Source organism: Triturus cristatus, chromosome 1_1 (assembly GCF_964204655.1).
Source record: "Triturus cristatus chromosome 1_1, aTriCri1.1, whole genome shotgun sequence".
NCBI lineage: Eukaryota > Metazoa > Chordata > Amphibia > Caudata > Salamandridae > Triturus > Triturus cristatus.
The window spans coordinates 1020615230-1020687318 of NC_140579.1; the positions used below are offsets into that span (position 1 = coordinate 1020615230).

At 46.5% G+C, this 72089-nt stretch overlaps 2 long non-coding RNA genes and 1 pseudogene across 2 annotated transcripts; 2 read left to right on the plus strand and 1 right to left on the minus strand.

Moving 5' to 3' along the window:
* Window positions 1-3768: 3768 nt before the first annotated feature.
* LOC146871468 (NEDD4-binding protein 1-like) lies at window positions 3769-49348 on the plus strand (annotated as a pseudogene).
* On the minus strand, window positions 33128-34386 carry LOC146871469 (uncharacterized). The gene is made up of 4 exons (XR_014959558.1): window positions 34342-34386; window positions 33713-33774; window positions 33527-33615; window positions 33128-33436 (listed from the first exon to the last, which is right to left on the minus strand). It is a non-coding gene; the product is annotated as an uncharacterized LOC146871469 (long non-coding RNA).
* On the plus strand, window positions 37300-38422 carry LOC146871470 (uncharacterized). The gene is made up of 4 exons (XR_014959559.1): window positions 37300-37344; window positions 37912-37973; window positions 38071-38159; window positions 38250-38422. It is a non-coding gene; the product is annotated as an uncharacterized LOC146871470 (long non-coding RNA).
* Window positions 49349-72089: the final 22741 nt, after the last annotated feature.

Here is a 72089-nt window from a genome sequence, read left to right on the forward strand (position 1 = left end):
TGCTACACTTTTTGGCACGGCTGAGAAATGCTTGCAAGTTGCAATATACTAACGCACACCATTTCATTTTTCGCATTACAGACGGAAGATTCCCTTCTACGAACCAGAGCTTTGCAGAGCTTCTGAATGATGCAACAACTACCAGTACTAGGTTCTCCTAAGGTGAGGGGTCCCTTCACTCACATCTTCATTTATAAATTTATATAAACTAAATTCCTAGGGGATGGTGGTGCTGCCTTCCACCACTGTTCAGTTATCATGATTTTATAATAAAACAATGTACAGAGCTTCTCAATTCAAAATAAACATTTTGAACTTACATAGACTTGGTGGTATTTGGTGTGGACTAACTTACACGAGTGAGCAAAATAAAGTAAGGGTGTGCATGTGCATTGCTTCCATGACTGAGAGGTTGGGTGTGTTATGTTCTGGGTTGTCTACTTGTTGGGTATCTTGGGGGGAGGGTTCGGAGACCTAATAGTTATGACAAGACAGTACTAAAGTCGAGCAGTGGAATTGTGGTGGGTGCTGGATTTCTGATTGAGGTGTGTGAGGAAGGTCCAACCTACCATCACCAACATCCTATTTTCTTGTGCAAAGGTCTGTGTATGTGCAAGATCCCTACAACAGTAGTAGTATGTCCTATAGGCTATCATATCAAAATAGTAATAAATCTGGTTGGGCTTTTGTTGCTGTGAATTTTCAAAGCCTCAAGATTAACAAAGACTCAAGATCAATAAGACTAGAAGTAGTACAAGAGGACGACCCAAAGGATTGGACTCAATGCCTAGAGCTACTGGTGAATATGAGTTTTATATTACAACCTTTCACTCAAAGAGTGGCACTGGCCAACTGGGCAAGCTTAGCTACTACAGTACAGACAGACTGATAGTAGTAGTAGTAGTAGTACTGAGAGTCATCATAGAAGAGGCAGGGATAAGATTTTTGAAACCGTACAGATCGAAGGATAATTGTTGGTAAAAAAACAGCATTTGGAAACTGAAACAATAGTTCGTGAAAAATATGGTGCAGTAAAAGTTATGGAATAAGAAATATTATTAAAAACAAGAAGACTTACTGGGGCCAGCAGAGGAGCCCTCATTGGTGTCCTCCTGGTGCTGTTCGGACTGTTGTCCCGCCGAACCCCCACTCCCTGTTTGTCTGCCCCTGGGTGCTGATGAACAGGAAAGATATAAGAAAGAGACAAACATTGATGGATGGTGTCAAACAAATACAATATTTTTCAACAACGGTCAAAAAACACTTATGTAAACAACAATTGCAATAACTAAATTGACCGATCTCATCTGGTCAACAAATAGTATTGGGGATTCGCGGATCGACTACTTAAGTTACTATTTATCAACAGTAATCCTGTCTTCCATTCTGAATCCAGAATACTAAGTTACAACTAAGCCTAAGTACGACGTACCACCCAACCTAGCCCACCTATTCCAGGCATGCCAATTGTACATTAAGTATGCATTTCCACTTCTTTTATTCCTCAACAATGCATATGGTCAAATGGAGGACACATGACTACATTTTTTGTATACACCAAATTTTGGGTTGATTGATTGATGGTGATGTTCTGCTAGTGCTAAGCCAATTACCACCACTCATTGAACAAACTAGAAAAGGTTCTAATAAAGACTGCCATACTAGCAGCACGTCACGTAATTGAGGGGGCATCCGCATACCACTAACAAATTAGAAACTCATACTTACAAAGTACCTAAACCTAAGCATCAATCCGCCCCTATCTATTAGTGACAGGACAAAGTAAGGAGTGGACTAGAGTCATTGTAGCATTACGTAACTTAATTGCTCTAAAATAAACTCGTACAGAATCACGCTAAGCGAGCGCACACGCAAAGTTGCAAACAAGTAAGATTAGTAGTAGCGCAGAAGAGCACCTGTGTCATAAAAAATCACTGTAGACTTTTAAACGTAATTAACCTGGAATGTAAGCAGCAACATTCTAGCTGGTTGGAAGAAAAAAAAGATATTCGCAATATATAACACAGAGCAGAAGAACAGACACAAAGTAGTAATAATTAAGTAGGTACTCACCAAGCCCCGGGACCTCCACTCCTAGCAGGTCCAGCAGGTCCTGCTCACGGTCCAGGATGTCGGACCACCGGTGCATCAGCTGCACCTGGGTGCGCCGGACCCCAGAGCAGCGCGACACTGCCCTGCGCACCTTCCCCCACCGCTGCCGACGCTACCGGAGGCCGTACCCGGACCCAGACCTGCCACCTGCTGCCAGGGTTGAGGGGAGGTGGCGCTGCACAAAGAAAATGAGTGCAGCCAACTCCACCTCCCCAAATAAGGCCCGTGCCTGCACTCCTTGTGGGTGCCGCCTTCCGCAAGGAAGGCGGTCGCGGCTCTGGCTGCGACGGCGACCAGCCCTACCCTTAGACATGGTTCTGGGGTAAGAAAAGGTAATACATTTAAAGAAGTAAAGGAAATAAATAATAGCAGGAAATAGAAAGAGAAAAAGTAGCTAAAAAACTAAAAAAAGGAGACAAAAACCAAAAATATAGACGCTGGAAAATAGTAAGAGAAATAATAAATAAGAAAGATAAAAAAAAAGTGGGTTGAAACAAAGGATTGAAAATATTTGGAGAGGATTGAAAATCAGGCCCCAGAACCATGCAATAGAGTGAAAAACAAGATGGCCGCGCCCATTGCGACCACGTGCGCAAGTTCGCGCGATATTTTCTCCCCGAGCAAGCAAAAAGCAACGCGATCAAGTAAAAGCGGTCGCGAACAGGAAATATCTACCGCGAACATGCATTGCGCGACCCGGAACAGGAAGTAAGCATCGCGAGAGGGCGGGACAAGTGAAAACAAGATGGCCGCGCCCGTGAGCAACCGCATGGGTAAGTTGGCGACCCGCGATCACGCAAAAAATACCGCGAACAGGCGGGAAAAAAATGTCCGCGTCTTCGCGATATTTCCGGCGTGTTTGCGGAGATTTTTTGCATTTTCGCGATAATTTGCGAAAGTTAATTTCGCAAATTCCGCCCACCCCTAATTCTTTCACTGGGTAGGACATTGTGGGCTCTCGGGGATTTTTTGCGGGTGGTGGAGGCTATTTATGTAGCTGGACTTGTCTTGTGGGCGGTGCAGGCAATCGCTTCAATGCTTTCAATGCTTCTAGGGTCATGTGCGTTTTCTCCGTATGTCTCCACAAGATAATTTTTGGGGGGAAAAGGGGGAATGAATTTTCGAAGAACTTCTCGAAATGAATGACATTTTAGTCAGAGCGCCCACGGAAATCTGTATTATTTTTTTACCTAAAAGTAAGGATAGTTCAATATAGATTTTGGCAAGTAACAACTGACCACCCCTGAACCCCAATACAGGAAATATGAGATTTTTTGGGTGTGGTGAAGCATACAAACATTCAAAAGAGATTGATTTTACTTTTTTTCTGTTTTAAATCATTTTATTCTGTCACTTCAACTTTTTTTTAGTTAAATAATATTTAAAATCAGGTCTTTAATATTTTTTTAGTAGCATCATGCTGGTTCTGGATTCCTGGCCATGGTAGATTTTTGGGCGAGCGAGAGCCAAATGACCTATGAACTAGAGACTTGAAAAATAAAGCTTTTAAATGTGTGGACATGTTTTACATTTGTTTCATATTTGATGGAAAAATAACTTTTTGGGTATGTCCTGTGACTGAGCAAGATTGAACGACTGAAATCAGACATTTCGAAGTGCATGTATTGGATAAGAAACCCAATAAAAATTTGAACGATGTTTTACTCAGTGAAGGAGCACCGATCACTAGCGCTGGAGGGCTTTGCCATATCTAGTGTGCAGGAGGGCCTGGTAAGGGAGCACAGAGGCCAAATTGAGGCCCTTTTTGGGGTGCAGTTGGATTTCTTGGGTGTGCTAGGCCGGCCTTTGGCCCCCGAGGAGACGGATCCCCAGCAGATCTGGCTACAGCTGCAGGCTCCACAGGAAGATCTGAACAAAGCCAAGGTATGTAACATGAATCTTTTTAATGATTATTTCTGAAATTTATTTTTTCTTTTTTTTAACGAACTAGATCCCAAGAAACCAGTGATTGTTTGTGACAATAATTTGAATGGGAAATTGAACACTATTATGTCATGAAACTATACTATCGTTTTTTCGTTGATGTGAAATATCCCAGGGAGAGTAGTGACCACATCAAAAAGAGAGTGGGGTTTCCATTAGATGTTACCCCTGGTTTTGGTTCATCCTATTTTACTTTATATTTATACAGCACTTACATTTTCATATTTCCTTTTCTCTTTAGAGAGTTTATAATCTTGCTAATGGGTAGGCCAAAATACAGGGTTTTCTTTGGTGATTAGGCCTCATGATCCCCTTTCTTGTGCAGTGTTAGGCGGGAGGGGCAGGACAGAGCAGAGACCCCCAGCCACAAAACAAGGACTTTCCACCTGGCTCTGTCAGTCCCGTGGAAAGGTGTCCATGCATCCCTGTCACAGAAAAATGGCATTCCACCAAAAAGCCCCATGGAATCTGTTCCTCATGGAAGCTACTAGAACCCCCCCTGCCCCGCCATAATGCTGCCACCTGAAAACAGCATGTAAGAAATCTTCAGATTCGTTTTTAAATTGGAAAATATATGGATGATACCTGATGGCTACTCATGTGTTATAGTCCTGGGATGCTATGAAGGGGTTCTAGTGCAATGTTGTAAACCAAGCGGTTGAAGGATGAGTGGTCTGTAACTGGCACAAGAATGGCTAGATGAATTTATTGGCAATAAAAGCAGTGGTTACCTAATACATTTTCAGTAGCAAAACCACCAGTTCCAGCTTAGCTACGCACCAGTTCGTTGTTATCGGATGACAAGAGCAAATGACATACAAGGGCATTTTATTCTCCATGGTCATTTTTTTCACTCCATGGCTCTCCAGCTTTCAAAGGAAAATAATATTACTAATCTTATTTACTTATAACAACCTTGATTATTTTTATTTTTTTTAGAAGTTTAGCTGAAAGTAGATCGAACTATGTGGGCAGGAAATTGGCTGTATTATCTCATTAAAGTGTGGGCTTCATATGCATGGCTGTCTAATCTGAAATAGTTGTTCCGGACCTAAGCGAACAAATAGTTAATAAGCCCTTTTACCTGGAATAAGAGTTTGCTAAAAATGCGGGGGTATGAAAGTAAGGTTTCCTGATAGGTACACATTTGGTGAAATTGTTAGGAGTTGTGAAAGTTTTTGAGCAATGGCCTTGTCAAGGGGCATGGATGCCATACTGGAAAAGCAGGTGGTTGCTTCATTAAGGTTCCCTGGTCTTCTGAACTTTAATGTGAAATACGTGGCTAACTAGTTTATAAGCTCCTATGATGTGGCAATTTACTAGCCATCGCCACTGGAGATACTAATGTTTTAATCTATAAATATTGCACTCTAGTGAATTGAAAAAAATAATATGACCGTGCGTAATGTAACTGGTGCTCCTGAAGTGCGCCCCAATGCCCTTTGGATGAATACTATCTTTATAAAACTGCCCAAGTAAAATATTCTTTGCTGAATCCCTGGACGGCATGGCACAAGCAGTAGGCACTCCATAGAGAAGGGCAGTCTATGCTCAAACAGTACCAACAATTTTAAAGTACAGTAGACAGCATAGTAAAAGTCTCAAACAAATTTAGAATAATAGAGAAAAATGTAATGACCAAAAAGACACCAATATCAAAATGGGTTAAGGAGAATTGGATATATTGATTTTTAAAGTTTTTAGACAAATATTCAAGCACTCTGAAAAGTCCTCAGTTTGCGGTGGACCAGCACCTGGGTGCAATTTCAGGCCAACCGCAATCCAGTGGAGATCGGATACACCTAGCTGGTTGACCCGACTTGATCTCCAACTGCTGGGAAAGTTACTTCTGATCAGTTCTTCAGCCCCAATCTCCTCAGGACAGGCTTCTGGGCCCAGGTCAATCTCCAGCAAGGACTCTTGCATGGTCCAGTCCTCTTTAGACAGGTTGGGCCAAGAGTCAGGAGCCCTTCAGCTGTTTGCGTGTATGAACTAGGTAAAAAGGAGGTCAGTCACTTGACCCTTGGAGAGCAATTCCAGTCCACAGTTGCAAACAGGATTTCACAAGTCCTTGAACTCTTGTGAGCCCTCTTCTTCCAACAGGAGCTAAGATTCAGAATCATGATTCTTCTTCCAGCAGGTCCGCCGCCTTCAGATGGAGTCTTACCACTTACAGTAATGATCTGAGGAGGTGGTGGTGGAAGTGCCAGATTTAACCTGAACTAGCCAGTGATTGGAAGAATTCTACCTCCCAATCCTAACACTTTTCTTTTAGTCCTCCACCTTCTTTTGCGGCACTTCTTTGCCATACTGTAAAATTAACTAGAACCCCCTGTTTCAAGATGTTGAGACCCAGCTGCCACCAGGCAGGCCTGTCTTTAGCTTCTAGCCACTTATCTACCAGACAGACTCAAATCTGTTTTTCCCTTTTATTGGCTGAAAGCCTAACTGTCTAGGAGGATCCTGGGGATGAATAGTTGAAGGCTCCTTGGCATTTCCAAGTCAAAAGACAAAGTGCTAAAGCTACTCTTTGTTCTGCTGACTGTTTCTGTCCACTCCTAGATAGCTAATCCCTGCTGAGTGGTCCGTACTTACCACCCATTGGCATTTCCTAGACCCAGAGGCAAGCCATTATTATCTGAGCCAGAGTTGTTTACTCTCCCAGCCATTGATGTGTATTTCATCTCCAGAAAGGGGAAAACCAGTTCTACCACCTATTGCACGTAATGTGTGATAGGTGATTGAATTAGTTTTCTTCCTTCTGTGACTGAGGGTGGGCAGTCTAGGAGGATCCTGGGAATTATCAGGAGAAGCCCTCCCTGGCATCTCTAAGTTAAAAAGAGGTAGTGGGGAAGCTGCCCTTTGTTCTGCCAACTGCTTCTGTCGACTCTTAAAGAGCTAATACATGCTAAGTGGTCGACAGTTAAGGCCCATTGGCCTTTACTACGCCAGAGGTAAGCCATTGTCCTCTGAGTCAGTGTTGTACGGATGTGTATTCCAGCTCTAGAAGTCTGATGAGTGGCAGAACTGGATCTAAGCCAGTCTGGCTCAGATAGCTTAAAGTACATTTTTACAAAGTTACTTTTCTGTTTACGGTATCAAAAACCTGACCTCACCAATAAATAAGAATTTAAAAAATAAGCAGGAAATAACTTTGAAGCATTTTTCTAGCCCCTTCCTAAGCGGAGGTGGATTTTAATCCCACCTAGGTTTAAAATCGCTAGCCTGGCCTACATGTTCATGAGACCAAACAATACAAAACAGTGTCAATATCTCACATTGGGAACCAATACCACTGTAAGCAGAAAAGTGCAGATCAGAGAACCACAGGGACAATCCATCCTTTGCAGTATTACAATCCCTCCAAGAGTGCGCCCGTTTCCCTGTATTTGCGCCAGGGCGCCCACACTTTCTTCCATTTCTTAGCGCACCCCCTACTTTTGTAGACAGTTTCTTCAGCTCTCTGGCACCTGTCAAGATCCTGCTGCCTTTCCTCCCAGTGCGGGGGCACCTGCACCCCCACCCCCTGCAATGTTCCGTTTCGCTACTCCAGCGTGTGTCCTATTTTTATAAACTAGCACCCTTCTCTCTGAGCCTACAAGGCATACTTTAGGGGTAAGTTAGAGATATATATATATAAATATATTTTCCTACATGGTAAAGGCAATTTTTTCCTGTCAGATGTCACTGCATTTAAACTACAGCCTAGCCAGAACAGTCGTGCTCCTCGCAGAAACATTTCTGGATTATATGTAAGTTGTGTAAACATGTGACATTCACTTTGTTATGCCATAGGTGAATTTAAGGTACCATTTACATTGGGCTTATAGGGAAATTAAATAGGCCAAATACGGAGTTACAATGTGCAACATACATTTTAGAGGGGATGCACACTTTACTAGTGTTTTGAAGGGGTATAGTGCACATAGTACTAAAGCCAGAAATTTCAGACATGCAGAAAGTGAGGGACCACAATAAAAATGGGGTCATTTCTCACAGAAGCATACTGCCTTTTGGTAAGAAGTGGAAGAAAGTCAAACCTGAATCCCCACAGCCTGAAGCTGTAGAGGTTGTAAAACTGATCCTTGGACTCCGTTCAGTTTCTTCTGGACCTGCATTAATCTAGAGACTAGTTTTAATGCCCCTTTGGGCCAGACAGGAATGACTATTCAAAAAGCTGATCTACTGATATGCCTGAGGGCTGGATCTAGGACGTGCCAGAAAATAAAATACACCTTACCAGTCAGCATGCATACACAGTACCAGTGCCTGAACCGTCTGCTTTGGAGGTGGTTGGCCTCAGGATAGAGTATTTTAGAGAGGGTTGCCATATGCACAGGGACTGAGAAGCAGACATGCTAGTGGGTTTCTAATTGCGCTGCTCCTTGAGCAGCAGTTAGGTCGTTGGCCAAAATGGCAACTCTGTAGAATCGTTTTGAGATAATACCAAGAGGATATTTTGGAGCGAGCACTAGTGTTGTGCCGCAATGACAGTCTGCACCATTAAGCCACATTGTTAGGCTCCATTGATTACCCAGGGATACGCCCTAGCACATCATTTGTAGGAGTGATGAGTCAGTTAAGTACTCGGGTCCCTTACTGGAAAAGTCACTGTCTTTGACAAGCTGACCATTGGGACTTGGGGAGTGTGTTGAGAGGTTTACTTCCTGGAGTGAGACCTGGCACTCCTCGGAAAGACAGATGACAAATCTAAATTTTCAATAAGAGGTTGCCCAGGGATGGGACTGCTTCACTAGTTGTCGTGAAATACAGGTTTATTGACAAGGCTTTATACAAGTGCAGCTCTTTCTGGAGAGCTCTAGCTGTAAGAAATTGGCCTCTAGAACCCGTGTGCTCTGTGTGGTCCATTTCCAAGGAAAGACTGCAAGGATAGCTTATGGGGTCAGAGTTTATGAAAATTGCTTAACCTGCATTCTTGTGACCTAATGGCATAAGTGAGAGTACAAGAACTTCTGCTCGGAAGCCAGCGAACACTGCTAAAATAACAGTGGTCTGCTTTTGTATAGTCCTTGCATTCGTTCAAACAACACCATAGGTGCAAACATCAACAGATACCTACCAACACAGGCTTAGTCATGTCATGCATCCATTCAAAAAGACCAAGAGAAATATTATTGTACTTAGCTTCATGTAATGGAGAGCAGCATTTTCGCACACTAGATTGTACTCTCTTTGAGTGCAGGCTACAATGTGTAGTGTAGCAAGTACAACATTGTGTCTTTTCAAAGTTCACAAATCTAGCATCAGTTGGATAAACACACATTTTAGACTGTTCTTGATAGGCTGGACCACTGACATCTTGAAACCAGATAGAACATATATCCGGTATAGTAGAGACTGCTGGCTCTTCGATTAAATTAGCAAAAGTCTCCTTGGGCTTGCTTTATTGGCTAAATCTCAAGATACTACTTCCTGGTTGGACCTTTCTTTTTGGTCCATTGAACAAACAGTGTTCACAATTGTTCGTACATTTAAAGAGGGAAAAAAAAGGATGATGCCGTTTGTTTTCTTCTTTAAGGATGGAGATTCTTCATAAAGGTTTCTACCCAGCTGCTCAAGTTTGGGTTCTTTAGTTGTTGACCTATTTCTATATCGAACTGACCCTTGACAACCGTCAAGTAGTTGTAGTAGGATTATTCTGAACCACAATGTGCTTTTGTTAATCTGACCAATGTAGTTGATTTTGGAGGATATTTCCCTTCTGCCTGAAAATGTCTTGACATTGATTATCTTTTAGTTCCTAAAAGATAAGAGTTTGAAATGGAGTCTGCTAAAGCTCAACATGAGTTAGGGTGTATATGGGAAATCGGGACTCGCCTTACCCATGTCAACCCATGGCAGAACTGAGCCTCTCCTATGGTTGAGTCCCTGGTAGCCAGAAAGGACCCAGGGGGGGCTCTGGTCCATTTGTGCAGTTTCCAGTACTACATTCCAGTGCATCGGGAGTCTTGTTAGGATTGTGTTACAAGGGAGATAACAGTCAGCTTTACAATTGTGTGATCACATACCCACATTTCTTGAAAAACAACACTTATGACTTTCTGATATTTGCTCAAATCAACAATGGTCTGTTCTAATTGCCTTAGAATCTAGAGATGAAAACATGCAAATAATCGATAAAGGTGTCAGCAAAGAAATAGTTAAAACTACATCACAGTTCGTGAAACTGGATGATGCCCCCTATGAACCAATTTATGCACACAGCTGTATCACAGCACAGTTGGTACCAATTTTGCACATTGGATGGGTTTGGCGTAGTTCGTGGAAGCCTCTCTCGAAAATTAAAAAATGCAGCAAAGTTTGTAAACATCTAAGGATGAAGCTAGGAGTCAGAATGTATATCTTGCATAGCCCTCCTCATTAGATTTAACAGCCCATGAACGATGTATATATTCCCATGAGCACTTCTGAGTTGGTCATTAGTTTGGGCCGGCTGTGCTTTAAGGTGCAAGATAAACTATAGTTATGGTTTACTCTTGCATTAAAGCGGCTGTTAGAATCCGGGGTCTCTGGTTGGCGTAGGTATGCACTTGCGACAAGCAGGGACCCTTTCCTCTAAGTCAGGGTGTAGAATTACCTCCTTAAAAATAACCCCTGCTCACCCTCTAGGTAACGTGGCGTGAGCAGTCAGGCTAGATTTCCAGAGGGCATTAGGTTAAGCGTTCAAGTTGTCCCACACAATAATCACCACCCCACCACACAAAGACACAAGGCTGTATTTATATCAAAATAAAGTTCTTTATATATAAGATTTCTTTACGCAGGCTTGTTAAAATACAGTTCTTCACTTAAATAAGGTTTCAGTTACTTTCAATGCTTTTAGGCAGTCCACAGTTCTTAAAATGGCAGTGTTCTACTTTAAAAATGCTTCTTTGGGTGTCTGTGCGCTTCGTAGCGCCTTCGGTACGCTTCTTACAAGGTTTTTAACGTGTGTTGCCGTTTCTCGCGCTTCTCGCGTGAGCACGCGTACGCTGGACGTGAACCGTATGGACCGTACCCTCGTAGGTACGTGTCGTACACGTTCGGTACGCCTCTTTCCAAACCTCACGCTTCTCGCGTGAGCACCGTCTATCTTTTCTATGCAGTAAGGACCGTACCAAGGCTCACCCTTATCGCGTGAGTCGCGTAGCGCGACGCTAGCACCGTACAAAGCCCGGGAAGCTTCGTACCGGCGCGCTTGCAATGCACAGTATCTTTTCTTGCAGGACAAAGTTCTTGGCGGCTCCAGAAGTCCGTCGAGGGGTGTCCCACGTCGCGTTGCTGTCCCTTGAGGTCAGTGGATGGCGATGCTTCGTGGGGCACTTCCAGGCTTCCAGACTCGCACCAGAGGTCAGAAGCAGGAGGGGCAGCTCGGGGGCAATTTCTTCAGCGCGTCGCGCTGCCGGCTTCACTCAGAGGACGCACAGTGATTCGAAGGTCCTTACAGGGCTTCCACTGCCAGGGGGGTCGCAGAGGCTCGGCGCTCGGAGCCTAGTCAGTCTCTTCTTTGCGGTGCGAGCTACGGCTCGGGGGCAGTTGCTTGCGGTGCTTGGACCAGGTGGTCAGGTCTTTGCGGTGCTCGCAGTAGCCCCGGTGGCAAATGTCGCGGTGCTCAGATGAGGGGCACACAGGTCCTCTGGGGTCAGCGTTACAGGATCGCCTCCAGCAGCTTCTCTTCTTCTTGGGGAAAGGTAGCGCCCACTGTTCCTGGGGCGCAGTTCAGGGGGCAAGTTCACCAGCAAGCCCTTGGAGATTGTTTAAAGCACAAGTTGATCAAAAGTCTTTTCTTCGCAAGTCTTTTCCTCCTCTCCTTCTTGCAGCAAGGCACCCACCACAGGCCAGTCTCACAGGTCAGAAACAGTAGTCCTCCATGCAGCTTTTCCAGGTCCTTCTCTTCAGGCAGAGTTTCTTCTTGGTGCAAACAGGATCTGATTTCTTAGGAGCAGGGCTCCTTCTTTTATAGCACAATTCTTTTGTTCTTTGTCGCCAGGGGGCCTGGGCCTGGCTCAGTTCAGTTCTGGAGCACTTTGTTGGGGTGACTCTGCTCTTTCCTTTCAGCAGCAGGGCAGAGACATCAGCCGCTCCACAGGGGGCGGAGCCGGCATTGTGGTGGCAGAGCACAGGTCTATTCAGAGTCAAAGGTGTACTCCTCCCACCCATCCTGGTGTAATCTCTCTACCCACCACCTGGCAGCCAGCCTGTCTCCTGGAATTCCCCAGCCCTGCTCCTTTACTGTTACTAGGCAGAACACACACACACAGCAGAGGCGGACTGAAATGGCCAGGTCAGTAAATACTAACTTTCTAAAAGTAGTATTTACAAACACAGGATATTAAAATAAACTTTACTAAAAGAAGTATTTTATTATTCTGAGTTCAGGCATACTAAACTTGACTTTCTACCATGCTCTCTGAGTCCACTGGGAATACAGCGTGTAGTAATTCCAGCAGCCCATTCTTGCCTATGGAGAGCAGGTAGCCTTCAATAGTGAAAAACGAAAATGGCTGTAATTCACTATTAAGACATGCCACACACATCAGGGCATGTCCTACCTTATGCCTACAATGCACCCTGCCCTTGGGCCTACCAGAGGGGTAACTAATATGTAGTTAAGTGAAGGTTTGGGGACTGGCAAGTAGGTGCACTTGCGCAATCAGCGCCACAGTACCAGACCGCGCGCAGGTTCTGCAGTGGCAGACCCTAGACACATTTAACTAGGCCGCTTCTGTGGGTGGCACAACCAGTGCTGCAAGCCCACCAGCAGCATTTGTATTTACAAGCCCTGGCACTCCTGGTGCACTTTACTAGGGGCTGATAGTAAACCAAATAAGCCAAACATGGACACCAATCAATGTATACACTTTTCCAAAGGGAGCACTTGCACTGTGGCACTGATTGGCAGTGGCACAGTGCCCTGAGCAGCTAACACCAACAAAACACAATGAGGCACATCAGCAAAAAGTGGAAGGGAAACTCACGCCAAGGTGCCAGGTCTAACACGTGTCCCCTCCAGCTGAAATGTGGGGGGAACTACCCTACCCCAGGGAGTTCCTCTTCACTAAGGTGGAAAAACCTGGACAGACCGTCAGCATTTGCGTGATCTGTGCCAGGGCGATGTTCCACCGTAAATTCCATACCCTGTAGGGAGATGACCACCTCAACAGTTTTGGGTTCTCACCCCTCATTTGCATCAACCATCTGAGGGGCCTGTGGTCGGTCTGAACCCGGAAGTGAGTCCCAAACAAGTAGGGCCTCAGCTTCTTCAGCGCCCAGACAACAGCAAATGCTTCTCACTCTATCGCACTCCACCTTTGTTCCCGTGGAAGTAACCTCCTACTAATAAAGGCTACAGGTTGGTCCCAGACCTACTCAGTCATCTGTGAGAGAACAGCCCCTACACCATGCTCTGATGCGTCTGTCTGCACTAGGAATTCTTTGGAGAAGTCAGGAGCCAAGAGCACGGGTGCCGTGCACATGGCAGTTTTCAGGGTGTCAAAAGCCTTCTGACAGGTGTCAGTCCATATCACTTTTCTGGGCTGCTTCTTCGAAGTCAGCTCTGTCAAGGGGGCAACAATGCTGCCATATCCCTTGACAAACCTCCTGTAGCACCCTGTCAGTCCTAAAAAGGCCCTCACCTCCGTCTGGGTCTTTGGGGGCTCCCAAGCCAGGATGGTTTCGATCTTGGGTTGTAGGGGCGCCACCTGGCCGCTCCCTACTTGGTGTCCCAAGTACACCACGGAACCCTGCCCGATCTGACACTTGCTTGCCTTGATCGTGAGGCCTGCCTTGCGCAGTGCCATCAACACTTCCCAGAGATATTGCAGGTGTTCCTTCCATGTGCCACTGAACACTGCGATGTCATCCAGGTAGGCGGCGCTGAACTCGGTCAGCCCAGCCAACACCTGGTTGACCAACCTCTGGAAGGTGGCAGGGGCATTCTTCATCCCAAATGGCATAACCCGGAACTGGTAGTGCCCATCTGGTGTGGAGAATGCGGACCTCTCCTTGGCCCCATCAGTCAAGGCGATCTGCCAGTACCCAGACGTTAAATCAAACGTGCTGAGGTACCGTGCAGCCCCTAACCGATCGATGAGCTCATCAGCTCTGGGGATGGGGTGCGCGTCAGTCTTCGTGACTGAATTGAGTCCTCTGTAGTCCACACAGAACCGGAGTTCGGGTGTGGCACCTAGCGCTGCAGCCTTTGGGACCAAGACCACTGGGCTGGCCCAAGGACTGCTGGAGGACTCAACCACCCCAAGAGCAAGCATCTTTGAGACCTCCTCTTTGATGCAGGCTCTGACCCTGTCAGTTACCCTGTAAGCCTTGTGCTTCACAGGTAAGCCGTCTCCTGTATCCACATCATGGACGCACCAATCTGTGATACCACGAACCAGGGAGAACAGATCAGGAAACTGCCCCAGCAGCTGGCGGCAGTCATCCTAATGCTCAGGGGTCAGGGTGGGTGAGAGGTTAACTCCATCCACTGACCCGTCCCGCTCTGAGGCAACCAGGAGGTCAGGAAGAGGCTCAGACTCCTCCTCCGTCCCATCATCTGTGGCCAAGAGCATGCCCACTTCGGACCTCTCCAAGTGGGGCTTCAGCCGATTGACATGGAGGACCCTCAAGGGGTTCCTAGGAGACTGCAAGTCCACCAAGTAGGTGACAGAACTCTTGCGCTCCACAATCTCAAAGGGTCCTGTCCACTTGTCCTGGAGTGCACAAGGCTCCACAGGGGCCAGGACCCATACCTTTTGACCAGGTTGAAGCTCAACCAGAGTGGCATTCTGGTCGTACCACCGCTTCATTTCCTCCTGGCTGGCTTCCAGATTTGCCTCAGCAAGTTACCTGAAACGCCTAGTCTGGTTCCGAAAGGCCAGCATGTAACTGTATACATTCAGGGGAGGTTTCCTGGGAGATTGCTCCCAGCCTTCCTTGACCAGACTAAGAGGTCCTCGTACTGGGTGGCCATACAGGAGCTCAAAGGGACTGAACCCCAGAGACTTCTGTGGCACCTCACGGTACGCAAAGAGAAGGCATGGTAAGAGGACGTCCCACTTACGCCTCATGGGTTCCTCAAGACCCATAATCATGCCCTTTAGGGTTCGGTTGAATCTCTCAACCAACCCGTTTCTTTGGGGATGGTAAGGGGTGGTGAATTTGTATGTCACACCACACTCTTGCCAAAGGGATTTCATATATTTCGATATGAAATTGGTCCCCCTGTCAGACACCACCTCTAGAGGGAATCCTACTCGTGAGAAAATTCCCATCAGTGCCCGTCCCACCACGGGGGCCGTCATTGTCCTCAGAGGGATGGCTTCAGGGTACCGGGTGGCATGGTCCACCAAGACCAGGATCAACCTGTTGCCCATGGCTGTCTTGGGGTCCAGTGGCCCCACAATGTCAATCCCCACTCGCTGGAATGGGGTACTGACCACAGGGAAAGGTTGGAGTGGATCCTTGAGCTTCCTTCCACTCTTGCCACTTGCCTGGCAAGTCTGGCATGTCCTGCAGTGAGTGTCAGAACTCCTGCGCATTTGAGGCCAATAGAAGTGGGTGACAAGCCTTTTGAAGGTCTTGTCCTGCCCCAAATGCCCTGCTAACGGAACGTCGTGAGCCAGCCCCAGTAGGAAGGCTCTGAACTTCTGGGGTACCACCAGCGCACGGGCTGACCCAGGTTCAGCAACCTTAGGCTCTGAGTGCAGGAGGTCGTTCTCCCAGTAGATTAAGTGAGTACCGGACTGATCACCATTGGCCTGGGCTGCAGCCTGCTGCCGCATACCCACTAGAGAGGGGCACTCTTTCTGCTCCCGGCAGAATTCCTCCCTGGTGGGGCCTCCTTCTTGCTGCCAATGGGTCAGCTCAGGCAGGTCCCCCAGTTCGGCTCTCTGTTCCCCGGTAGGCTCCAGGGCATCCCCCTAAAGGTCTGCTTCCTCCTGGGCCGTGGGAACTTTAGGAGCCGGTTTCCTGTGCCTCCTGCGCCCTCTCCCTTAAGCCGGTTCCTGGGCCTCTCCCTCAGGCTCCAGGGTCCCTTCAACACCCCTACTGGCTGCCATCGACCGGGTGGTCACGCACGCCCAATCAGGTAAACCCACCATCCGCAGGTGAGCTGTCTTCTCCACCTTTTCCCAAGGGGAGCTCTCCAAATCATTCCCTAGGAGACAGTCTACAGGCATGGCAGTTCTCACAGCGACTTGCAGAGTACCAGAGACCCCCCCCACTCAAAGGGAACTTTAGCCATTGGACAATGAATCTCTGTGTTGTCAGCATTGACAACCCAACAATAGGCATGGGGTACGACCTGCTCTTGAGATACCAGGTGCTGCCGCACTGCAGTCACGCTGGCTTTGGTGTCTCTAAGAGCCTCTACCTTCTTCTCATTGACGGTCACCACTTGCCCATATTTCTTAGTGTTAGAGGGCAAGTCGGCGTTTGGGACCATCTCACTGTCTCCTAGTGAGACTAAGGTCAGTTGGACGGGTTCCCACCCACCTGGGACTTCTACCTCCTCCCCAAAGGCTACTGTAGCCACTTGCTTCGGTAGAGCACCAGTGGGTGCTGGTTTCACATACTGGCGACACTTGGGATCACTGGCAAAGTGACCTAGTTCACCACATTTATAACATTGAGGGGGCCCCTTGGGAACAGGTTTACCTGTCGGGGCCCCTGTCGGCTTCGGGGGTGGGGGAGGCTGAGAACCTTTCTGCTGGTTCCCTTGGGGATTACTTTGGGGGCCTTTTTGGAAACCTTTCTGTTTTCCCTTGTCCCCCCCACTCTTCTGCTGGGGACCCTGCCCACCCTTGGCGGAGTCTCCCACTTGACCCTTGTGGACCCTGGTGCTGACCCAGCGGTCCGCCTCTTCAGCAAGCTTCCTAGGGTTAGTCAGCTTGCTATCTATCAGGTGTTGGCATAGCTCAGAAAAACAATTAAGCGACAAGTGCTCCCATGCAATTAAATCAAAGAGACCTTGGTAATCATCAACTTTGCTACCCTTCACCCAGCCATCCAGTGCTCTGCAGAAAAAGGTCACATACTCCACATACGTACTCCCCGCAATCTTGGTACACCCCCTGAACCTCTGTCTACATAATTCAGGAGTTAGCCCATATCTGGTCATAAAAGCTTCCTTCATGTGGGGGTAAGAATTATACATGTCAGAGGGCAAATCTAAAAGTGTGTCCCGCCCCTCACTGAGGAACCGTCCCCACAACCCCGCTCCCCAATCTCTCTCAGGGACCCGGTGGGAAGACATGGCTACCTCATAGGCCTTGAACCATTGCCCTATGTAATCATTCTTAAAGTATTCCTTGACTACATCTTTTGGCATGTACACCCTTGACTCTACCTGCACCGGCGTTGCGCTGCCACCAGAGGGAGGGTTTTCCAAACTTTTCTCTTTTATCGCCAGCTCCCTCATTCTCGTGTCGTGCTCCATCTGAATCTTTCTTTCTTCAAGAGCCATTTTCTTGCTCTCTAGCTCCAATTGGCCATTTAATTTCAACTTGGCCAATGTAATCTCATGATCTCTTGCGGCCTGTCTGTCTGCCAGCTCCTCTGGCGACAGGCCTCCGCCACGACTACGGATGCTCTCCGCTGGTTGCACTATGTCAACCTCAGGTACAACATTCTCAGCTGCACCCCTTGATTCCATCCAGGCTCTCAACGCCGTGTGGAAGTGTGCTTTGTTTGTGCATCCTTTGCGTGGAACCTTGAACTTCTTGCAGAAATGCCTGAGTTGGTCTTTCGTGTATTTATCCAGTTTCGACTCATCCCATTCCAGATCCTCTCTCTCAGAGGTTCCAGATGCTGTATTCTCTGTGCTGTTTGAGCCCGGCATGGCTTCAAACACAAGGGATCTTCTCTACTTGGCAAGCGAAAATAAAAAGTTCTGTGGCTTAAGCTACTGGACTGTCCTCACTGTGCAATGGTTAGTAATCACAGCGCAGACACCAAGAACGCAAATCCGTAAATCCCACCGCTGCCACCAATGTTAGAATCCGGGGTCTCTGGTTGGCGTAGGTATGCACTTGCGACAAGCAGGGACCCTTTCCTCTAAGTCAGGGCGTAGGATTACCTCTTTAAAAATAACCCCTGCTCACCCTCTAGGTAACGTAGCACGAGCAGTCAGGCTAGATTTCCAGAGGGCATTAGGTTAAGCGTTCAAGTTGTCCCACATAATAATCACTACCCCACCACACAAAGACACAAGGTTGTATTTATATCAAAATAAAGTTCTTTATATATAAGATTTCTTTACGCAGGCTTGTTAAAATACAGTTCTTCACTTAAATAAGGTTCCAGTTACTTTCAATGCTTTTAGGCAGTCCACAGTTCTTAAAATGGCAGTGTTCTACTTTAAAAATGCTTCTTTGGGTGTCTGTGCGCTTCGTAGCGCCTTCGGTACGCTTCTTACAAGGTTTTTAACCTGTGTTGCCGTTTCTCGCGCTTCTCGTGTGAGCACGCGGACGCTGGACGTGAACCGTATGGACCGTACCCTCGTAGGTACGTGTCGTACACGTTCGGTACGCCTCTTTCCAAACCTCACGCTTCTCGCGTGAGCACCGTCTATCTTTTCTATGCAGTACGGACCGTACCAAGGCTCACCCTTCTCTCGTGACTCGCGTAGCGCGACGCTAGCACCGTACAAAGCCCGGGAAGCTTCGTACTGGTGCGCTTGCAATGCACAGTACCTTTTCTTGCAGGACAAAGTTCTTGGCGGCTCCAGAAGTCCGTCGAGGGGTGTCCCACGTCGCGTTGCTGTCCCTTGAGGTCAGTGGATGGCGATGCTTCGTGGGGCACTTCCAGGCTTCCAGACTCACACCAGAGGTCAGAAGCAGGAGGGGCAGCTAGGGGGCAATTTCTTCAGCGCGTAGCACTGCCGGCTTCACTCAGAGGACGCACAGTGATTCGAAGGTCCTTACAGGGCTTCCACGGCCAGGGGGGTCGCAGAGGCTCGGCGCTCGGAGCCTAGTCAGTCTCTTCTTTGCGGTGCGAGCTACGGCTTGCGGGGCAGTTGCTTGCGGTGCTTGGACCAGGTGGTCAGGTCTTTGCGGTGCTCGCAGTAGCCCCGGTGGCAGATGTCGCGGTGCTCAGATGAGGGGCACACGGGTCCTCTGGGGTCAGCGTTACAGGATCGCCTCCAGCAGCTTCTCTTCTTCTTAGGGAAAGGTAGCGCCCACTGTTCCTGGGGCGCAGTTCAGGGGGCAAGTTCACCAGCAAGCCCTTGGAGATTGTTTAAAGCACAAGTTGATCAAAAGTCTTTTCTTCGCCAGTCTTTTCCTCCACTCCACCCACCACAGGCCAGTCTCACAGGTCAGAGACAGTAGTCCTCCATGCAGCTTTTCCAGGTCCTTCTCTTCGGGCAGAGTTTCTTCTTGGCGCAAACAGGATCTGATTTCTTAGGAGCAGGGCTCCTTCTTTTATAGCACAATTCTTTTCTTCTTTGTCGCCAGGGGGCCTGGGCCTGGCTCAGTCCAGTTGTGGTGACTCTGCTCTTTCCTTTCAGCAGCAGGGCAGAGACATCAGCCGCTCCACAGGGGGCGGAGCCGGCATTGTGTTGGCAGAGCACAGGTCTATTCAGAGTCAAAGGTGTACTCCTCCCACCCATCCTGGTGTAATCTCTCTACCCACCACATGGCAGCCAGCCTGTCTCCTGGAATTCCCCAGCCCTGCTCCTTTACTGTTACTAGGCAGTACACACACACACAGCAGAGGCGGACTGAAATGGCCAGGTCAATAAATACTAACTTTCTAAAAGTAGTATTTACAAACACAGCATATTAAAATAAACTTTACTAAAAGAAGTATTTTATTATTCTGAGTTCAGGCATACTAAACTTGACTTTCTACCATGCTCTCTGAGTCCACTGGGATTACAGCGTGTAGTAATTCCAGCAGCCCATTCTGGCCTATGGAGAGCAGGTAGCCTTCAATAGTAAAAAACGAAAATGGCTGTAATTCACTATTAAGACATGCCACACACATCAGGGCATGTCCTACCTTATGCCTACAATGCACCCTGCCCTTGGGCCTACCAGAGGGGTGACTAATATGTAGTTAAGTGAAGGTTTGGGGACTGGCAAGTAGGTGCACTTGCGCAATCAGCGCCACAGTACCAGACTGCGCGCAGGTTCTGCAGTGGCAGACCCTAGACACATTTTACTAGGCCACTTCTGTGGGTGGCACAACCAGTGCTGCAAGCCCACCAGCAGCGTTTGTATTTACAAGCCCTGGCACTCCTGGTGCACTTTACTAGGGGCTTAAAGTAAACCAAATAAGCCAAACATGGACACCAATCAATGTATACACTTTTCCAAAGGGAGCACTTGCACTGTGGCACTGATTGGCAGTGGCACAGTGCCCTGAGCAGCTAACACCAACAAAACACAATGAGGCACATCAGCAAAAAGTGGAAGGGAAACTCACGCCAAGGTGCCAGGTCTAACACGTGTCCCCTCCATCTGAAATGTGGGGGGAACTACCCTACCCCAGGGAGTTCCTCTTCACTAAGGCGGAAAAACCTGGACAGACCGTCAGCATTGGCGTGATCTGTACCAGGGCGATGTTCCACCGTAAAGTCCATACCCTGTAGGGAGATGGACCACCTCAACAGTTTTGGGTTCTCACCCCTCATTTGCATCAACCATCTGAGGGGCCTGTTGTCAGTCTGAACCCGGAAGTGAGTCCCAAACAACACCTTTGCAGCCTCCCATTCCATTGCCTGCAAGGTCTCGAAGGAGTTGCAATAGATCTAAATATTGAAAAGGCGGTGACAAGGACACATGAAGTCTCTGTTGTGCCAAGATGAGAGAGAAGCACATGCTCCTATTTTTCTCATCTATAGTCTGTTGCTTACTGTCCCAATTGCATTTTACAGTCTAGGCAAAGCCCTGTCACTACACTGTCCAGTTTACAAGTTTTGTTGTTTTCTGGGAGTTGATATTAGATGGAGATTGGGGTGACCAGGCTCTCAAAACATTGGATATATCTTTTTATATCTGCAACATTCAAGACCTACTTCGCTCAATTTTGGGTTTTGGTCATTTACCATTCTACTATTCTACGTGTATTTTGCCAAGAAAAGATTGACCTGCTATATGCGCGAGGAAGCTTGTCGAACCATTGCCAACATGACTTGATAAGATTAGCTTTCTACAAACCTGAACACTTTTTTGAGTGATAAGGTGCTGTTGTCAGCTGGCACTGACTGCAGATGTATAGCCTTGATGTGCAAATAATTCATCGTCTGTTCCACTCAACTTAATCATGCCCAGAAGCATTTTTAAGTCTTGCCTACGCAGCGCGCTTGCGCTGCATAGGAGGACCTTTAGCCGTCGCTCTACTCTTTTTGGAAGCACACACTCGTGCTTGTGGCCGCATCCAGCTTGTGGGAGCGTGCAGGGGTGTGCCACAAGCACGAGTGCAGTGCTTCCAAAAGGAGCAGACTGCGCACACACGCACCACTCCCGGGCTTGTTAGGTCTCGCCTAGGCCAATCGCTGCACCTGCACTTTACTTTGGTAAAGCGCAAGTAAAGCGCGGCTGCGCGATTGCTGCAAAAGTAAAGAAATAGATGTTTTTTTCTATTTCTTTACTTTTGTAGTAATCGCGGCACCCGCGCTTTACCTTTAACATGGTTAAAGTAAAGCGCGGGTGCCGCGATTGTAGCAAAAGTAAACAAATAGAAACAAGCGTTGGTATAGCCAATAGGTCTCCCCTTTGGCTAAACACTTATAAGGTCCCTAAGGCGAGACCTATTGGCTATGCCAATGCTTGTGTTACCTTACCGAGGACCGGAAAAACATCTTCTGCAAGGTATCATTGCTGCAGTGTTTGAGGTGAGCCAACTGTGTTTTCTTGGTCTCATTGTTATATCCACTTTCAGAAGAACTGCGCACCAAAGTTTAAAGCCGTTTCAATATTTATCAAGATGATGGTAGGACTAGGATGACGTACTTATCTGAACAAAACCTACTCATTATAAAACGCATTTAAATGCGTCATTGTGTCTGGAAAGCGTGTTCACTGTGTGTTGAGTACATAGCCCTTGCCTGCGTTACGGTGATGTGGAACTGGTGCGTGCACACGCATGTGTGCACCTGCTTGTAGCATGAGGGGCTAAAGAGTGGAGCGCGAGCCGCTCAGATCTGCGTTGCCCCTGTGCTGTGCGTCAGAGGCTTTCCTCTTGTCTTGCCCTCTCATAGCCATAAATGATTGCCACTGAACTGGGCAGTAACCACCCGTTATTTACAGGGCTGCAAAACTCCGGCGACAAGCGCTATAGAAGTTGTTTCTAATTTTGAGCCATTGTATGAGTTGCTTTCATTCTAAGAATGAAAGAACGTGGCCACGAACATCCAGGCGAATAAACATACAGATTTGATACCAGGAACTGTGTTGCGACACAGAAGCATGTTCATTTGTTTTATTTTTCACAGATTTTTTTTTGTGCAATTGAACATTTTTGTCTCCCTGGATTTTCAGCTTTCTTGAGTAGGAGACTTTCCCTATCTTGTTCACAGAAGAACACGTACTCGAATTATTCAAAAATGATAATCTGTTTAGAAAAGAGGATGCAAGAAGTCACGATGTTACCACACCCTGGCGCTAACTGTTTTCCTTCCCCACTCTGAGCAGTGATGAGCTGCAGAAGCCCTAGTCTGATTCCCCCCTCCCTCCATAGCACCACGGAGCAGCACTTAACGGTTGTAAAGGAACAGAACAGCAGCAGGATTAATAAAAGCCTTTTAATCTGAAACCATCGACTGAAAATGTAGGATGTGCCCAATTGGCTGCGCGTGGACATCTGTGCTTGTGTTCTCCTGGAGCTGTGTACATGGATTTTTCTCATCTCTTCGATAATTCACACAGATGCTCATATGTGGTTTGACTCGACCAGTATTGGGGCCGCTTTTGAAAGTACAACCCTGGATACGTTTTTAGACGTACTGTCTTTGTTGATGTGCATTTATTTGACTTTTGAATGACAAATTGAGACATATTTGCTACTAAATACTGAACTTTGCTTTCCCTGCAAATGCAGAAGTGTTTATTGTTGGGTGTATTTACAAACCAGATTTTCTGAGGGATTTTGGCTTATATTTTGGACTAATAGACCAGTTCACATTAACTAGAAGCATTATTGTGATTAAGAACATTAATTTTAGTGTATAACATACATCTATAAAATACTCGTTTCTGTGCATGCTCCATTTTTGACATGAGAATCTAGGAGCCTATGTAACTTTTGTCAAGGATCACAGGGTTGGTAAAGTGACACGTCGAGATATAGCCTAGGCCTCTTGATTCCAACGTCTACGCCTTAGCTAATAAACCTCGTATTTCCTGAAATCTTGCTAATGTCACTTGCAGACAATATAGAAACATGATAGGATGCACAATACAATAATGATTTGGTTTGCCTGGTTTTAGCTTATTTCTGATCATTGTAAAGTTATTGCATTTGTGTAAAGATTCGATGTTGTGGGTCTGAGTTCTTAGCTTCAAGATTGTGAGCTAACCTCAATGTCATCTTTCTCTGTGGGTGTGCACGTTCTGAACGAGAAAGGAAGGTCAGTTTCATGCAAGCACTGACTAAAGGGGATTGTAACTTGCAAGTGTTCGCAAAGTCTGTGTACATTGAGCTCTTATACATATGTGAACTCATCATCGCCAGATGTGTGCAAAGTTGCAATGTTTTTTGGCAACTCTAGTAAATATCTATGGAAACACTGCAGCTTCTTGGAGCAGGGCCACCATAAGGATAGGGCTGTCGGAGAACTTTGGGGACGAACATCAGCCAATATTTCTTATTAACTGGATGTTTTGTGGCTTATTAAAAAGTGCGCACCCATCAGAAGCTTTTTCACCATGTGCCACAAAAGCAACTGACAGGTCTTTCTTAAAGGTTGCAACATTTTATGCTATCCCACATTTGCTTCAAAATCTTGACTTTTGCCACTAATTATCCTGCAATAGCTAAAATGAAGAGACATCCTGCATACATGTGGATTGTGCAAATAAGAACTGCAAAAGATAAACATGCATAGAATTGTCTACATACATTTTCCATCTTGTCTGGGTTCCATCAGAGTGAAAATTATTCCTCAGTGCTATGAACTTTTTATCGCACAATGCACATAAAAACTTTCCAAAGATTAATTTAAACTTCAAATGTCAGCAAATATTGGAAAGGATGAAAACCTGAAACTCTGCAAAACATCACTCATGGAAAGATTGTTTTTTACGCCTTTTACCATAATATGATGATAGTGTGAATATTTGTAATATCCATGTACATTGATGGCCCTGGCCCTTTTATCGAGGTCCACATGGGGATAGCTTTATGGGCAATTAAAGGTTTTCTGATTTCTCCATGCCCGGGACTACCGCACCCAAAAATAACTGCCCATTAATTAAAAGCCTCTAAACACAAGACCTGGACCTGGTAGAGGAGCTGCTGGGTCTGCAGGCAGCTACTGCGCCTGACCCTTACCCACCCTTCTCCTACAGCTCCCCTCAACTCCTCCCTTTAATCCTGCTCTACTCCTGGCCCTCACCCACCACCGGTCACGCCACCAGACTATGTGTCAAAACAAAGCCCCTTGTAGAGTGATGTGGATTTGGGCTAGTTATACTTCAGAACTGGGAAAACATACAATTGTACTCACTCTTTCCAGGTGTGCATGATCTTCCCCGTTCCAGAGATAATAACTAAAAATGCCCATATTTTGGTGGAGGAATATCAGCTAGATTTTCTGAATCTGACCCCTCACCCCTTACGCCCACAGCCAAATTTCAGAGCTTGTCATAAGGGCTATTCATCTATTTTTCACACGCCTCGGGATATGAATATTGTAGATTGCTATATATTGTTATAACTATAACAATTCACTACACAATGTACTTTTACATAGAATCACTTACCGACACGTATGAAAATTGAATACTTTGGTTCACTTTCCCATTCCCACACTTTTAGCACCAATTCGCGCCAGACCACGCGGGCATATCTTAAATGAGCAGATGAATGTGGCAAATGAAGTGCCAAATGTTTTTGGCAACGCACAAAGTTATAACTTTGTGTGTGATCATCTCATTTACAATTAATTTCCCAGGCCGCTCAGTTGAAGCTTCGAAAATCTCTAATCAGTGCATGAGATGCTTGGGTTATTTACCCACAACCCTTACTGATACTGATGCATTCTCGCCAGTAAAGTGTATGACTGCCACTCCTGGGGCACTTTAAGACTGGAGAAAGCAAAGCGGTAGCATCAGACGGGATTGATGCAGTAGACCGACACTGCAACAATTGTATCTGCTCCTCGCCTTTATTGTCTGCCCAAAGTCTTGTATAAGGCACATTTTACAATAAACAATTTTAGTGAAGTTGATTTTAGCCCTAGGAACAGAAAATAAATGAGCTGAAGTCTGTCGACTTTCTACTTCATTTCTCAAATGTCTGTGGATGTTTTCCCAATCCAGAGGAACCTTCTTTGAGAGCTGGTCTTGGCAGTCAATAATTCCACTGCTCAGCGGACTCTATTTTCACATTAATTGAACAAGCATTTGCCATGCAATAGGTCTCGCATTTACGCGAGTTTGAGCTATTGACATTGCAAATAACAATGCCTTTTATTTTTGTTTGTTTTTAAAACCTAAATAAAAGTCATTGTCATTTACAATGCCAATAGCTTAAACTCGCGTAAATGCGAGACCTATTGCATTGCAAATGCTTGTTTATTTCAGAGGGCAGTCCAGAAATCATCTGTGTTGAGTACTGCCCCTGCCTCAGTTACTCAGAGGGGTTTCATCTGTTACTTTCTGGCAAAGATGTTCAGCATCAGGTGAGAACCGAGGCTCATATCTGGAACATCTGCACACAGTAAAGCTGACAATCAGCTTTCGGGAAGTGGGAGAGATTCGTCCTTTCTAATGAACTATCAGTCTCCCTTTCCTCAGGCAAACCAGATAGAGAGGATCAAAGGTCTCTTTCTTGTCAGTAGACACTAAAAATAAGCACGTCTTGGCACAGTCATGTTTACATAACCAGTTCACACGAAACTAAGTTTGCTTACATGAGTACATGTTATCTAAGTAGCTCACTACATACATTGTTGTGAAGCTCTGGTCAGATACATTCACTTATTTATTTATTGATTTATATAATTTTTGATTTAAAATTTTCACTGCTGTCATGGTCTAGACCTGAGGTGTAGTGGTAATATTTTGGGTAAATGCAAAAAGAACAGATGATGGACGGGATGCTGAACAAATCAAACAATCACCCCCGGTCACAGATCTTGGTTAAAACAATATTTTTTTTGCTCGCCACACCATTGCAATTTGGACGCACCCATATGCAAATCAGTCTTGACCCTGTGCCCAAAGGGAACAATCCAGCCCAAACTGCCAAGCCAGGTCCTCTCTGGACTGGAAACAAGCGTCCTGGGACCGGTTTCGGGGTACCACCCCATATCAGCCATGCTAGCTTAATTCTGGTGGCATCACGAGCAGGGGCCGGGATTTACCAGAAATACCAGTTGCAATTGCTGGCCTCATCCACCACCTCATAATCAAGAAGACTATTCCCATGGGTACCTCCAAAGCTAAACAGACATAACACCCTCCTTCAAAGTTTCTCCATTCCCTGCTAATAGAACACGCACATGAACTCGTGGAGCACCAAGGGTTTTGACAAATGTCTCCTAGAATTGAATCACTAGTTGAAAGGTATTAGTCCACAGGGTTAGCAAGGATTATTGTGGTAGGATTCCCTGTAAAATGGAAATAAATAATTTCTAGTTACTCTGGCAAATACCACTGCTGCCTCAGGCACAACCAAGGAGAATAGCTGGAAATCAGTAGAAACTTCTAACCTTCTCAATCTCAAGCATGATATTTTTGACAGGTAACCACCGGTTAATTATGAGGTGATGCTGTTCTAAATGTAAGGTAAATACGAAATAAGGGCAGACATCTGTAGAGTTCTTCAAGTTTAACAAAGCGATGATGGATGTAGTGATTGATTTATTCTCGGCCACTGGTGATTCCTCTGGGCCTTGCCTCAATTAATCTCAGTCACTGGTATTTTCTCAGGGCCACATCACAGCCCATTGTTATATTGCATATCACGCTAACAGAGTTTGGACTGAACCATATGCAAATCAGTATCAACCCTGCTCCAATAGGATCATTCTAGCCTGAACTGCAAAGCCAGGGCCCCCCTGAACCAGAACACAACCCAAGGCCAGTTTTTCCCTTAATGGGGTCCAATAGTCGGGTGCAGCTTGGTTCCAGTGGTACAGTGAGCAGGGGACCCACTTCTAGGCATACCCTTGCACTTAGGGCATCGCACTGAAGTATGCAAAAAAGTGATTGATGGAATGCTTAAGTTCATGTCAGCCAGGGCAGCATCCATCCCAGTCTGTTGTCATTTTCCTTACCATGCCACCATAGTTTGGACCCACTCGTGTACAAATCAGTCTCAACCCTGCTCCAGTGCGAACAGGCTACCCTGAACTGCCAGGCCGCGTCCTCCCTGAACTGGAACACAAGCAATGCAAACTTCGCAGGCATTAGCAGAGCAAATGGCAGACAGAGTGAACATATAATTGAAGTCAAATACTCCAGGAAATCTGCTGTCTTCTATACCCCTTCACCTACAAAGCAAAGCATTTCTACAGCGAACTGTATTTCAGCATAGTAAGCAGACCATCAGCCCTACTTCTGTACATACTCAGTGCATTTGTAAACAAACCACTTCTCATGTTCAGTCCACAAACTCACTCCCTCCTGTAGTAATAGTTAACTTGGTTGCCTCCACAGGCATTAGTGCTGTTGTCGTCTCCTACACAACCTGCTCCAAGTATCCTTCCTGTTGTTCTGTAGTTAAGGAACTGCACGTCCTTTTCCCCTATCACACTCGCCAGTTTGCTATATCTGCAAATCCCTGGCACCTAAAGGTATATTGATTTAACCTTGGGGAAGTGGACCTTGATTTGTATGTACTACAGCCATGCATGGCACAGGTGAGTGAGTTAAAAACCTTACAACAGAATCCTGCGTAGATGAATTGGCAATGACTAAAAAGTGTTTTTTTATTCTTTTGCATCCATTACTTTGTTCTTTCAATGATATTGAGTTTCATTTTGTGGTACCAGTTTGTTTGTCCTTCAGGGCACTGAGCCCCGCACTCGTGCTTTCATGACCCAGTAAGGGCGAAACACATCTGAGGCGACTTGTCTACCAGCAGCAAAAGGAGGTGGCCAAGCAGTTCATGCTTGGTTATGTTTTGTGATAGGGTGAAGACAGATTTGTGTATGGTTGGCCTATTTATGCAATGGCGCAGACAAGCTTAGAAAGGCAGTGCAGTGGAAAAGTGTGCAGAGGAAATGCCACTGGTTAAGAACCATTGGCTTAAGTATTACCTCCTTCTTCCTTGTGTTACCACCTGGCTGTGACGTTTGGCTCTTTGAGAACGGCACTCCGCACGCAGAAGGTTTTGATGGCTTTGAATGCAAGAGAGAGAGGCGTCAACTTCCTCTGTGAAAAAACAGGAACTCAAGATTGGCACATTCCGATACTATCGCACATTTCAAAGCACATACTCATTGGAACTCGGACTTTCTGCAGAACCATAACCGAAAATATGGGGCATTTGATGACTCGCACAGCAAGTTATAGTTGACTTTTCTTGTACCTATCTGAAGTTTGTGGTGCAGTGCATGCTGCTTCCAGTCTAGTATTTTATCTTTCGGTGTTCAAAAGAGATGTGTGGGTCCAGGTAGTTACAGTATTAGGCTTTCTCCTTCTCAGGGTTTTATTTAAAGCCTATAAAAACGAGTGAACATGTGCTCATGTTTAAAGGTAAGGTAATACTCGTGCAAGACTCATTTGTGCTCGTCGTTATGCCCTATATTTATGAGGGTTACATCTTTTTATTATTTTCAAAAATACAGCTGCCAGCGTGGACTGTGGAATCTCTGTTTCAGCATGCCCTACTTTTAAACTCTGGGCTCTTTTTGCACACAGGCCCCTATCCATTTGAATTTGTATTCAAGAAACCAACGTTTTGGGAACAAAGATCAATCTTTTGATGGAAGTTGTTGCATTCTGCAGGAATATGAAGATGGTGTGATTTCCGGATGAGGGGCACTCGGTTGATGGAAGCAGAGTTACTACACACATTAGCCCCTCACTATCCTTATTCATTCTGCCAGTAGGTTACCGTTTTCGTGAGACACCCTCAAGTGTGTTGATCCAACCACAGGTTGAGTTGGATAGTGGAAAGCATTATAACGGATTTTAAGCTGCAAAACATTTACATAGAACAGTATTTAGAGAACTCGTGCTAACTGCTGTGATAAAACTAAATGTTTGCAGTAATCAGGTATAACTCTGATAAACACTTTTTTCAAGGAGCACCAGTAATAAAATACGTACTAGACATGTCATTTCACTGTGCTTTTCAACTTCAATCCTACACATTAAATATGGGGTTGTTTGTTCCCTACCCACTCCTACCCTGAAACATACTCCTGCCTCTGAGAGGAGGACATTTGCAAGCGTTTCTAGGGTGAGAAACATCTGCAAGTGCATGTGAATGGCAATGAATCTAGGGATTTATGCATATTTGCCTACCCTTGCAGGCAGAACCATCCAGAAACCTGCACCTAACCCTAAAGTTGAGATCCGGAAATTCCACCAGACTTGCAGATTTGTGAGGGTTAAGTACTTCAATCACGATTCTGTGAATAAGGATTTCGACTGTCCCTTGAAAATCGATTTTTTGTTCTTAAGTACACAAAGGTTTTGCGATTTGGCCACTTAAAATACAAATGAGAGCTGTTTATTTTATGACTGAAAAATGCCGTCCTGCTAGCTTCCCAGTGTCGTTTCTTCTTACATGGTAGTAGAGTGGGTTCCTTTTTCCTTTGACAGGTAAAAAGACTTTGTTGAGCACCAACTTTGTAAGCACTCGTGGTTTATTTCTACTTTTAGTCCTCCTTTCACTTGTTAAATATTTTTTGGTGTGTTTAGGAAGGGCGAGATTTTCTGGTCCTGGGTCTAAGATTCAAGTTCACAACTCAATCCCTGATTAATGTTTCCCTGCACAACATTGATGGTACTGCCACATGTTCCAGTGAATCTTTGTTTCTGTTACATATATAGTAAAAAACAATTCAAATCATAAACTCTTTTCCAATGTCTTTTTTTTACTTCACTAAATATGTCTGTTTCCTATCAGTCTTCTAGCAGATAGTCCATTATGTTGTGGCACTCATGTCAGGCACTGATATTTAATACATCAAACATTTCAGGCAGGTGAAAACCCTTCTTCAGAGGCTTATTTTTTATGTGCTTTACTCATTCTAGTCCGTACTTCTGCCCATCTCCCCATTTGACGGCAGGGGTGTCTATTTTTAAATAACTAATTGAAATTGATTGGGCACCTTTATTGACCTAATCTGCATCTGCTTTCTTGCAACTTTGCCTGATTAACTCAGTTATACTTTGTGAATTTGTAAGTCACGTAGAGGGTTTGTGATGTGCTTTTCATATTCTACTAAGAAGAGCAAACTGTGGCAAAGTGAGTGGTTCAGTGTGAGAGCTCTCGTCTTGTGTTGAAAGCCTCCATGTTCTTGCCAGCCAACATCTAGAGTTATTTTCAGTAGGAGATCATATATTTAGGATGTTTCACATGCATCTAAAGAAGCATTTGTAATATTTGATCTCGCATCACAGGCTTCTATGGTAAAAACGCTAAACAATCACTGAAATATTTGTGTTTTTTCATCAGTGAATGGTTCCTACTGTTTCATTAAAACCATACTGCATCATTGCTTGTTTGATTTAATATAGAAGTGTTTTTCTATGCTTTCCATTTTATTTATGTCAACTCATATTTATAGTGACGATTGGCCATGAATGGATGAAGAGGTGCAGCTCAGAACCCATTGTATCTCTTCTTTGGCTGAAAAAATGGCAGCAGGGTGCAAGGAAATTAACGATTTAAAAAAAAAAAAAAATTATCAACTTGATATTAACATGACTAAAAAGGCAGCATAGCTTTGATGCCATATTTCAGACGGCGTAGATCATTCAATCAGTTTGCTTCACATTATATCTTTAATATTAAAGGTAACAGACTTTAATGTATATAAGTTCACATCCAAAACTTTATTTCAACCTAGACTGTCGACTTCTTCTCTCCCGACATTCGCAGAGCCGCCGCACCACTCCCCATGCGCCTTGCATGTTGACCTCTTGTCCTAATATAAGCTATCCATTTAGATATCTAATGGTCTATTTTTGTCTTTCTGGTTTGGCGAGTGACCATATCCTCCCAGATCCCGTTCCGCATGCTCGTCTAGCCTCACCTCTCATAGGTAACGTTTTTCTGCTATAGCCCATGCATACGAGGCGGCTATCCAGGATTAATATCTGTGCTCTGGAGAGGTGAGACTATATGGTGATTCATTCCAATACCTCTTGCTTCACTATGTTCATTCTCAATTTAGTTGGCTGTCAAATTTCTAGTCGTCATTCCTATGTAGCAAAACCTACTGCAATTCCGAGAATTTGATCTACCTAATTGAGTGTCTACGTAGGTTACGCTACATAGGAATGACAACTAGAAAAATTAAGACAAGAATTGGGGTACACCGCAGTACAATTCCTGCAAAAAGACCCCCACTAAACTGACAACCTGCTACATCAAGAAAGAACATAGTGAAAGCGAGATGTATTGGACTGTAGTAGAGAAATCGACACATAGCGAAGACATGACGCAAACACTTGGAGAAGGAACAGCATGGGTGCATAAGTTAAAAACCCACAAAACTGGCATCGACTAATTAATTCCCTGAAACCAGCCAAATTCCCTTTCCTCCTAAATGAGTTTCTGACAAAGTATGAGTATGGGCTAGTGCAAACATCACCACCCTGAGTGGACGCTCTCCCATCCCTAAGGAACTTCCATACTACTGGCTCTACCCCTGTAGACGCAATATAGAAGTAGAAATATCTGAATTCTGGTTCTTCACTCCTTTTAGGTACAGGAATGACATCTGCATATCCCTAAATGAATCCCACACTACTGGTTACTTCCCTGTAAACATGATGTAGAAGTGTTTCAATTCCTGCACTCCACTCCTTTTTAGTGCAAGAATGTGAACTACAGCCAGCAAAGGCAGAGACATCAGGTGATTACATAACACCTGACCAGCGATTAAGATTAATCTCCAGTCAGTGAGCTAGCTCTTCTTCCTTTCATAAATAAGAAAACCCAAATTGGGCATGGGACTACATCGGCCATAATCTCCTTTTAGGATAATCCAGTTAGAATCACACAAACAATTGCCACACGTTGAAACTGTATACTATACTCTAGTGTGTATAACACGAGCCATTGCCACACTATTTTACTAAAATACTACTTTTAGGTCTTTCCATAACCCATTAACCCAGATGTTCCTGGTTATGAAAAAAATCATTCTTGGTAAAATAATTCAGACACCAATGCTCGTACGTTGTTTTATAACAACTGTGCTTTGAAGGGACTCTGTTTCCCACGAGTCTCTTCACATGCACATTACTTGTTTGGCGTTCCACATGGCCGACAAGACAAATCCTCAGGACTCTCGACAGGGTTTTTAAACTCGACCTTCATAGACACAGACAGGATGTTACAAGGTGAAATTAATTTGTGGTATGGCAGGGGTATGTAATACACAAAGATGGATTTTATTCGTACACTTTTGCTCAATCCTGGTAAGAGTGGCAAAGAGTAGACAGGCTACTTAGAGAAACATGTTATTATGCATTTCACATCCTCAACATGGACGATAAGTAATAAACACGACTCAAGAAATCCGTCACCAATTTATAAAAATAGCTCTGATTTTTATGTACTTTTATATGCAAAAACAATGGTTCTGTCGGAATTTGAACGGACTAAATTAATAGGTACTGAATACACTTTTTAAATATCAAGGACGCACACATACCCAAAGAAACAGGACAGAATCCAAGTCACTTAATAGGATGATATTAATTGATGTATTGAGAGCACCAAAAATATTTACAGGGTAAACCAACCAAAAAACACATTCATAGTGAAACAATTGGTGAAACAGTGATACTTTGCACAAAACACATCACATGTAACGAATATGTACAATGGACAATACATAAAAATAATCAACAAACAAGGTCCTATTTACAATACATAAGCCACTTAAGGGTTCAGTTTCCTTGCTGTCTAAGTGGATTTGCATGTGACGCATAGGACATGTAACGTCGACGTTTCGACCCGAGGTAATTGTGCCAATTAATATGCATCAAAGTGGGTCTTCATCAGGACAAACGAGGTTGGGGACCTGTAAACGCAAAGAGTATGGTGTCAGGGCAGTGTGTGCGTTACATGTAAAGGAAATAACTAATTTCCCAATTCCGGTCACTTAGCTCACCTGGGGAACCGACTTAGTTATGAGGAAAATGATTCCTGTTGTCTTTAATGCAGATGGCCAACATCAAATGTGAAGATAATATTTAATTCCTGCAAGAGATTAGAGAGGAGGGACTATTGTAAAGACTGGACAGGCTGTGTGTGGAGATAATTAAAACATACCTGTTTGCACGCGAGAAGAACGTACCTCTGAGACGGGGATATTTGATTTAGAAGGGAGAGTGGTGCTGTCTCTACAATCGCCACGTACTGTGAACATAAAGGATAGAGGCGTATCTGAGAAATTGAACAAGGTAATCATCCAGAAACAAGATGCCTTGATATGCATCCTCTAAACATAGAAAGTAGTGTAACTGAGGTAGAGGACAATCAAAGGCCCGTAGCGCTTGAACAAAGTTGGGCCACATTCAGGGCATAAAGTATATCCAATGCACAGAGATATAACGTACTGGTTGTTCCGGGCGCGAAAGCCCGACATGGCACAAACATGGTAGAGCTGCATGTTAGTAGCATAAAATTCTAGTCGACCAAATACCCATATACGAGTAAAATCAACTTGGTTAAGGGTATTGCCATATATTATTGTTATATCCTTCTACTGGACCAAGTACCCATATACGAAGAAGGAGACATTAATATCAGGACGTATTTCATGTTACGGCTACTAATCCACTATATTGAATGTATTGCCGTGTATTATTATTCTACTGCTCCAAACACCCATATGCGAGCAAAGTAACATTCATGGTCAGGTAGTATTTCAGTTACGGCTACTGAAGTTCAAGCGGTGAGCGTTACGGCGAGACGCCGACTTACTTCAAGTCCGTGAATGGACAACTTGTTCCGTCAACGGCTCAGCTGCAACTGACAGCGAGCTCACGCCCGAGCTAACTATATGACGTAATGGGGAGCCGTGGGCGCGCGGCTGCTGGAATGAATCAGCAGAAAGAGGGAAACCAGGGATGGATTTTAGGGAGGGCTCACACGGAATGGTTGAGAACGGACGGGGTCGGTGTTTATTTAAAAAGGAATAGAATGGGTGTTCTGCAGATGAACTTGTTCGATACGGTTTTTGATGCATTAATGCGGTGAATGCGAATGTGCTTCCAAAAAACGGCTGTATAGATATGGGAATTTACATATTTCAGTTTTCTTAAACATATCATCCGTTTTTGATGCACTGATGCGGTGAATGCGGATATGCTTCCAAATTTACATATTGCAGTTTTCTCAAACATATCATCCGTTACGAACTAGGAGTACAAAAAATATGAATGACATGATTCAAAATTCACATGACAATAATAATGGCAGACGGCATATTAAGCCCAATATGTATAATACTATGACAAAAGTGTTTTTTGAAAAACCTTACACAGAACTAAAGTTGCAGATATTGTACATGTAAATATCTCGATTCCCACTATATACACCATTCCTAAAGTCCACAAAAACCAATCAAAACCCCCCGGAAGACCTATTGTGTCTGGCTGTGGCTCCATCCTGGGACCCCTGAACCAATATCTCGATAGTTTTTTACAACCATTTGTTTTGGAAACAAGATCTTTCATAAGGGACACCATGCACACCATCCAAATTTTTGAAGGCCAACCATTTGACTGTTCCTTGCAACTGTTTGCAACTCTGGATGTATGCTCACTGTACACCAGCATACCACAAAATGAGGCCATAGAAGTTATGAGTAACGTATTGGATTCACGTCCAAGACCACACTGGGTTCCAACAGACTTCCTTGTAAAACTACTTCACATTGCAATGGAGAAAAACTATTTTATCTTCTACAACGAGTTCCTAATGTAGAGGAGTAGCCATGGGGGCCGGATTCGCGCCGAGCTTAGCGAATCTTTATATGGATCATTTTGAGGACAGTACCATCTACTCGGCTTTGAATCCTTTCATTGACAACATCACGGCGTGGAAGAGATATATAGACGACGTCCTCATGCTATGGACTGGGACAGAAGACCAACTAATAGCCTTTGCTGCTTGGTTGAACTCACGTAATCAAAACATTCAATTCACCATGTCATACAACAATGAATCAATACCTTTTTTAGACCTGACTTTGCAAGCGGAAGAGGGTAGTATTCTGATGTCTTTATACAAGAAGCCCACAGACCGCAACACCCTGTTACAATATAATTCTCACCATCCCAGAAACCTAAGGGATAATCTTCCATACGGACAATTTTTAAGGTTGAGACGCAACTGTTCAAGAAGAAGTGACTATTTTAAGGAAACGGACAGTCTCATTGCCAAACTGAGGGAGAGAGGATACCCTAAAGGACTGCTGAATAGATCACGCAAAAGGGCCTGGTATAGGCCTAGAGAAACGCTTCTTGAGGTGCAACCCAAAAACGAAGAAATTGGGCGATTAATTTGTGTTACCACATTCAACACCAGAAGTAATGAGATCAACAAAGTCATTAGGAAATATTGGAATTTGGTGGGTCCTGACATTGGTTATTCAGAAGCCCCTATGTTTGCGTTCAAACGTGCTAAAAACGTTAAGGAGTTTGTAGTATCCTCATACCTGGAACCCCCACCCACACCCAACGTAAGATCTCTGCTACAACTACCACAAATCCAAGGACATCACAAGTGTGGTCACTGCAAGGTCTGTCCAAACACCAAGGTTGGAACCAGTTTCGATCACTTGGGAAAGACTTATTCCCTTAACCACTTTTCAAATTGCAACAGCCAAAATGTGATCTATGCAATTAGATGTCCGTGCAAATTGATATATGTAGGCCAAACCACACAAAAAGTGAAAAATAGGATCCAACAACACCAGAGCAGGATCAAATGTAAATCCCTTGGGGCCCCACTTGTAGAACACTACACGAACACAAGACACACACACCAGGATCTAGAGTGGTGGGTGCTGGAGAAGGTTATACTACACAGAAGGGGCGGTAACATGGGCACTTCTCTTAATTACAAGGAGTGCCGTTGGATCCATCTCCTTGATGCCACCAACAGCGGGCTGAATGAACATGAGGAAACTTACCTACAAATGAGCAAACTCTAAACTCTATTCTTGATCTTTTTGAAGATTCTCTAGTAGATGTATTACGGGGTATATATCCAGTAATTTTATCCTGAGTACGTTTCATTCATGTGTTTCAGTGTAACATATGTGTAGGCTTCCTTACCTTATGCTGGCATTATTGATATGGGATGAGTATTTGGCTTAAATCGAGATATTTACATGTACAATATCTGCAACTTTAGTTCTGTGTAAGGTTTTTCAAAAAACACTTTTCTCATCGTATTATACATATTGGGCTTAATATGCCGTCTGCCATTATTATTGTCATGTGAATTTTGAATCATGTCATTCATATTTTTTGTACTCCTAGTTCGTAACGGATGATATGTTTGAGAAAACTGCAATATGTAAATTTGGAAGCATATCCGCATTCACCGCATCAGTGCATCAAAAACGGATGATATGTTTAAGAAAACTGAAATATGTAAATTCCCATATCTATACAGCCGTTTTTTGGAAGCACATTCGCATTCACCGCATTAATGCATCAAAAACCGTATCGAACAAGTTCATCTGCAGAACACCCATTCTATTCCTTTTTAAATAAACACCGACCCCGTCCGTTCTCAACCATTCCGTGTGAGCCCTCCCTAAAATCATCCCTGGTTTCCCTCTTTCTGCTGATTCATTCCAGCAGCCGCGCGCCCACGGCTCCCCATTACGTCATATAGTTAGCTCGGGCGTGAGCTCGCTGTCAGTTGCAGCTGAGCCGTTGACGGAACAAGTTGTCCATTCACGGACTTGAAGTAAGTCGGCGTCTCGCCGTAACGCTCACCGCTTGAACTTCAGTAGCCGTAACTGAAATACTACCTGACCATGAATGTTACTTTGCTCGCATATGGGTGTTTGGAGCAGTAGAATAATAATACACGGCAATACATTCAATATAGTGGATTAGTAGCCGTAACATGAAATACGTCCTGATATTAATGTCTCCTTCTTCGTATATGGGTACTTGGTCCAGTAGAAGGATATAACAATAATATATGGCAATACCCTTAACCAAGTTGATTTTACTCGTATATGGGTATTTGGTCGACTAGAATTTTATGCTACTAACATGCAGCTCTACCATGTTTGTGCCATGTCGGGCTTTCGCGCCCGGAACAACCAGTACGTTATATCTCTGTGCATTGGATATACTTTATGCCCTGAATGTGGCCCAACTTTGTTCAAGCGCTACGGGCCTTTGATTGTCCTCTACCTCAGTTACACTACTTTCTATGTTTAGAGGATGCATATCAAGGCATCTTGTTTCTGGATGATTACCTTGTTCAATTTCTCAGATACGCCTCTATCCTTTATGTTCACAGTACGTGGCGATTGTAGAGACAGCACCACTCTCCCTTCTAAATCAAATATCCCCGTCTCAGAGGTACGTTCTTCTCGCGTGCAAACAGGTATGTTTTAATTATCTCCACACACAGCCTGTCCAGTCTTTACAATAGTCCCTCCTCTCTAATCTCTTGCAGGAATTAAATATTATCTTCACATTTGATGTTGGCCATCTGCATTAAAGACAACAGGAATCATTTTCCTCATAACTAAGTCGGTTCCCCAGGTGAGCTAAGTGACCGGAATTGGGAAATTAGTTATTTCCTTTACATGTAACGCACACACTGCCCTGACACCATACTCTTTGCGTTTACAGGTCCCCAACCTCGTTTGTCCTGATGAAGACCCACTTTGATGCATATTAATTGGCACAATTACCTCGGGTCGAAACGTCGACGTTACATGTCCTATGCGTCACATGCAAATCCACTTAGACAGCAAGGAAACTGAACCCTTAAGTGGCTTATGTATTGTAAATAGGACCTTGTTTGTTGATTATTTTTATGTATTGTCCATTGTACATATTCGTTACATGTGATGTGTTTTGTGCAAAGTATCACTGTTTCACCAATTGTTTCACTTTGAATGTGTTTTTTGGTTGGTTTACCCTGCAAATATTTTTGGTGCTCTCAATACATCAATTAATATCATCCTATTAAGTGACTTGGATTCTGTCCTGTTTCTTTGGGTATGTGTGCGTCCTTGATATTTAAAAAGTGTATTCAGTACCTATTAATTTAGTCCGTTCAAATTCCGACAGAACCATTGTTTTTGCATATACTATCACGCCCAGGTTCTGAGGGTTACTGGGTTGCCCCATTATCGTTAATGGTTTTATGTACTTTTAGACATCAAAACAAAATTAATACATAAAGGATAACCAAAGTTATCAATTTTAAAGCTTTCAAAAAATCAGTACTTTGCAGTGTCTCACCCCTCCATCTGGACTTCTGCACCTTCCACTTAGGAGCGGCACCACCAGACACCAGAACTACTGGAGTTCCGTTTACAGACGCTCCAGGTTCTCCTGACACTAGGAGATCCCCCTCAAATGGCCTACTAGTACAGCCTAGGCCCCCAACCTGGTGTTCCATTAGGGAACCCTCCAGGCCCTGAGACTGGGTTTTGGGCACCTTGGTACACAGCCCACACTCACTCCTTCTCTGCTGTGACAGGACGTGAGCACCTAAACCCCTCCCACTACACCAGGACCTAGCTGGGCTACTCTGAACCTCTCCCACCACTCTGGGCTGGAAGATACCTGAGCTACTCCTTTTAGGATCACTCCCAAATGCCTCTTCAGACCCTCTGGCATTCACCCAGAGGTCTACTTCTCGTGCAAGCTCCCTGGGATCAGAGAACCCACACTCTAACAGGTTTTTGCGTTATCCAGGAAAACAATTACTGAACATGTGCTCTCTGACAAACAGATTGAAAAGCCCTTCAAAATCATTTGCCGTGCTACCCATCACCCAACCTTCCAGTGCATCACAACATTCATCCACAAACTCCCCCCAAGACTGGTGAGACCGTTTCCTACTGCCCCTGAACCTCAACCTATACCCTGAAGGTGTGACACCCTCTTCCTGGGAACTAGGCACCCCGCTCTGGGATCTGGGTGTGGGACTTCCTACACTGGACTCCCCTTTGCTGCCACCACTGGACCCCACCCTCACTGGTGAATCCAGACCACTAAAACTACACTCAGGGGGCATATCCTCACAAGTTAGTTTCTCCATGGCGAAGGCCTCCTCTACCTCCACTATCCTCTCCTGCGCTAAGACCCTCTCAGTCTCTAACTTTTTCTCTTCAAGGACCAACGCCTTGAGACTCAACTCCTGGGCCAACAAGGCCTTTTTCTCCAACTGGAGCGTGTCCAAAGCCAGCAGATGCTCCCTTTCTTCTCTCCTATCTACCCACTCCTCTGGTGACAGGGAAAGGGATGGGGCACTGCCCCGGCACTAGACCCCGCAAGGGACTCCCTATCTATGGGGTCCTCAGTATCTGCTGGCGTCCCTGCCCCGTCATTTTCTTCCTCTTCTTTAGACTCTTCAGGGCCATCCTCAGACCCACCACCCTCTTGGTGTGCAGCCCGGGAACCCTTCCCCTCATAGTACTCACGTTTCCATTCCTCCACTTGCCATTGGAGCAGAACTTTCTGAAGGCTGCAGTGGTTGTCTGACCTACTCACTGCTATGTCTATCTCCTCACAGAAATCCTCTAACTCCCCCATATTGTATTTGAACAGATCATGAAACCGAAAGGTAGATTCCATTTTGACAAGGCACTGAAACTCACACAAGTGCAACACAAGACTCCTAGGCGTAAGATCTGAAGCAAGAGTACACAATTTGAAAATTACACTTTTAAGGAGAAAACAAAATCAGGAAAAATAATCCCCAAACCTGTGATTTATCTAAATGCAGAGTTTGTAGTGCAACCAGTCGTCGCTGTGGTACTGCGCAAACGCAAGTCCTATCCTCACCGCTGACGACCAATGTTAGAAATGGGATTTCTGGTTGGCTAGGGCAAGCGCCTAAGCCAGGCAGAAACCACCACTCTAGTCAGGGCAAGGGAGTTAAACACTGAAGATAACCCCTGCTCATCCCCTTGGTAGTTTGGCACGAGCAGTCAGGCTTATCCCAGAGGCAATGTGTAAAGCCTTTGTGCAACACACACACACAGCAGCAACACACTAGGCACACTGCAAAAGAAACTCCACACAAGGTTACATAAAAAATAGCCTATGTATTATCCACAACACATTCGAATCATAATCACACATCTACACTGTGCCAACTGGCACCAGGTAATAAATTGCAGGGATTATATACATGACAGGGCCAATCCGGCCACTGTCAGAACCATCACAAGCACAAGTAGTAAATGTAAAACACCACCAGTAACTACTGGCGCAATAATGACCTCTGCATTCTATGACATTAGCATTAGGCATAGAACACATTATGCACAAATCACAAGCATAAACAAATTATGCACAAATCACAAGCATAAACACATTATGCACAAATCACAAGCATAAACACATTATGCAGGTGTGTAGAGCCTTGCGGTCTACCAACTTCACCCAAAATGACCCCAGGCCCACTGGCCTTCCTCTGGAGCACAAATGCCCTCTGTCCTAAATATCAGGGTGTAAATGTAGGGCATTTCACTGGCCCTCTGGCTACCTTGCAGCAAAATTCACTGTCCGCAGTGCACTGGGGGCGTGGGGTGTATATCACCCCTTTAGTTTCTCCAAATGAACATACCCCCGTCGTTGCAGCTGCCCCCCAACAGGCGTGTCAGCTGTGAAAAGTAGGCCTGGCACAACCGTGGCCCTTAAGCCCCACTGGGACTCCTAAACAAAGTGCCCCAACGTTGCAGCTGCCTGGCAGGGCAGCTGTGAACACAAGCACGGGCACTAACAGTGCCTTAGGGAGCTCCGTTCAAGGGGCTCCTCCTGGTACACTTCACTCGGCACCAACAATGCGCAATGGGAGTCCCCCTCCCCGGGGCTTTGACAACAAACTTGCCCACACGTTGCAGCTGCCCGCAATCAGCGGTGCAGCTGGGAAGATCAAGAATCGGCACCAATCGTGCCTCTGGCGCTCAGCCCCCACTCATCGGGGCTCATTCTGACTCCTCCAGTCTCTTTCCTGCAGCCACCAGAGAATGCGAGGCTCTGGTCTTCTCCCTTGGGATCTGGCGAGCCTAGGAGGCTCTGTCGCTGCTTGGCTAACTCCACGGGGCTCTCTCCAGTGCACAGGAGCCCCGCTCCGGCATGCGTAGACTTCCGGTCTCTGTGCCTCCTTCCCCGGGCTCCGCCTTTGATCAGATGCTTGCCTGGCTTCCGGCCCGCAACTGGGCCGACAGACCTCCGGAGCGAAGTCTCCTCTGCACCTCGGACCTTGCTGCACGGCTGCACACTCCAGTCCCCACTGGGACACTCCTCAACTGAGCACCACAATGCGGGGTGGGTTCCCGCTCAATAAGTGGCATAAGTGCGGGGTAGGCTCCCGCTCCTACTCGGAGGCAGTGTGGGGGAATCCCCACGCTGGGGTTCCCTCGAAGCGTGTTTTCAACCTAGCGCCGCAGGACACACGCGCTCATTTTCCTGGCAGGATTGGAGTCCCCTTTTCTGGGGCTTCAGTAATAAAAATATAGCGCTCACAAGGCACTAGGACTCCAGAGTTAAGCGGGGCAAAGCTAGGCTCAGGCAGTCTAGCACACAGGGCCCTCCAGCAGGGAGGCAGTCCCTCATGGCGGTTCCTTCTGGAGCCCAGCACGTATAAGTCAGCACAAACACAAGGAAGCACAATTCATGGGGTCACAGCCCCAGTAAATATACATAATTTTCCTTTGTTCTGTCCTTGGCACAGGGCTAGGGGAACTAGTCTCAACTGGTTCTGGGGGGTGTTGGAGCACTCTGTGTACAGTGCCCACACCCTCCTTTGTCAGATGGGGGCTCGGTCCTCAGACACTCCACAAGGGGGCGGAGCCAGCATTCACCTAGGCAGGCACAGACCTATTCAGGGGACTACTACTCCCACTACTCCAAATGCAGATCTCCTATTCAGCCTAGCGCTGACTCACCCTGCCCTCCCTGGAACCACACACACCTCACCAGCCCCTGTCACTCCAGAGCCAGACATGCAATGCACATCAGGCAGGCAGACCCATAGCACACAGAAATGCAAACTTCTAAAAGTGGCATTTCTAAAATAGTGATAATAAATCTGTGCACGCCATTGCACAGCATTTATTATCACTATTACAAACATATCAAACTTGACCACACTGCTCCTCTCATATCAGGAATTACCACTGAAACACTTATCTGTGAATCCCCAATGCATTCCTATGGGAGGGCAGCCTCTCAGCAGTGAGTAACCCAAAATGGCTGTTTGTCACTACCAGGATATGTCACGCACTTACGGTACATGTCCTACCTTTTACCTACAATGCACCCTGCCCACATGGCTAGCTAGGACCTACCTTAGGGTTGACTGACATACAGTAAAATGGGGGCCACAAGTGTGGCACACACTTTAGGTGCCACGTCACAGCGGCAGTAACACTGCACGCACAGGCCCTGCAATGGCAGAGGCCTGAGACAGGTTTGAAAGGCTACTTTGATGGGTGGCACAATCAGCGCTGCAAACCCACCAGTAGCATTTAATTTACGGCTTTGGGTATATGAGATACCACTTTACAAGGGAGTGACAGGTAAATTAAATATGCCAAACAGGTGTAGACCAATCTTACCATGTTTACCACAGAGAGCACACACACTTTCCACTGGACAGCAGTGGTAAAGTGCCCAGTGTCCTAGAACCACCAACACCATGTCAGAACAAGCATTTACAATGCAATAGGTTTCGCATTTACGCAACTTTGAGCTATTGACATTGCAAATGACAATGCCTTTTATTTTTGTTTTCGTTTTTTAAACATAAATAAAAGGCATTGCCATTTACAATGCCAATAGCTTAAACTCGCGTAAATGCGAGACCTATTGCAAATGCTTGTTTTAAATTTTGTGAAACTTGCATGAAAATATATTTTAATGTACTAACACACAAAATATAAGTATATATTTACCACAAAAGGAACAACAGGAAAAAATAAAAATTAATTACCCTGGAGCAATTGACCACAACACTACAAAACTGATGTCATCGCTGTTTGAGCCAGCAATTGAAAAATATACTAAGGAGTGTGGTACCAGGAAACTCGAGTTCTAATACTGGATTTTCAAATTGACAAAAATTTGCGATTCTGGCCCGATTGGGCTACTGCTAAGGAGAAAACGAAAAACGAACAAGAATATTGAGCGACTGGAAGATCCCAATATTTTTTTCTTTTTTCGTGCTTGCTGAGCGGTTGGAGATATGTGCTAGACAGGAAGTTGTGTAAAAGCGAACTGAGGGTTATTGTTCCACCCGAATGCCTCTGCTTGAATGGTTTATACAAAAAGGTGCTGTAGAAATTCAGAAATAGAGCAGGGTTTCTGGTGGCCAAAAGACATGCCAGGCTGTTGGGATTTTGTTTCCGTTCAATTCATGATCTTTTTGAGTTCAAATTAGGTTTATTGAAATAGAAGAACACAGTAAAGCAATAAATACAATGTTAATAGAAGTAAAGATATTCAATTCATGATCTTTCACAGCCCTGCCGTGACTAATCCACAATGTGCTTTCGGCCCACAACTTCCAGAACCTTCGCTCTCCCGGATGACAGGGTAGTGACGTCTCGTGCCTGTGAGGTCAGTATCCCTCACACACAACTCGAAGGGCATTCTAGCTCCGTGACTGTGAGGCACATGACCTTACGCCTGACTACATCATGTCAGCATTTCTTGCTAGAATAATGTCTCCGAAGAAGGTCATCAGAAAAGGGGACAAAGCGCATGGTCACGTGCTTGTGCGTAGACATTGCCAGAGTCTTGATCTGAAAATGTCAGAATCTCAGCATCATTTCCTCGGAGTGGCTGCTCGTAATTGTTGATGACAAGTTCGAAGTTAGCAAGAGATGGATGCATTTCCCTATGTAGCACACATTGCAAACCGAATAGATCCCATGTGCTTACAATTTGTGCTAGAGAGAGGGCTGATTCAAAGAAAGGGAACACGATAAGCCCAGGAACACACAACGTAGACACTGGTGGCTGCGGAGATTCACCCTCATGCCTCCTAGCTTTGCAGTCTGATCCTGAACCATGGGCCTCATTTATGAAAAGTGACGCATCACTGCGTGAAAACAGTGATGCGCCACTTTTCACTGCGCCCTCCCTGCGACTCCAGTGATGCGTCATATTTACAGTATGACGCATCATGTCGCAAGGAGTCACAGATACGTCAGTATTTCTGACGTATCTGTAGGCGCAAAAGTGACGCATCGCTGGAGTGTGTCACAAAAGTGACGCAACTCCAGCAATGTGTCCTTTCACATGGGGCAAGCCCCATGTGAAAGGGCCTGCGTCAGTCTTACGCCTGCTGTGAGGCAGGCGCAAGAAATTAACGCATTTGCACCCTAGAAGTGGCGCAGTGAAATCTCGTAGATTTCACTGCGTCACTTCTACGACCCTTTGTTGCGTCAAAACGCCCCCCTTGCATACATTATACCTGGCGCAGGTATAATGTGGCGCAGGGGTTTACAAAGTGACGCATCTACCTAGATGCGTCACTTTGTAAATATGGCGCAACATGGCACATGTTTTACGCCACTGGTGCGTCACAAAAAGTGACGCACCGGCGGCGCAAAAGTGACGCAGGGGCTCATAAATGAGCCCCCATATTTTTTGTGGCTTCAAGACCGGTGAAAGCTGCAGTTAATGGGCGTTCCATCCTTGTGACCAGTAACTCAACACACAACAGGTGTCTCCAGACACAGCAGAGGCACCATAAACTGAACTGCCTTTTCACACTTATTAAAATCATCATCTGACTCCATGGTACTCACGTTATTAACCACAGAAGAATTATAGACGCAGTCTGTCTTGCCAAGGTTAAGTAACGTGATCTGCAAGCTAAACAAGCATCTTTGCATCATGTGAACCTGGAGCCAATCAGCTCTTACTGATGCCGCAATTTAACCCAAAGCAGCAGAAACACGCTCTGTGGATGTCATATCGAGGTCAGTAACTAGTTTTGGCAGTAGGCGATTTGTGTGGAACAGGAAATGTAAAGCTTAGACTTCCGAGTCTGATTCTGTGTCCAATTACAGCTCTATACAGCCAATTATAGGTGTGTGACCCAAGACTCGAACACGTAACTAACAAGCCTGCGCGCCGCAGCGAGACATCTAGTTTCAATTATCGCGCCCATGTCTGGGCACGATAATTGAAACCACATGGCGGCTGTGCGGGTAACCGCCACCAATAGGCCATGGGCGGAGCAATGCATCCGCCTTTGGCCAATTGCGTGCTGTCTTTGTTTAAAAGACAGACGCAAAGGCCAATAGCATGGGCCAAAACAAAAAGCACACGCATGAGCGTGTGCCATTCTTAGCTTAATTTTCGAAAGCCCTTACATGAAGTCTTCGTCAGAACAGCGCATGCGCGCTGTTACAGGCTCGACCTAAAAAAGGCTAGGAGGAAGGCAAAAAGTTCAGGGATGACCCTGCAAAAAGGGCCAAGTCCATCAGCAATCATAGTAGTAATACCCCTTTATGCTAAATACCACTCTTATTTCAAGTGACCTATGTGCCATGGATATGGTGCTCCCGGCCTGACTTTGGAGACTTGTGGTCTAAAGAAATGGCTACTTGTAGATGGTTTGAGAGTTGTGCTTGTTTAATCAGTATCTGAGTATATGATAGCACATTCTACTATGCTTCTGTCCTGTGTCCAGGTAATAAGTATCACCCTTACACTTTCACATTCTGAATACATAATCCTAGAATTTCATGTAGCTTTAGCAACCATTGGCTCTTTGTGGTATTATAGATACTTCTGTATAATAGGTGTATTTCCTGAAATGTGCATGTTCACCTAATTCAGAATAAAGTATGTTCTGTGCAAGCATTCTAGTGTCCTAAGTGTGCACTTATCTGGTCCTATTAGTTCATTGTCTCTCTCTCTCTCTCTCTCTCGTTGTCCCTGTAGCCTTGATGGGGTGTTCTGTCTCTATAATAGGAGATCTCAAACATCAGCTGTATGCCCCATTTGAACGGGCAGTTTTGAGTGGATTGCTGTAATGTGACATTTTTCAGATCTGTCATTGCATTGACCTGACCCTGCTTTACATTAGTAAGTTAAGTTTGAGTGCTTTGACCCTACAAAATTATATTTTCACTATTGCTAAGTTGGTTCTGACTTGTGATTGATTAATGTGACTCCAGAAAATGATCCCATATCAGCCATCCCTTGCTACAGGTTTTCATGTGTCCTTTGGATTGAATTGCCATTTATGCTTTGACCCCATTAGTCTGAGGACCCCTGTTAAGTTTGGTTTGGATTGAAGACCAGGTTTCTTCCTTTCCTAAGTGGAGAGTTTGGAAGAAGAGGGTGGAGAACTGGCTGGGCCTAGATAATTAGCTTTACATCAACATCCAAGATTTTCTTATGTGTCCCTTATAGTAATAATCCACATTTGTAATAATAATAACTATAATAAGCAGGTTATAGGGGAATTTTTAGAGCTGGGGGGGGGGGGGGAGAGGACTTCTAGCGTTCCTAACATTATTTGATAACTATAGAGGGCACTGCCATGTTTCAGCCTTATCATAATGTCCAAAATATAAGTAACCATTTATGTGTCTCCTAGCATGATTGTATTGCACATCTGCATATGCACCTTTATTCGTGTGCAAGTGTATATGCATCTGGGTGCGTTATGTGTATGAATGCTCGATTGAGGAGTTTCTGCATGATTTATGCACTAGTCTCCTCGATGCATGTTTGCCTTTTTGACTGTCTGCATTCATACATGTGTATTTTTGTCTCTGTATATACACAACTTTAAGCCCTTGCGCTTATTCTGCTTCATGTTCGCGCTATATAAAACTTTATATTTAAATAAATAAATATTACCATGCTAACACTTCTATTTATGTTGCAGATTTACATCAAGGGCTTTTGCACTCTGGAGATTGACTATGTCATGTCGTATCCAAAAGACTTGCATTGCGTCTTCCTCGGGACCGAAGGACTATTCCTAAAAGGCCTGGTCTGGGCCACTTGGGCAAGCATCTCTGTTAGTTCCCACGGTTTGGTGAAGATCTTGGGCCTAGCTGAATCTGTGGTAATGGGACAGAGCCTCATCCAAGAGTTTGTGGAGCGCTATCTGAAGAACCCCCACCTACTCAAGGATGAAGTGTGTGTCAAGCGAAGGTTTAAACAGCTAGTGGAGACCCACCATGATAAGCGCAGTATGGACCTTTTGATTCTGCCCAGTGCTGTCAAGGACGTGCTTCTGGATCTGGTGCAGGGTCTGTGTGCCCCAGAGTGCAGGCTGGTCTCTGAAACTCCTTTCGGTGGCAGGAGGGACAGCTCGAACCTCCCACAAAACATTACTCCCAAACAGCCTCTGATGCCAGGCAACCAACTTGTCTTAGGCAGTAGAAGGGATAGCACAACCCGGTCCCCTGATAGGGTGGATAGCTTTGTTGGCAACCTTAATATGAAAAACCCAGCAAGGTTTGAGGACGCAGTTGACAAACCACAACTAAGGCAGGTGTTGCACAAGAGAGCTTCAAGACCTATTCCTGAACTCAACCTTAGCTCCTCTGATGTCTTGGATCCACATCTGAACACTTCTGAGGGTCATCACTTAAAAACAATGGCAGGAAAAGATGAGGAGAGCATACAGGCACAAAGAGAATTGAATTGTTTGCAAGACAATTTTCCTGTGAGGCTTAGACCTACTTCATTAGTAGGCCATGGGGAGAGTATAGTATTTGGTGATGACACGGCACAGCCCTTTAAATTATTGGAACATCTATGGAGTTCTAGCAATGACAAAAAGAAAGAAAATGATTGGAAGATGGATCTGGGAAAGGAAGATCCAGACAGTGTCGTCCTGTCCTCTGGCACGGAGAAAGAGTTCAACATGGTCAACTTCTTCCAGACCATGGGTTATCCGGAGGAGAAAATCAGAAGAGTGTTGCCGACTGAGGGGTTCCAAGAACCATCGCGAATCCTTGACCTCTTGCAGGCAGATCAAGAGTGTCTTACACCCAGAGGTCTCACCAAGCAAGATCTTTGCAGTGAGCTTGAAGAAGCAGAACACAACTCTCCTGTGGCCTCCTCCTCAACTACTGGAGATGAATACACCACTGAAGAGGAGTACATTCTGGAAGTGATCAAGTCAGCGGCCAAGAACTGTGGCTACTCCCCCAGTGAGATCACAGAAATCCAGGAGGGAGCCCCAATGGCAAACTTGTTGATTAAATTAAACCAGAGAAAGGAGGAGAAAAGTAGCTCTAACCATGGTTTCAGATACTTCTTTTCTATGTGAAGATGATGTAGATCTTCAGCGAGAGCTCTTCACACCTACTGATCGCAGCAGCCCACCACTGATGAACAACCACCAGACTCAGTGTGAGAGCAGTTCCTATGGCTCACTAGAAGAAAAGCCCAACTTTAACGCCACTGGCCTTTCAAAAGTCTGTATGAAACCAAACCAAGAGAAGTCAGAACTAGGGCCTTTTTATCCCGAGTTTACTCATACGTCTCCCAACACGCCATTAGAAGATATCGACCCTGATGTTCTCCTACCAGAAACAATGGGTGCAGAAGGTATTCTTGGGGTTCCACCATCTGGGCAAAAAGATGCTTTTTCTCTTATAACTGGCACACAGCGATTCAAAGAAGTGATGGATAAACCATTCCAACTGAACCTGAATAATGAGCCGGGAAAGGACCATCTGCGGCATATCATCATCGATGGTAGCAATGTTGCCATTATGTGAGTAGGCATAAAAAATTGTGAGTATGTGCAGATATAACACTTCTAAGTGCAAAATTGCTGCACAAGCTTCAAGTCAGTCTTAGTGTTTGGCGTCTCTTCCAAATTTAGTAGTAGAAATCGCACACAGCTTTGCCAATGCACCAGCAATCCAATACTGTAGCAAACTGTGCTATTCTTGGGAAGGGACATACCTAGAACTCTGTTAGTTTCTCTTTGTCTTGGTCCTCTCCAAAATGCTTTTCCAGTACTGTTACCCACATACACCTCTTTCAATACACCACAGTCATCACCTTCAGTTAACATGTTTTACCAGTCATGATCCACACCCAGTTCTGCCAATTGATCACGGTGCAGATTTTCCTAAATAGACTGTCAAGAAAGTTTTGATTTTGCGATAGACACAAAGGTGCATATTATCCTTGTAGTTTTGGTTTAATATAATGAGCATGCAGAAGTTAAACATGAACAAAGCAATACTACCCAGATCCCCAACAGGGGAGTGTAGCCTATAACAGAAACTGTAACGAAGACCAATCAACACTTACATTCTGATGAGTATTAATGTTCAAATGTGACCAGTAAGGTCTGTTTTCTTGGTACAAGGTTTTTTCTGGGATGAAACACAGAAATAGCCAAAAGGATCAAGAACAAGGTGACAAGAAAACATACTGCTTTCCTGCCTTTTTTAATTAATATGTTTGAGATTTTATACAAAAACCACATAAACAAAAAAGGAAAGACAATGACATATTCCAAATGATATTATCTGTGTGTGACAGTCAAGAAAATATACATCGGAGCACCATTTCTGAAATGAAAAGACAGTACAGCAAACATTTGGGAAATCCTGCCCTCAGAATGACAAAGAGCCTGTGAAACCTTAAAATCTGAATCTCTCGTTTTCTGATTCAGCTATGCCTCATCCATACTCACCTTTGACCTGTTTTCAGCCTGATTCTGTCCCTGACGCCACCTGCATAAACATTAGGTCACCAGGCTAAAGTTGAGACATTGTAGGCTGCGTAAACATGCAGAGTCAGCTTGCTCGAAGGTTTTCAGGCAATAGTTAATCCTTAAGTAAAGTCTACTCAGAATAGCACATTTTGTTGTTCAGCCTTAAAACGTAGAAATTGCACAAGACACCGAGGCTGTCAGATTCTTGCCTTAGCTCATTTGTGTGTTCTTTCCAAAGTTCTATTTACCTCTGGGCGTTCCTGGTTTGTGATCTTCCCTATAAAAACCCATGTAGCCATTGTTCAAGAGTGCTCCTTTCCTTGAGTAACTCCATGGTGCTCGTTTGATGGAGACCCATTCTGAATGCTTAATAAATTACCTATGGTTTGTACTTCGCTCCACTGTTGATTCCTCCTTATTTGATAAAGAACCCGTGGCGAAGTGGTGAGCCCTGCACCAGCAGGTTATAGATTAATCTGCTCCACAAATTGGCGCCCAATGTGGGGTCCCATCAAGCACTTGCAGTCGGACCGGGGCAGGAGATCAGGTCGGTAAGACTAACTGCGCTGAGGAAGCACCCCACCAGATAAGATTATGTTGCTCGTAGTCCAAGGTGATTTTTCAGCTCTCCAACTCTGATCTTCCCGGCGGCTGCCAGCCTTGACTGGGGCCTTCGGATGGTCATTTTTGGATCAGGGAGGATCGACAGGTGGGAGTCGAAGACTACGCATGAGGTAAATCTGTAATGAACCGGTTCATTTGTTTAGGATTAGTTTGGTATTTGCTTGACTTGATATTCGCCTTGACTTGGTATTTGTTTGGTAACCCGTTCAGAATTGGTACTCTGTTCGGAATCTGTTTATAATTTTGAAACCTAGGATCTGTTTGGTATTTTGAAACTTAGACTCTGTTTTGGAACTTGCTATTTGTTTTTGCTAACATTTTTTTCTTGCAGGTAATGTGAGAATATTTTTTATTTCTCTCTGTTTTAAGTTTTTTTTAATCCTATATAACATGCCTGTGATTAGCACTCTTTGGAAGTTTTGTTGTTGCTGCTGCGATAAGCAGAGCATTTTGGAAGCAAGTTAGCCGGCGCCACCAGGAAGGTATGCCAAATTTTGAGATGTACATCAAATATGGTATTTGTTCCATCATGTATAATGCATTGTGGAACAAATATACAAAAGGGGATCCCCAGTTAGAATGGCCATTAGAGGGAACCATGGACCTTCACAAACTTGAGTATTTAGAGAAACGATTGTTTTTAAAGAAAGTTAGGCCAGCTATGTTTGACAGTTTGCGTATGTGGAGGAAAGAAGTGAAGGAGCAGCAGCTCAAGGCAGAGAAGGTACAAAGGAAACAGGAAATTAAAACAGAGTATCAGAAGTATAAGGAATTAAAGGATAAGGAAGTTCAGGAGAAAAAGTAATGTTTAGATAGGGAGCATAGATTATTAATATCTAAGGAATATATAGTTAGACCAACTGTAGCAGTTCAGGTCCACCAAGAAGATGTGGATTCAGATATTGATGGGTTGTTAATAGAACGACCCCCACCCCCATATGTACCTTTAACACCTCTTCCCCCTGCACTATCGAATGTTGTTCCCCTTGTACCCCCGGTTCCACCTCCTTTGCCTGCGGTTGTTCAGCCCCTTATTTTTCAATCAGTTCCGGTACACTCTTTACCCTTTCCAACTCAGGCCACTGCACCCCCAACCCAGGCTACTGCACACCCAGCCCAAGCCTCTGCGCCTCCACCTCAGGCCACTGCATTTGAAATGACTAATGATTCTGTGCTTCCTTCATCTGTTCTAACCCCTCGAGTTCTTCGCTCTACTGTACCTCAGTTTCGTCAGGATGCGATAAGATTGATGGTATTAAATTGGTTAAGTGATTTAGAAATAGCAGTAGAAGACATGATAAACCAGATTCAGAATTTTTCTGAAGGCGAGCTTCTTTGTCTTATAAACAAGCTCTCTCATCAACTTATGGTTCAATGGGAGATGACTACAGGGCGAAATGGCCCAGATGATGTTAGAGCTATTAATAGACAGTGTCAGATAGGGGCCTTCTCTGTAAGTAGAGTTAATGCTGCCAAAGCAACAATAATTGGATTCCGGAAGGAACTCTCTTCCTCTCTTTGAATAGAGACCTATGAGGGAAGCTGCGCCACAGTTCATTCCTGAAAGAGGGAATGCAGATAATGATGACCCTAATGGTCCCAATTCTAGAGCCCATTTTTTATACAATTGTATATATATACGCCCTGGAAAAGGATGGATGTACTTACTTTAAAAGCCTCCTTGCCAGACATAAGGAAAAATCCTAGGGGATTTTATGATCATGTATAGGCAGCCATTGATTCCTTTATCATGACTTTAGTGGATATCGATATTTTTTTTGGTATGATTCTGACACCAGATATGTGGCGACTTACCCGGAAACAGGCTCATGCTGTTGATTTAGGAGGAGATTGGGCTGCCATAATAACATCTGATAGAGATAGGAAACTTGGTCAGAAACCTAGTTAGCTCATTCTTGATCTTCCTGGTGACATACTTACTTATATAAAAACGATGGTTCCAGTTAGGAAAATATATTGGGCACTCCTTACTGCTTGTAAACAGAAACAGGGAGAGGCCGTCCCTGATTTCTCTACACGCTTGGAGGAAGTTGTAATAGCCCTATTCCTCCTGTCCTTAAAAGGGTGGATGAAATACAGGATAAAAGTTTATCAATTTGTGATTGATTTGAGAGAAAAGTAATAAGATAGTAGTCCCTCAATACCCTGTTGTTTCTCAGGTAAAGTTAATACACCTACGCATCGGTTTATGAGTTGTAAAAATACAAAAGAAATGTTGTTTGAATGCCTGAGTTTTATTTTTAAAATACAGGTTGGACCATACACTGGTAAGCTACTCGTTGGAGACATAGCAATACAGCAGAAGGTTTGAAACAAGTTACAGTGAAAGTATTGCATCACTTAGCCTTCTTGGGACAAAGTATCTCTTTTCCAATTACAGTATTGTCAACAGAAGATTACCTATTTAGGTCTCCTTCTGTCAAAGGGGGGGTGAGACGATACACCAACATAGGATATAATTGGCGCAGAACTTGCAGAAACCACTGACTCAATCTATGCGTTTATTACCAAATTTTTCATAAACTGCAAACACCTCTGCTTGCCTTAACATTAAAGCACATATGCATGCAGTTTAGTTTTCTTTGGACTAATCAGTGTGACGCTGTCTTTTTGCAATATAGAAATGCTTTATGTAATGCTTCGCTTTAGGTCAAACTTGATTATTACAAATTTTTGTACGTAAAATATGGTTGCAACTTGGCACGGTCCCATGTAGGAAGGAATAGGTCATGTGCATATTTCTCCTCCACATTGGACCCCACTGCGATAAAGCAATCTGAAATGTATATTTAAGGTCACAATTTGACAGTTATGGTACCACATTTAGTGGATATCTAAAAAAAATATTATTGAGACCAGGCACCTGACCAGTGCGATATTAACAGGGTACGAGTTGATACTTTTTGCTCCAAAACATCACTCTGAAATACTGTAACATTTTGAATCCACCCACTGTACTACCCCTTTCTGAGTCCCAACAAGATGAGAAGCATGATTGCATATTTATTATTGAAAAGGAGACTAAGGGACGGTTAGGCCTGACAGATACCCCTATATCTGACCCACTGGGGGAACTGTCCGTGGATGGTGCATGTTACAAACTACCTGATGGCTCTAGTACAGCGGCCTATATAGTTACTCCCTTGAAATCTGTGGTTGAATTGTGTAAAATACAACAAATGTCAGAGCAATCTGAAGCTGACAGCTTTGACTAGAGCTTGTGAATTAAGTAAAGATTTGACTGTAAATATCAATATATATATACACCTTTGGAGTTGCCCCTCATTCGGATGACTTTAAAATAAAACCTCTTTTTTGTTTTTCCTTTTGCATAGTGATAAGATACAGTATGGGGAATGAATAGTAAAGATACTGGATACCTTGATGTTACCAAAAAGAGTTGCTATTGGTAAATATTTTGTCCACAAGAAAATTATAGATGAGGTAATACAGGGAAATACTTTTGCCAATGAAACAGCTAAACGATCAGCCTATTTTAGAGTATAGTTTAATGTATGTTATAGGGACAGTTAGATGGATACCAGAAGTGACTATGTTTAATCAAACTCTAGATTTTATTAGGGAAGTACAGGAAGAAGCTACAGAGGAACAGAAGGAACCGTGTAAAAAATATTGGTGCCAGGATGCAACAGGATGTTGGATAGATCGGTCAGGAAAGCAAAGATGAATGTTTCCAATTTATTATGTGAATGTTATTGTTACCATGCCCACAGTTCAGCCTATATCAGTGCTAAAGGAATAGTGGCCACGTCAGATCATGTATGTTTCAATAATCTGATTCCCAGGCTGGCAGAGTTCTATGTCAAGAGGTGCATGATGTGCCATACCTATAGCACAGGAAAAAGGTACCCCGTTTCAACAGGATATTTTGCACCCCCTGGCCTGCCCTTTGAAGGTCTTGCAATCAGTTGAGATGGTATGGGGAGGCCAGAAAATGTATAGGGTGTACCAAGATCAAGAACAATCTGACATTGAATATACATTTCTTGTTGATTACTGTGTTGACTAAAGATCTGCATTTGATGCATTCACAGGTGAAGGCCAGTCTCTCTCCCAGTCTTAAAGGTCCAGGTCACAAGCTGAGGCCTAGAGACGGTGTCTTTACCCAACAGTTTCAGAGGCCAGTGCAAGTTCTCTTCATCACCCAGACTGCTATTAAGTGCACAGGACACAGACACTGGATCCATGCCATATGATCAGTGGATAACAAGAGGAATATCTTATTTTAAATAGGATCAGATGTCTCAGCAAGTGCCTTTTGGAGATGGTGACTTTTTAAGACATGGTGAAGTGGTGTCATTGGAATAATAACTTGCTGCCATCATGCCTGACCCAGATGAACAGATTCTGTTTGAGCATCCTGACATTGTTCAGCCTTGATACTAAGTGTGGCCAAGGGCCGAAAAGAACTATAGACTTTGACTGAAGAAACCATCTCTGGAGAGGTGGCAACCCATGCCGGTGGTCAAGACCGCCAACGTCCGGACCAGTACATAAGCTTGCAAGTGAGGCTTTGAAGCAAAAGACACATGGGACTTAATGCTCTCTGATAGTGTAGTGAGGACATTTTGGGAGAATTGAGACTACATTGCTCTGTTTCTGGTTGATCATTATGCTACTTTTAAACTTTTAAACAATTAAACGGTAGTTTGGGAAGCGAATGCCTCTCTGACCATGATACTCCCGTAGGGCGCAAGCCAAGGGCTCTGCCGTCAGGGCGTAGAGTATTGGTGATAGGGGGCAGCCCTGTCTTGTGCCCCTGCAGACTCATATGGGGTCAGTGACCAGGGAGCCAATCCTGATACGTGCCGTGGAGAGGGGGGGGAAAGGGAGGGGAGAGTACAGCTCCGCAAGGAGTTGCAAAAAGACCTCTCCAACCCCCATGTGGCTGAGGACCTGTCTCATGAAGGGCCATTCGACCGAGGCCTTTTCCATGTCCAGAAAAACCGCAATAGCCGGAACTTCCGGTTGTGTGTGTTGTAGGGCAGCAAAAACGGTACGCAGATTATACGTTAGGTTTCTGCTAGACACAAATCCAGCCTGCTCCGGTGCCACCAGGGTCGTGACAAGTGGAGTCAAACGATTGGCGAGCAGTTTCACGAACATTTTCACATCCACATTCATGAGGGACAGAGGTCGATACGGGGCGCACTCATCCGGAGGTTTCCCCGGCTTGAGTATAGCCACGAGGATCGCCTCCCGCATAGTCGAGGGCATCGCTCCTGTGGTGCATATGTCCTCAAACAATGTGAGCAGGTGTGGTAGCAGTAGATCCGTGAACACCTTATAAAAGGCGACAGTGAGACAGTCCCTCCCCGGCGCGGTCCCTGCTCTCATATCAGAGGGGGCAAACACTATTTCGTCCCGCTCGATCGGTTGCATTAGGAACTCACGGTGGAAATTGGACAGCCACGGGAGCTTTATATGAGTCAGGTAATCCAGTATATGATCATCAGGGCTGCAGCCGCGGGAGGAGTAGAGGTCCGCATAATACTTTGGAAATTGCTCCGTCACTTGAACCTCCGTTAGCGGAGGATCCCTAGTTTGTAGTCTGATGTCTGGTATTGTCGTTTTGTCCCTGCGTTGTCTGAGGAGTTGCGCAAGAACCATCCCCGGCCGTTCGCCCTAAGTGAGGGCATTGCCGTATTTACCAAGGTGTTTTATTTCTGCATCTGCCTCCTCATGATAGTCCCGGAGTGTCTGCGCTAGTTCTAGGGTAAGTTTGTCGCTCTGGTTCTCTATATGGGAAGCTTTCAGGTCTGTTAGTTTACGTTACAGATCAGCCAACCTATTTCGAATCGATTTAAGAAACCCCCGCGTGTTTAGAAATTGTTAACCCCCTGATATGTACCTTAAAAGCCTCCCAAACAGTTTGGAAGGAGGCAACTGATCCCACGTTAGCCTCAAAAAGATCTCGATGGCCGTGGCGAGTTCTTCCTTAAAAACTGTATCAAAGAGAGTAGGGCGGGAAGCTCCATAGGAAGGGCGGGGATTCGCTTCTTGGGGTAAGCGAGTGTCAATAGCAGTGGCGAATGGTCAGAGTAGGTGCGCGGAAGGAACGTGCATGTACGAATGTGCAGCGATAAGTGTCGTGAGGCAAACCAGTAGTCAAATCTCGTGTGTACGTTATGATACGCAGAATAATGTGTATTCCCATCCTGGCTCGCATGTCTGTGCCGCCACACATCACACATGTCTAACCTTATCAAGGACGTCTCCACTACTCTGGCTGAGGGGCGTCTGTCCGGGCCGTCCGACCTGTCTAAAGCCAGGTCCCTAACAAAATTAAAATTCCGCCCCCCTCCCACAAGATCCGCTCCTGGGCGTAAGGTTGAGTCAGGGTTGTCAAGCTAGTATAGAAATCAGGATGGTCATAATTAGGGCCATAGACATTTAATAGAAATAGTTCCAGTCTCTTCTCAACATTTGGAGAGAACAAACCTACCCTCCCTATCCGTATCCAGAGGAGTCAGCATGAACGACGTCTTCGGGTTAACCCACGTAAGGACCCCCCTAGCGGTAGTGAAGCCGGCAGCATGCACATTGCCCAGCAGCCCCTTAGTGGACAAAATAGGACTATCTGGGTGAAGGTGTGTCTCCTGTAGGAGGGCCATGTCGATCTTATGTCTGTATAGGTAGTTCAGAATTTAACGGACCTTCCTATAGTCATTAAGGCTGCGTACATTCCAAGAAAGCAGGACCACAGAGTCAAGAGAGTTGTCATGGCTAGTCGTCGATATATCTGTCATTAGGGAGTATAAAGCCTAGAGGCCACAATGTCGATCTCATCAGGGCTACGTAACGATATTGCCGCATATCATGGATTGTCACGTCAAGGAATACGTCCAAAAACAGTCTCAGCATGCACCCACATCAGGCCCAATTCAATGAAGCCTGTACATTATAACTCCAAACCACAAATAGTGCGGCACATAGAGGCAAACTTTACATTTAGGCATTGCGTCAATTCACACTGCAAACCCCAGCCAGCCCCCTCCCACGCCAGCCCAACCCCAACTTGGCTGCAATACCACCCCTCCCCACCAAAATAAAATCCCACCGTTCCCCCAACAACAAAACACATCCCCAGTGTGGTACACGCAAGGGTGGATGTAGCTCGCTCAACAATAAGAGTGATAAGGCCCATGTAAGGCCGTACTCCGTACCAGTCGCAAGGAAAGCCTGCAACTGTGAAATGGTGTAGGGTGCCTAAGCCCAGCAGCCACACAGAAAGCACTGAGATAATCAGGACCCCAGCCGTGAGTTTTACTCCATGAGAAGTTCAGCCTGAGGGGGCACATAAGGTCTGTATTAGCCCCATCCACACATAAAGCGAAGGCTAGGGCTGGACAGTATTTATCAGTTCCCTCGTTATATCCCTCCCCCTGGAAAGGAAAAGCTCTGTGTATCTCCGTTAGGCAGTTAAGGCAGCCCGATCATGAGTCAGGCCAGCCGGGGTCATATAAGTAAAGGGCTCATACCCTCCATCCCTGACACAATGCTAATCTAATCGCACTTCCTCCCGCCCCAGAATATTAGGTCATACTCAGCATTTAGTGTCACCACGGCATAATTAGTCCTGTTCATCCATAGGGCCACCTGCTGCTTCATCTAGTAGGTGTTTCTCCGGGTTCTGCCACCTTTCCTTCATCCAGTCTTTCAACACCTTCTGTAGAGCCTTCGGGTCGGTTAAGATATGTGAGTGGCCTTGCCAGTTCACCCGCAGTTTCGCTAGATATAGCATGGTATAGTCTGCTCCAAGTTCACGAAATTGTCTCTTCATGGGGGCGAACAGGCGTCGTGCTTCTTGGACTCTAACCGTGAAGTCCAGGAACAGGGATATCGTCGACCCCTCAAAGCGTGGTGGTTGTTTCTCACGGGCTAGCTTCAGCGCGACATCTCGATCTCTGTAATTAAGCAATTTCGCTATAAATTGGCCTGGGGTAGCTCATGGCGCCGGCATCGGGCCAAGAGAGCAGTGCGCCCTCTCCACCACAAACATATTGGAGAACGAGGAGTCGTCCAGCAGAGTCTTCAGGAGCCTTTCCGTGAAGAGCTCCATATTACCCGTTGGGGTAGATTCCGGAAGGCCCGTGATGCGAAGATTGCAACGCCTAGCAATGCTTAGAACGAGCTTCCAAGTCCTCTGTTTTGTCCTGCAAGACTTGAAGTACCCTGCCCAGCTGTTTATGTTCAGTATCGAGGGCAGTCTGGGCTTCCTTCGCCTCCGTCAATCTACGCTCCGACATGTCAAGCCTTTCAGCATGTTTGTCCAGACTTTCGGCCATGCGGTCCATCCTATAGGATAGTGGGTCCGTCTTGGTGCCGAGGGAGGTGATGCCCCCTTGAAGATTCTTTTCCATGCCCAATATTAGTCCGCGGATGTCCTGGCACTGGTCCTCAGCGGTCTGGTCATGTTCCCCTGCATCGTCCTCGTTGGTGGCTTCACTGGACTTGGACCGCTTCTGGTCGAACGACAGCTTCGAATGCATTATGTCCACTCACACCATCTTAACGTCCCATGAATGCCCTTCCGCTCTTATATCTCCGCTCGTGTGTTAGGGCTGTAGAAACGCCGATGTTGCATCACAGCAACAGGGACTGCAGGGGTCCGGTGATGTCGTCTGGCCCAACCGGGGCCTAGTGTTCCCAATCCCCTTCAAGGAGGGCCTCCGCACGGTAATGCAGGCGCAGGTGTCACAAAATGGCGGTGCACTGCAGTCCTCTTAATGTGCGTCCCTGCAGCCCAGTACCCCAGCAGTGGGGTCGCTCCGCTCAACTCCAGTTAGGTTTTTTTTACCGCCCCCGGGAACCGCGCCGCAGCAATCCGTGGGCAAAGACTTGCAAGGGGCAGTCCGGGGGCCTCAAGTATCAGCTAGCGTCCGCTGTCCAACTGCAGTGCGGCCAGTAATCGGCAAGCTTGTCTTACGTCTCCACGCTGTACCTCTGCTAGGCAATAGAGTGAGCACAACACGTTTCAAAGCCGGTCCAGCCTCCACCCAGAGTAGGATCAGTTGGAGGATGTTGTAGTGCGCCCAGCACAAAATGGCGGTCTTCGTGTGTGCAGCGCGCTAAGGATCGCTAGGTTCAGCAGAGGTTGGTAGGGTACTGCACAGCTTCCTCCCCGCAGGCACTCTCGGAACAGTCCATGAACGGCACATCAATGCTCAAGGTGCAGAAAGGGCCCAGACCACCGGGTAGGTTCAGACCGGAAGGCCCACGGAGTCCAACAGCCCAGGGGGGTGTTCTTACTCATGGGACCGCCACATGGGAAAGGCAGAAAACCTCCAGGGGACCTCAGTTCCAGCTGTGACGCACTCACCGGCTCACAGATCGGCCGGGGGTCACTCGAGGTCGCGGGGGCTCCGCTCCGTCCTCAGCCTTCAATTTGCAACAGGCCCGCCTCCACTGCACTCTCCAGGAGGCCGGCCCCGTGCCTCACAAATGCCACAGAGAACCAACTGGCGTGAGGTCGCGCGGCAGCGATTTTTATTATATATATATTTATTTATTTTTCTCTCTCTCTCTCTCTCTCTCTCTCTCTCTCTCTCTCCCTCCCTCCGTCACTCCAGACTCACCACAGCCCCGGTGGCCCTATAAGCTCGGCGCCAGCAGTGGGTCATATCTCGCACAGAGGGCAGCTAGGAGTGTCACACCCCACTCCTCCGACGCTGTGCGACCTCGGGGGACAGGAGATCACCGTTTCTCGGCAAAAAGTAGGTCACAGTTGCAGGAGAATTGTCGGATATTGCAACGGGATATCAGAGCTCTCGGCTCAAGTGGCCATCTTGGTCACGAGCTAGCTCCGCCCCCCGCTTTCCTGTCTTTTATATCATCCCCAAAAATGTGTTATTTGGCTTGCTCAAACCCAGAGGAATGACGCAATAGGTTTGATGTGATTGGCTCGCTGCAACTTTACAAGACAGGGGATTCGGTCGCCATTTTCTCAACAATAATTTTTTTTTTTTTTTAAATTGTATTGGATATTAGGTGACAGGGTATGGACCCCTTGGCACTCACGGAAGGGAGTAGATGGGGACTGCCCAGAGCCAGGCCCAGCTGCTCACAATGGGGAGACAAACCTGCAATTTCTTCTCCTTTTTTTAATGTGTATATTTTTACAATTTTTGGGTACCATGGTACTCCCAAGACACGGGCGTACAAGTTCCCAACTCATGGTACAGTAAGAATCTCTCCACAGTACAGATATGGCAGACGAGCTCCATTGGGCACTTTGAAGGCCCTATTTTTAAAAAATGTCGGTGCCTCTGGAACTCTGCAGTACTTGTTGTCCAGATATACCTAGCTTTTTATCCTCTTCAGGCCCAACCAGAGCACCTCCTTAAAATTATAATTTCTCGTTATCGGCTGTACAGATTTGCACCAACTCGCAAAAAGCACTCTCTCAGAAAAGTTATAACTTGCTGCCAAAATAGAGGTCATTCCGATGAGCTGTTTTTTCTGTATCAGAAAGGAAATTCCCCTACTGGAAATAACATGGGAAATAAACTTTTTGGTACAACCCCCTCCACACCTATTTTTGGCCTCCGCTTGAGAGATCAGCACAAAACATTCTATGAAGGAGTTGAGTTGGATTAACTTTTCTTTTGTGAAGATTTCTGAAACAGCAGCCTAGTTAATAGTAAAACAAAAAAACTGTCTTCTACAGTAACTCTAACCTAACGACCACCACTGTGTAATATAAATATGTGTGTGTGTGTATATATATATCTTCAACCGCACTTCTCTGCCTCCGAGAATCAGCCACACCTCTACACCATATCCCACAAAAGTTGCACAACTGGGAAACCCCATTTCCCACAACCAACGTTAGTATAAAGGTAGTCGTTCCTGTTTGGCATTTCCTCCTCAAATATCAATTAGACCGTAATAAATATACAATTGGGACCCAGTACAGCAGTGTTAGAATCCGGGGTATCTGGTTGGCGCAGGTATGCACTTGCGACAAGCAGGGACCCTTTTCATCTAAGTCAGGGCAAAGGATCACCTCTTTAAAAATAACCCCTGCTCACCCTCTAGGTAACGTGGCACGAGCAGTCAGGCTAAATTTCCAAAGGGCATATAGGTTAAGCGTTCAAGTTGTCCCACACAATAATCACCTCCCCACCACACAAAGACACAAGGCTGTATTTATATCCAAAATATAATTCTTTATATAAAAGGTTTTCTTTCAGGCAGGTTGCATAAATACAGTTCTCTTAGCGAATCTCAATCCAGTTACTTTCAAATGCTTAAGGGCAGTCCACAGGTTCCAAAATGGCACAGTTCTATTTCAAAGGAGTTCTTTTGGTCTTCTGCACACTTCGTAGTGCCTTTGGGGTGCTCTGGGCAAGGTTTTGACAGTACCTTGCCGTTTCCCACGCTTCTCGCGTGAGCCGGAGTACGCTTGCCGAGTCTCACGCTTCTCGCGTGAGCACCGGCAATGTCTTTTAATGCTGTTCGGCTAAACGTAGGTACGGGTCGAACCCTGCTGCTCCCAGTGTAAGTACGGTTCAAACCAAGGCTGTTACGGCTCGAACTCAGCCAAAAGGACGTACGCTTCAAAGCACAATGACTTCAGCTGGCAGTACAGTTCAAACCACGGCTTAGTACGGTTCGAACTTAGCCAAAGGAAAGTACGGTTCAAACAGTGAAGCAGTACGGTGCAAGTAGTACGGTTCAAACAGTACGGTGACTAGTTTCAGAGGCAGTACGGTTCAAACAGTACGGGGAATATCTTCAAAGGCAGTATGGTTCGAACTCAGTACGCTCCAGCACACAATACTGTCAAGGCAGGTACGGCTCGTACAACGGGCAGTGCGGGCCGTACGTTTTAGCGCGAAGGGGCACAATACCTTGCAGCTTCACGGGAAGGTTCGTGGCGGCCTCGCGGTCCAGTCCAGGGGTGTCCCACGTCGCGCTGGCGTCCCAAGTGTCCAGGGGACGGCGGAGCTTCGTGGGGCGCTCGGGCAGGATGCAGGTTGCCACGAAGGGGGGGTCAGAAGTAGAAGGGCAGCCGCGGGGGTGATTTCCCAGCGCAGCGCGCTGTCAGCTTCGTCCCGGTACGGCGAACCAGGGCACGTTTCAGGTCCTCACAAGAGCCTCCACAACCCGGCGGGGTCACAGGGGCTCGGCGCTCAGACGCAGGACTCTCCTCCTTACTTTGCGAGCTACGGCTCGAGGGGGCAGCTGTTCACGGTGCTCGGGCTGTCAGGCCTTTACTTTGTTTGCAGCCACGCCAGCAGCAGAAGTCGCGTTGCTCAGTGAGGTCAGGGGATGCACAGGTTCCCAGGGGTCATCTTGCAGAATTACCCACGGCACTTCTCCTCTTCTTTCAGGGTGGTAGCGCCCATTGTTCCTGGGGCGCAGGTCAGGGGGCAAGTTCACACGCAAGCCCTTGGAGATTGTTTGTAAAAGCACAAGTTGAATTAAATTATTTTTCTTCAGGCTTTCCTTCTCCTTCCAGCAGACAGGCACCCACTGCAGGCCAGTCTCTCAGGCAGAGAGACAGTATTCCTCCTTCAGCTTCTCCAGGTCCTTCTCCTTCAGGCAGAGTTTCTTCTTGGCACAAACAGGATCTGATTTCTTAGGAGCCAGGCTCCTACTTTTATAGCACAATTCTTTTGTTCTTTAGCGCCAGGGGGCCTGGGCCTGGCTCAGTCCAGTTTTGGAGCACTTTGTTGTGGTGACTCTGCGCTTTCCTTTCAGCAGCAGGGCAGAGACATCAGCCGCTCCACAGGGGGCGGAGCCGGCTTTGTGCTGGCAGAGCACAGGTCTATTCAAGAGTCAAGGTGTACTCCTCCCACCCATCCTGGTGTAATCTCTCTACCCACCACCCGGCAGCCAGCCTGTCTCTTGGAATTCCCCAGCCCTGCTCCTTACTGTTGCTAGGCAGAACACACACACACAGCGCAGAGGCGGACTGAATGGCCAGATCAGTAAATACTAACTTTCTAAAAGTAGTATTTACAAACACAGGATATTAAAATAAACTTTACTAACAGAAGTATTTTATTATTCTGAGTTCAGGCATACTAAACATGACTTTCTACCATGCTCTATGAGTCCACTGGGGTCACAGCGTGTAGTGACTCCAGCAGCCCATTCTGGCCTATGGAGAGCAGGTAGCCTTCAATAGTGAAAAACGAAAATGGCTGTAATTCACTATTAAGACATGCCACACACATCAGGGCATGTCCTACCTTATGCCTACAATGCACCCTGCCCTGGGGCCTACCAGAGGGGTGACTAATATGTAGTTAAGGGAAGGTTTAGGGACTGGCAAGTGGGTGCACTTGCGCAGTCAGCGCGACAGTACCAGACTGCGCGCAGGTTCTGCAGTGGCAGATCCTAGACACATTTTACTAGGCCGCTTCTGTGGGTGGCACAACCAGTGCTGCAAGCCCACCAGCGGTATTTGTATTTACAAGCCCTGGCACTCCTGGTGCACTTTACTAGGGGCTGACAGTAAACCAAATGAACCAATCATGGACACCAATCAATGTATGCACTTTTCAAAGGGAGCACTTGCACTGTGGCACTGATCAGCAGTGGCACAGTGCTCTGAGCACCAACAAAACACAATGAGGCACATCAGCAAAAAGTGGAAGGGAAACTCACGCCAAGGTGCCAGGTCTAACACGTGTCCCCTCCAGCTGAAATGTGGGGGGAACTACCCTACCCCAGGGAGTTCCTCTTCACTAAGGCGGAAAAACCTGGACAGACCATCAGCATTGGCGTGATCTGTGCCAGGGCGATGTTCCACCGTAAAGTCCATACCCTGTAGGGAGATGGACCACCTCAACAGTTTTGGGTTCCCACCCCTCATTTGCATTAACCATCTGAGGGGCCTGTGGTCGGTCTGAACCCGGAAGTGAGTCCCAAACAAGTAGGGCCTCAGCTTCTTCAGCGCCCAGACCACAGCAAATGCTTCTCGCTCTATCGCACTCCACCTTTGTTCCCGTGGAAGTAACCTCCTACTTATGAAGGCTACAGGTTGGTCCCAGCCCTCCTCAGTCATCTGTGAGAGAACAGCCCCTACACCATGCTCTGATGCATCTGTCTGCACTAAGAATACTTTGGAGAGGTCAGGAGCCAAGAGCACGGGCGCCCTGCACATGGCAGTTTTCAGGGTGTCAAAGGCCTTCTGACAGGTGTCAGTCCATATCACTTTTCTGGGCTGCTTCTTCGAAGTCAGCTCTGTCAAGGGGGCAACGATGCTGCCATACCCCTTGACAAACCTCCTGTAGTACCCGGTGAGTCCTAAAAAGGCCCTCACCTCCGTCTGGGTCTTTGGGGGCTCCCAAGCCAGGATGGTTTCTATCTTGGGTTGCAGGGGCGCCACCTGGCCGCTCCCCACCTGTTGTCCTAAGTACACCACGGACCCCTGCCCGATCTGACACTTGCTTGCCTTGATCGTGAGGCCTGCCTTGCGCAGTGCCATCAACACTTCCCAGAGATGTTGCAGGTGTTCTTCCCATGTGCCGCTGAACACTGCGATGTCATCCAGGTATGCTGCGCTGAACTCGGTCAGTCCAGCCAACACCTGGTTGACCAACCTCTGGAAGGTGGCAGGGGCATTCTTCATCCCAAATGGCATGACACGGAACTGGAAATGCCCATCTGGTGTGGAGAATGCAGACCTCTCTTTGGCCCCATCAGTTAAGGCGATCTGCCAGTACCCAGACGTTAGATCAAACGTGCTGAGGTACCGGGCAGCCCCTAACCGATCGATGGGCTCATCAGCTCTGGGGATGGGGTGCGCGTCAGTCTTCATGACTGAATTGAGTCCTCTGTAGTCCACACAGAACCGGAGTTCGGGTGTGGCACCCGGCGCTGCAGCCTTTAGGACCAAAACCACTGGGCTGGCCCAAGGACTGCTGGAGGACTCAACCACCCCAAGAGCAAGCATTTTTGAGACCTCCTCTTTGATGCAGGCTCTGACCCTGTCAGTTACCCTGTAAGCCTTGTGCTTCACAGGTAAGCTGTCTCCTGTATCCACATCATGGACGCACCAATCTGTGATACCAGGAACCAGGGAGAACAGGTCAGGAAACTGCCCCAGCAGCTGGCGGCAGTCATCCTGTTGCTCAGGGGTCAGGGTGGGTGAGAGGTTAACTCCATCCACTGACCCGTCCTGCTCTGAGGCTACCAAGAGGTCAGGAAGAGGTTCTGACTCCTCCTCCGTCCCATCATCGGTGGCCAAGAGCATGCCCACTTAAGGGGTTCCTAGGAGACTGCAAGTTCACCAAGTAGGTGACAGAACTCTTGCGCTCCACAATCTCAAAGGGTCCTGTCCACTTGTCCTGGAGTGCACAAGGCTCCACAGGGGCAAGGACCCATACCTTTTGACCAGGTTGAAGCTCAACCAGAGTGGCATTCTGGTCGTACCACCGCTTCATTTCCTCCTGGCTGGCTTCCAGATTTGCCTCAGCAAGTTGCCTGAAACGCCTAGTCTGGTTCCTGAAGGCCAGCATGTAACTAAATACATTCTGGGGAGGTTTCCTGGGAGATTGCTCCCAGCCTTCCTTGACCAGACTTAGAGGTCCACGTACAGGGTGGCCATACAGAAGCTCAAAGGGACTGAACCCCAGAGACTTCTGTGGCACCTCACGGTACGCAAAGAGAAGGCATGGTAAGAGGACATCCCACTTACGCCTCATTGGTCCTTCAAGGCCCATGATCATGCCCTTTAGGGTTCGGTTGAATCGCTCAACCAACCCGTTTCCTTGTGGATGGTAAGGGGTGGTGAACTTGTGTGTCACACCACATTCTTGCCAAAGGGATTTCATATATTTCGATATGAAATTGGTCCCCCTATCGGACACCACCTCTAGAGGGAATCCTACTTGTGAGAAAATTCCCATCAGTGCTCGTCCCACCACAGGGGCCGTCACTGTCCTCAGAGGGATGGCTTCAGGGTACCGGGTGGCATGGTCCACCAAGACCAGGATAAACCTGTTGCCCATGGCTGTCTTGGGGTCCAGTGGCCCCACAATGTCAATCCCCACTCGCTGGAATGGGGTACTGACCACAGGGAAAGGTTGGAGTGGAGCTTTCAGCTTCCTTCCACTCTTGCCACTTGCCTGGCAAGTCTGGCATGTCCTGCAGTGAGTATCAGAACTCCTACGCATTTGGGGCCAATAGAAGTGGGTGACAGGCCTTTCAAAGGTCTTGTCCTGCCCCAAATGCCCTGCTAATGGCACGTCGTGAGCCAGCCCCAGTAGGAAGGTTCTGAACTTCTGGGGTACCATCAGCGCACGGGCTGACCCAGGTTCAGCAACCTTAGGCTCTGAGTACAGGAGGTCGTTCTCCCAGTAGATCAAGTGAGTTCCGGACTGACCACCATTGGCCTGGGCTGCAGCCTGCTGCCGCATACCCTCTAGAGAGGGGCACTCTTTCTGCTCCCTGCAGAATTCCTCCCTGGAGGGGCCTCCTTCTTGCGGCCAATGGGTCAGCTCAGGCAGGTCCCCCAGTTCGGCTATCTGTTCAATGTTAGGCTCCAGGGCATCCCCCTCAAGGTCTGCTTCCTCCTGGGCCGTGGGAACTTCAGGAGCCGGTTTCCCGTGCCTCCCTTGCCCTCTCTCTAAGGCCGGTTCCTGGGCCTCTCCCTCAGGCTCCAGGGTCCCTTCAACACCCCTACTGGCTGCCATTGACCGGGTGGTCACGCACGCCCAATCAGGTAAACCCACCATCCGCAGATGGGCTGTCTTCTCCACCTTTTCCCAAGGGGAGCTCTCCAAGTCATTCCCTAGGAGACAGTCTACAGGCATGGCAGTTCTCACAGCGACTTCCATAGTACCAGAGACCCCCCCCAGTAAAAGGGAACTTGAGCCATTGGACAATGACTCTCCGTGTTGTCAGCATTGACAACCCGACAATAGGCATGGGGTACGACCTGCTCTTGAGATACCAGGTGCTGCCGCACTGCAGTGACGCTGGCTCCTGTGTCTCTAAGAGCCTCTACCTTCTTCCCATTGACGGTCACCACTTGCCCATATTTCTTAGTGTTAGAGGGCAAGTTGGCTTGGGGGACCATCTCACTGTCTCCTAGTGAGACTAAGGTCATCTGGACGGGGTCCCACCCACCTTGGACTTCTACCTCCTCCCCAAAGGCTACTGTAGCCACTTGCCTGGGTGGAGCACCAGTGGGTGCTGGTTTCACATACTGGCTACACTTAGAATCACTGGCAAAGTGACCTAGCTCGCCACATTTATAACATTGAGGGGGCCCCTTGGGAACAGGTTTACCTGTCGGGGCCCCGGTCTGCTTCGGGGGTGGGGGAGGCTGAGAACCTTTCTGCTGGTTCCCTTGGGTATTACTTTGGGGGCCTTTTTGGAACCCTTTCTGTTTTCCCCTGTCCCCCCCACTCTTCTGCTGGGGACCCTGCCCACCCTTGGCGGAGTCTCCCACGTGACCCTTGTGGACCCTGGTGCTGAGCCAGCGGTCCGCCTCCTCAGCAAGCTTCCTAGGGTTAGTCAGCTTGCTATCTATCAGGTGTTGGCGTAGCTCAGGAAAACAATTAAGCGACAAGTGCTCCCATGCAATTAAATCAAAGAGACCTTGGTAATCATTAACTTTGCTACCCTTCACCCAGCCATCCAGTGCTCTGCAGAAAAAGGTTACATACTCCACATACGTACCCCCCGCAATCTTGGTACACCCCCTGAACCTTTGTCTATACATTTCAGGAGTTAGCCCATATCTGGTCATTAAAGCTTCTTTCATGTGGGGGTAATAATTCTGCATGTCTAAGGGCAAATCTAAAAGTGTGTCCCGCCCCTCACTGAGGAACCGTCCCCACAACCCCGCTCCCCAGTCTTTCTCAGGGACCCGGTGGGAGGACATGGCTACCTCATAGGCCCGGAACCATTGCCCTATGTCATCATTCCTGAAGAACTCTTTAACTACATCTTTTGGGATGTACACCCTTGACTCTACCTGCACCGGCGTTGCGCTGCCACCAGAGAGAGTGTTCTCCACTTCTTTCTCTTTTATCGCCAGTTCCCTCATTCTGGCGTCGTGCTCCATCAGAGCCTTCCTCTCTTCCAGAGCTATTTTCTTTTCTTCCAGAGCCATTTTCAGTTTCGCCAAAGTGACCTCTTGTTCTCTTGCGGCCTGTCTGTCTGTCAGCTCCCCTGGCGACAGGTCTCTGCCAAAGCTGTGGATGCTCTCTGCTGGCTCCACTGGCACAATCTCAGGTACACCATCACCAGCTGCACCCCTTGATTCCATCCAGGCTCTCAGCGCCTTGTAGAGATCTGGTTTGTTTTTGCACCCTGCATGTGGAACCTTGAACTTCATGCAGAAGTACTTGAGTTGCTTCTTTGCGTAGTTGTCCAGCTCTGATTCATCCCATTCCCATCCTATTCCAGAGGCTTCAGATGCTGTGCTGGTTGAGCCCGGCATGGCTTCAACGCAAGGGATCTTTTCTTGGAAGGCGAAATTAAATTGCAAAGTTCTGTGGCTTAAGCTACTGGACCGTCTACTGTGCAATGGTTAGCAATCACTGCGCAGACACCAAGAACGCAAATCCGTAAATCCCACCGCTGCCACCAATGTTAGAATCCGGGGTCTCTGGTTGGCACAGGTATGCACTTGCGACAAGCAGGGACCCTTTTCATCTAAGTCAGGGCAAAGGATCACCTCTTTAAAAATAACCCCTGCTCACCCTCTAGGTAACGTGGCGCGAGCAGTCAGGCTAAATTTCCAGAGGGCATATAGGTTAAGCGTTCAAGTTGTCCCACACAATAATCACCTCCCCACCACACAAAGACACAAGGCTGTATTTATATCCAAAATGTAATTCTTTATATAAAAGGTTTTCTTTCAGGCAGGTTGCATAAATACAGTTCTCTTAGCGAATCTCAATCCAGTTACTTTCAAATGCTTAAGGGCAGTCCACAGGTTCCAAAATGGCACAGTTCTATTTAAAAGGAGTTCTTTTGGTCTTCTGCGCACTTCGTAGCGCCTTTGGAGTGCTCTGGGCATGGTTTTGACAGTACCTTGCCATTTCCCACGCTTCTCGCATGAGCCGGAGTACGCTTGCCGAGTCTCACGCTTCTCGCGTGAGCACCGGCAATGTCTTTTAATGCTGTTCGGCTAAACATAGGTACGGGTCGAACCCTGCTGCTCCCAGTGTAAATACGGTTCGAACCAAGGCTGTTACGGCTCGAACTCAGCCAAAAGGACGTACGCTTCAAAGCACAATGACTTCAGCTGGCAGTACAGTTCAAACCACGGCTTAATACGGTTTGAACTTAGCCAAAGGAAAGTACGGTTCAAACAGTGAAGCAGTACGGTGCAAGCAGTATGGTTCAAAAAGTACGGTGACTGGTTTCAGAGGCAGTACGGTTCAAACAGTACGGGGAATATCTTCAAAGGCAGTACGGTTCGAACTCAGTACGCTCCAGCACACAATACTGTCAAGGCAGGTACGGCTCGTACAACTGGCAGTGCGGGCCGTACGTTTTAGCGCGAAGGGGCACAATACCTTGCAGCTTCACGGGAAGGTTCGTGGTGGCGTCGCGGTCCAGTCCAGGGGTGTCCCACGTCGCGCTGGCGTCCCAAGTGTCCAGGGGACGGCGGAGGTTCGCGGGGTGCTCGGGCAGGATGCAGGTTGCCACGAAAGGGGGGTCAGAAGTAGAAGGGCAGCCTCGGGGTTGATTTCCCAGCGCAGCGCGCTGTCAGCTTCGTCCCGGTACTCCGAACCAGGGCACGTTTCAGGTCCTCACAAGAGCCTCCAGCGCTCAGGCGCAGGACTCTCCTCCTTACTTTGCGAGCCACGGCTCGAGGGGTCAGGCCTTTACTTTGTTTGCAGCCACGCCAGCAGCAGAAGTCGTGTTGCTCAGTGAGGTCAGGGGATGCACAGGTTCCCAGGGGTCAGCTTGCGGAATTACCCACGGCACTTCTCCTCTTCTTTCAGGGTGGTAGCGCCCACTGTTCCTGGGGCGCAGGTCAGGGGGCAAGTTCACACGCAAGCCCTTGGAGATTGTTTGTAAAAGCACAAGTTGAATTAAAGTCTTTTTCTTCAGGCTTTCCTTCTCCTTCCAGCAGACAGGCACTGTAGGAAGGTGGAATCTGATGATATGGTTGCCCCAACTTTTTTCCTGGTGTTTGAATGGTTTTTGACTAGTCTGGCTGGGATCCTGCTATCCAGGACCCCAGCCTATCTGCTTACTCCCTTAAATGATTGGTGTGCATATTAGATGCACTAGTGATTGGATACTGTGGTACCTTATCAGCCCCTAGTATATGGTACCTTAGGTACCTAGGGCATTGGTACTTCACAGGCCTACCAGGGGCTGCAGCATGTATTATGCCACCCCTGGGAAGCACTCACAATCTGACACCACAGGCCTGCTACTGCAGCCTGTGTGAGGTAGTGTTAGCACTCCTCACTGAGGTATAGGTCACTATATCTCACCATACACACACATATAAACCTATCAGTCACCCGTATGGTAGGCCCTATCAATCCCAAGGGCAGGGTGCATGGTTTACTATGTGAGGGGGTGCTTCTGCCTGAGCAGGACCCCTCTGCAGCTGGCAGAGTCTATTCTCTGCTGCTGTTTGTGGATGCGGTTAAACCATATACTCTTAAGTGCATTATAACCTCGCGGTAAATGCTAACTTTGGAATGACTGCATCAAAACATGTCGTGTTTGGTGTCAAACAACTTGGAATCCTACACCAGTAACTGGTGTGGGAGTAGGATCCCACCCTTCTAGAGGGGACGACATGTACACCCTGTACTACACGGTAGAAATCATCTAGAGCCCTGGCATTCCAAAATGGATGCCACCAGCACAGACACCGGGCTGCCCTCCTGCTGCTGACCGAAACTCGCAGTGGAGGGAGCTCAACAAAGGGTTTCCTGTCACAGGGAGGTGTCACCACCTCCCAGACAGGATTTAGTGTATTGGAGCTGGGTGGGTGCACTCTTAGAGTGCTTTGAAGTCCTGCACTGGGGGATCAGTAGGCTCCTCTGTGCATATGCCAGCTCAAACCGGTTCAGGGGCTGCCTGCCCCTGTCCTGGCGCGAAACTGGACAAAGGGAAGTGGGTATAACCACCCACTACCCTGGCCCTCCTAGAGGAGTGGCCATAGAGCTAGTTCCTCC